The sequence below is a fragment of the Struthio camelus genome, chromosome 5, assembly GCF_040807025.1.
Source record: "Struthio camelus isolate bStrCam1 chromosome 5, bStrCam1.hap1, whole genome shotgun sequence".
In the NCBI taxonomy this organism is placed as follows: Eukaryota; Metazoa; Chordata; class Aves; order Struthioniformes; family Struthionidae; genus Struthio; species Struthio camelus.
Genome location: NC_090946.1, coordinates 37,970,932 through 38,042,662, shown reverse-complemented (window position 1 = coordinate 38,042,662; position 71,731 = coordinate 37,970,932). Strand labels below are relative to the sequence as shown.

At 45.4% G+C, this 71,731-nt stretch overlaps 1 protein-coding gene across 4 annotated transcripts; it reads right to left on the bottom strand.

The window, feature by feature from the left end:
* Positions 1–18,986: 18,986 nt before the first annotated feature.
* On the bottom strand, positions 18,987–65,218 carry CD82 (CD82 molecule). Of its 4 annotated transcripts, none has more exons than XM_068945569.1 (10): positions 65,105–65,175; positions 58,385–58,487; positions 43,857–43,938; positions 37,660–37,732; positions 34,050–34,174; positions 32,928–33,002; positions 26,539–26,646; positions 23,755–23,946; positions 23,380–23,463; positions 18,987–22,861 (listed from the first exon to the last, which is right to left on the bottom strand). In XM_068945569.1, the coding sequence occupies exons 3-10, from the start codon at positions 43,917–43,919 to the stop codon at positions 22,784–22,786; spliced, it is 798 nt and encodes a 265-aa protein (XP_068801670.1). In that variant the 5' UTR covers positions 43,920–43,938; positions 58,385–58,487; positions 65,105–65,175; the 3' UTR covers positions 18,987–22,783. The 4 variants fall into 4 exon arrangements, with proteins under 4 accessions (XP_068801670.1, XP_068801671.1, XP_068801669.1 ...); XM_068945570.1 differs by lacking the exon at positions 65,105–65,175 and adding an exon at positions 59,482–59,571; XM_068945568.1 differs by lacking the exon at positions 58,385–58,487 and having other exon boundaries at positions 65,105–65,218.
* Positions 65,219–71,731: the final 6,513 nt, after the last annotated feature.

Here is a 71,731-nt window from a genome sequence, read left to right as displayed (position 1 = left end):
CATGAGCAAGAGCAGCAAGTCCAGTGACTCTCACCACAGTCAGGCTCAGTCCCAGTGGCTGCCAGACAAGTCCATAAGGACAAGGCAGGTCCAAGGTCAAGCCATGAAGTCAAGTCAGTTAGGGTTAGGGGTCCAAACCAACGGGGTACATGAGCAGGCACAGGCATAGCTGCAACGAAGTTCAGGTGAGGACCAAGGGCAAGGGCTTAAGCTGAAAGTGGCAAAGGTTGTGGGGAGGCCTCTGATGAGGCTCCTCACAGCTCTCTCTTACACAGCTCTTTCCACAGCAGCCTGATCCCAGGTCAGAGCTGTGAATTTCAGAGCAGGCCATTGGTACAGACAGCCATACCCCAAGCAAGGGGAAAAGAGGCTGCAGAGCCTGCTGGTGCACTCACGCCCTGCCACAAGTGAGGCCCTTAGACCCAGTTCATGCCAATGACTCACCCCAAACCCTTATGTATGTATCAGTACTGACACCACATTTTTTCTTCCTTTTCCAAATATTGCTAATCTCAAGAGGCTCCAAATCTCAGATCAACGAATGCTTTACCTCCATCAAGCAGTGCCCAGTGATCTAGGATGAACTATTTTATCATGATCTGCAAAGTGATATACAAATCTCTTCACTGGCTGGGTAGAAAAGCTGAATGAAATTTCAAGAGCAAACAAGCAAACAAAAAATCTTCAGCATATTATGGAGGCACACACTCTGAAACATCATAGAGACATCCACATCCACACCCATTCAGAAAACACACCAGAGATTATTGCAGAATTATATTTTTTTCTGCAAAAGAGAAAGAAAAAACATTTTGAAGTCTCCTTCTCACTGTATGTATAGCACTTCTGATTCAGTTTCCTCCTACTCTCCATGCAATTTGACTGGACTAAGTATACCTTCCTCCTACCTCAACCATCTAAACTTGCATAGCAGTCTCTGTCACTTCAACCTGTTCATCCATGACACCTAATTTTATCATAGCAACTAAGAAGGCTCCTGTAACAAACCTGAAATGAGATAACGCTGCCTTAAAACTCTGAGGCAGAGGCTCTTCATACAGATGTCACAAAATACAAGGGATATCAGATATACAGGAGTGAGCAGTGGGGCCTAGAAACAGAACGTAGGAAAAGTTATAACTGAAACACAGGCTGTACACTGAAGAGCATCTCTGCTGTGGACAGAAAATAAAATGTAGCTCTTACGAAGCTAGTCAGCTACAAGCAAAGACATCTGCCTGAATCTTTGTCTTTGTTCAACCCAAACTTTGGGAGCATGCATCAGCATTGGTACCCAGACTCAGAATATCTGCTGCTCCTATTACACCATGCAAGCATCATGATTCAGGTGATGGGAGAAACAACCTGACACTCCGAAGATGATGATGTCAACTGATAACACGAATTAACACTGACTGTGTTTTGTCACAGGCCCTTTAGAGGGTTGGATTCAGATATCCAACAAACTCAAAATCAGGTGAGGCTTGGGGACTAGTGTGTGCCTGTCTGCTGTCTAAACACTGTTGCTCGTATGTGTTTTGTATTAAAAAAAAAAACTGAAACACTTTATAGTCCAGCAAGATGGTAAATGTTGTGCCCTAGACTGACAAAACATAAAGGAGCAGCATGAACAGCTCCTGGTCAGAAAAAAGAAATGTTAGCAGAGTGTTTGGTAGAAGGAGCTCATCTAACGCCTGCTCTAACAATGACTGGTTCTAGCTGGCTGCTTACTTCTAGAAGTGTTAAGATAATCTTGAAACCATGCAGAAACAAGAAGGAGAACTGGGAAGCAGATTAGTGCTGAGAATTTAATCTTCTACTGAAAAATAGCTCTGTGCAAACTCTGATTCCAGGGCTGGTGAAGTAACACATGATGGTGAGAGGAAAAAGGCCTAGAATAACAAGAGAAGGAAAACAAATAGTGCTATCTCACTCAACACTGCCAGGGACTATAATAGAGAGGAAGAGGGTTCTCCTGAGCTTGGTACATCCCTCTGAAGTGGGAAGGTCACAGGACAGCTTTTGAGAGTTACTGACCCAGAGGCCTTCCTGCACTTTGAGGCCTACTCTTACTGCATTGTATTACTCCAGAAAACAAAGAAGATTCCTCATAGTTGTTTTCAACCAACAAGACAAGGTCAAAGTAGTATGAAAGTATTTAAGGTTTGCCTAGAAAAATTGCTCAGTATTTCCAGAAGCTTCCTTGCCTTGGAAAGGAAAAAGGTTAAAGTAGTAGGTTCACTGATGAAGAAAAACTCATGGCAAACATAGCTTTAAGGAATATTTTACTATTAATCTGTAGGTGTAATTGTAATCTGAATTAAAAACACACTGATAAATTTCAAAGCACACAGGATTTATTACTGAGCAGGGATTTATATCTGTAGCAGGGACCACAGGAGCTGGAAAACATGAGTTAGAATGCGAGTCTTGTTTTATTCAATTTATTCAGCTTATGGAAGAGAAGGTTTAGAGGTGACATAATTGCTGAATATAGGGATTTACACATAGAAAAGCATTTAATGGGAGGAGGAGGTGCGCAGACAGGCTTTTCAGTCTTTCTGACAAAGGCATAATGTGATCCAATAGCTGGAAGTTGAACAAGACAAATTCTGTCTTATTTAAATAAGATGTAATTTCCTGGCAGCTGGAACTACAACAGCTTAGCTAGGGAGGTCACCATCTCTTGGAGTCTTTATGACAAGACTGTATATCTTTTAAAAACACACTTAAACTCTAGCTTGAGAAGAAAAATTATTGGGCTTGCAAAGGGTAGGTGCAAGCTGGATATTTCCCTCGTGAAGTCAAGATACTTCTGTGATTTGTTCACCCTTCAGCACAGACGTGAGGTCTGAAATGGGGCTGAGCCCAGAGCAGCACACGAGTACCTCTGGTACTAATGTCAGAAAGTGGTCCAGAGCATGTAAGAAACCAAGGCCCTGTGCTTCCCAGCTACCTTTGCCCTTTTGAGAAAGAAGACCAACAGCTTCAGGCCCAAAACGTCTAGAAGGGTCTTATGATCAATTATGAATTACTTGCCCACAACAGGGATCGCATATCTTCCTCTGAAGCATTTGGCAGCAGCTAGAGATAGCATACTAAAAGAGACAGCCTACTGGGTAGACATAGTCTGGCAGTTCCTATATCCTTGGCACAGGCTCGTCAGCACACAGGGTGTCCTTGGGGGTCTCCTATGCATGTATTGCCCAGAGCTGACCCTACTTAATTTATGAGCTCTTTTGAGATCACAGCCTCATGTATTATGGCTCCAGGCTCTATTGAAATGAACTTTATTAAAATAAATTCCAGCTGCTTGGAAAGAGTTAGAGAAATGACAGAAAGAAAGCAAACTCCTCTATTTCCTAAGTCACTGAGAAGAGAGAAAAGGAATAGTTACAGGGCACCAAGAAAAAGCAGAGAGGGAATCCAATGGACTGAAGGGATGTGAGAAAAATATCTGGTAAAGGAACAAGCTATTTTGATGAGAGGGCATAAGTATGAATGCTTGAGAATACCTGGTGCTCAAAGCTATACCAACTCAAAGCAGAGGCGGAGGGTCAGGAGGGCACTTGATAAAACTTCTGACTGAAGGTGGGATGCACTTCAATAAATCAGATTTATTTGTGAGGGGTCTTGAGCACTTGTCCCTTTCCTGTTTTGTCTATTCCCTGGCCTTTGTTCTGCTGTGTTTCCTTCCCCAGGATGCCTGTGGGCTCTTAATGGAGAATATGAGGGAGCAGCACCAGGATGTACCTCATTCTGCGTGTTGTTGCCAGCAGCATACATGTTGATTATTGTCCCTGTTTGGTAGATACCCTTTTTAACCTTGCCAGGCTTCTAGGGAATTTTGAAAGGATAAAATTTCTAATGAAGCCTGGCATTCTTGTCCAGCCACAACTAATTGGAGTTGTAGATCTGCTAAGGAGCTCAGAGGGAAAGCATGGCTTTTCTACCTCTTCATGGATCAGCAGCTAGGAGAGGGAGCAGATCTGGAGCCTGCCAGACCAGAGGGACTGCTCTCCTTGGTCACAAAGTTGCCAGAAGAGGGCTGTTTCTAGAACTCAGAGGGTTTGAAAGCTACTGGGATGGATAGTGGTGAAGGAGCTGAACAAACGTGAACAGTTAGTTGTTCATTTATGTGGGAAATAATCAGCATTTCGGAAGTGTTCAGGAACTAGTTAAAATTAGAGAACCTTGAGAGGCTGTAACAACCACCTGCCTCTCACTGCACCAGCACATCCTGAGTCTCTCTGCTCAGGAGAACAGTGGCATGGCACAGCAGCCTGCCACTCTTTCCTCATGTATTATCACAGAAACTGCCCCAGGACTTTCACTTGTCTAAGCATTTAACACTTTGGGAACAGAGACATTAGCAGTGCTCCTGTGTCCTTGCCCCCACCCCTGTCCTTCCGCTTCCCAGCAACTAATTCTCATAGCTTTCTAACAGCTGTCTACAGTTTTAACCAGTGTTGCTAACAGTCTTCTTTCAGCAAGAAATTCTGGAGTCTTCTCACCATCATTACTTGATAGTGCTTGAAATAACCTTTTCTCCTGCCTGGTGTCAGGCATTACAGACATGATGGGTATTTTATCTGAGGTTTCTAGATCCAAGCCAACTACAGACTAAAACAAAAACAAAAATCTAATAGTCTGGGGTCTGCTAAGTCCAATGAAGTGGAACTAACACATGTCTAGTACAGTCAGCAAAGCAAAAATAATTCCCATATAATCCTGTGAATAGGGAAGAACTGCAGATCTTGCACAGTTTCATAGCATGCATCGCCACTAAGGAAGGAAGGTGACAGCTCAGTAAGAGCAGGTTCTACTGAGAAGAGAATGAAAATGCAAGTTCAGCAGCAGTTTCGCTTAATAGCAGCTCTATAGCAGGGGGTTAACGTGAACACTGTAGCTGAAAGCTGTTATACTTTTCCCTCATGTTAGCATCAACCACTTTTGGCAAGGCCTGTTAAATGGAATAACTTGTAGAGTGAGCCAGAAATGGGGCCTGGGGAACAGCGAGTCTTCAGATCACAAATGTTAAAACCATGGAGATGGATTGGTGACAAAGAGGATGGAGCAGAGAGAGGTTTCCACATACCATTTTTTCTGCCCTGTTACCAGCACAGCTGTGGTCTACACCCCAACATATGTTTTCAATGAGTGTAACACCAGGCACGTTCCAGATCTTACACAAGGGTTGAAATTTGAAGGAATCAGCTAAGTTTGAGATTAACCAAAGAGCAGGGTAACCACGTGTACAAGTGTAACAGAACTGCCTATGTCTGGAGCCCACAAGCAATGGATACAGAGATAAGAATTACCTTGTAGTAGTGCTTCCCATCTATAGTCTGGATCTCTCACAATCAGCTACTGAAGGACTCAGCTCCTGGTTTAGCCTAGGCTTTCAACTTGGGCTAGGCTATCAATTTAAGCACCTCAGTTATATTCCCAAAGCTAGAGAGATGAAGCTAACATATGGAGAACTCTTGAACTTCTGAAAGAAGGTTCTTAAATGGTTCCTTGAATGTCATCACTCTTTCTTTTTCTGCTGCTATCTCCTCCTCTCTCCTCACTGCAGCTGAAGTCAAGTTAGCCCTAAGGGAGACTATTTAGTTACTTGAGTTTCACAGACACTCTCTGAGCATAAAAGGAAGTGCCTCATTCAACTAAACTGAAAGCCGGTCAGGATGCATGGTTGCTGAGGAGTGAATATCACATTAGATCAGGCCAGCAGTAAGGAAGCTAAATGCTGATTAGCAAAAAAGGAATTAAATACAGCAGGCAGCTTACTGTGGTCCACACAGTGTTCATTCTGTATTTCATATATTTCTTATGAAAATGGAAGTTATATGAATATGTTTTAATGGAGCGATTTTGGAAAAATAATTTCATAAGTTTGATAAACTTGAAGATTTATCATTTCTTTAAAATTGTTGGAAAAATATTACAGAAAATAAGGAATACACATTACAAATGGTAAGAATACACCTGCAGACACATTACTAAGATAATACAGTTTGAATTAGGGAGCATCCATTAAGAGAATGAGATAGCTCACGTAAATATGCTGTTTTATTTATCACAAATGTTTACGTAGTAGATTTAAAACAAAGCTAAATATTTACTGCACCCAGGATATAGGCTAGAGATTTTTATGGAATTATAAATGAAGAAGGTGCAGAAAGATAGGAGAAACATCACTGCAAATGTATATCCCCAGTTTTGAGATATGAACAAACAGAACGGCTCTCCCAAACAGCCGCAGTGCCTTGCCACACACGGGACTAGTAGGCAACACCTCTGATAACACTATGGGAATGTTAGTTGGGAAATGACCCTCCAATTTTTGGCTTAACTAGATTTTTTCCCCAATGGAGTAAGTAAGTGGAGTAACTAAACAAAAATTTGTGGAATGAGCTGAATTCTGCAGGTTCACATCTTATCTGAGTTTGCACCCATGTTCAAATTATGAATTTGTTTTGGCAACTGAATATATAGATTTATAGGCTTAGTAATGTGAATCTATTTATTGCTGTTTTTATTTTTCTTCAGTGGAGGAAAGGCTAGCAGCCAGGAAGGAAACCCATAAATCTTAACATTAGAGAGGGAAAGGGTAAGGTGTTTTACATACACACAGAAGCTAGGCAAAAAATAATTTTTTAGAGTTAAAGGGCAGTGGATGATAGATTTCTTCTGAAGCTTTTCAACTGCCGAAAAATAGAAAAAAATCTGAAGTATATGTCTCCTTCATTCTTTTCAGTCCAGATTTTATTGATTTTTACGAAAAAAGTTACATATTTCAGTCAAAAATATTTATTTTAAATGAAAAAGTAATTGCATATTATTGACAAAAATAGAAGAAATGACAAAAGAAAGTGTGCTGTTTATCTCTTTGGAAGGTGGTAAAACCTTTGATTTTTTCCAGGGAAAAAAGCCTTTGGGGATCACCTCACCTTTAGATGAGGTATCTGACCCAAGCACTCGGTGGCTGCTGTCCACTACAGATCACATGCAGAAAAAGTCCAGTCCCCATGGGGAAACAGCACAGTAGCACAGTAAGTGACACAAGGCTGCTGAAGTGGATGATGGGAGGAGCACCTGTAAATTAAAAAAAAGGCCTGGCATCACTTGAGAAGAGATGCAACCTTTGTGGGAAAGCACAAGAGGTGGCAGCAGATATTTAACTGTTCTCATAAAACCTTCCATTGGCTATTTGCAATGATTCCTCCTATCGCTGGCTGCTATAAATGGGATGGACTTATTAATTCCATGTTTCTGGATGTCCCAACCAAACTGGCTTCTCATGTCCTCTTGCTGAGAGCCACCCTGCGTTCTCTGATTGAAGCTGGTGGACAGCATTTGATGTAGTATGCTGAGGGCTTATGACTGGGGTAAAATCTGAAGCTCTGGGAATCTCCTGTGCTTTTGTATTTGGGATGGAGCTGGTAAGGGGCAAGGTCTGGAGGGAACACAGATACTTCAGTTTGAAATGAGCCATTAAGGAAGTTCATAAAGTCTCGGGTAATAGCAGGTGAGGACAAGAAGCAATCTAGGGTAGTGGGGGCTGGCAGTAGCTTCAGAAGAGAATTGCCTCTTACCTTGGCAAGCACAAGGGAAACTCCCGCCTCCTTTTTCCCTTAAAACAAAGCAACCCCCTTTGGAGCATTTTGGGAAGGAGTGCTAGTGCACTAGGATGACAGGGCAGTCTGCCACATGGGCCCAAGGAACTGGTTCCAAGAAAGAAATCCTCATGCACAAAGATCACAGGAATTCAAGCCCCTTTTGCATCAAAGCAACTTCCTCAAAGGCCTTCAAAATTCATTCTCCTTTCCAAAGCCTAATGAAGGCAAAGACCTTCAAGGGAAGAGAAAAGAGATTCCTGCCAAAGCACCCCACTCCCTGGAATTTTAGGAGAGATCAGAGCATTTCCAGCTGCTAGTTCTGCAACTAAATATGGGATAAAACAGAATATATAAAACAGTATTGTCTCCACACTCCCTTTTCTTCAAGGCGGGGGGGGGGGGGAGGGTGGAACAATGCTAAAAGACAATGTAGTGAGGTTTTCAAAAACTGAAAACTGATTTATCCTAGAATATCATTTTTTCACTAACATGAGGCTAGAATCAAATACATCTGTGAGTTATTACCTGGCATAACCCTTGATTTCCAAGGAGTAGAATCAGCATTTTAGAGTGTTGCAGTACTCTGATATAAAAAAAACACTTCAGATACTGAACGTAGGACAGCAAGAGCAGCAGCTGATGACCCTGCAGCACCCCAGCTAAGCTGTTCTGGTGCAGTCTCCACCCAAAGATCAAATCAGCTTGTGGCTGAGGTGAAACCTTGGATCAAGATAAGCTTTGCTCTGGTGAGCATTTCACAGGAATCATGTAGGAGCAGGCAGGACGTGCTCTGTACTGATTTAAACATAAGACAAGAAATCTATGGGAACCCAGGAACAGCTGTGAAGATTGCAGCACTCAGTTGAGATCTTGGTCCTCCTGTAGGAGGAGTTTACTGAAAGTAAAGTTTACTGAAAGAGAGCTTTCCAGACATTAAGACTCATGTCCACACAATGAGTATATTGAAGATCTTATGGGGACTTGGTCCAAGTCCTCATCCTAACATTGCATATCCTACAGATGCCATAGATAAATCCATCTCTAATATCCACGCTTTTCTGATTCTAGTTTTAAACCTAGTACAGTGTCCACTTCCCACATTAAGCCTTATGCATTTTCTGAGACCTTCACTAGCCTCTCTTAACACTACAAATCCCAAATATCTCACCAAAAACCCTTTTAGTTTCCTACTATTCTGAATCCTACCCAACCCTAGCCTCACCTCAAGCCACCCTGACTGGGACTTAAACATCCATTTGCCTCTCTTGGAATCAGCACTTATTCTTGCCCTGTATTCCTGGCAAGATGAAACAATAAATCCTAATCCTAGACCAGATCCTGGCTTTGGCTCTGGCACAAAGGCACCAAGCAGTTGTGTTTAGAGTACCATTGCTTGTGCTTAATTTCAAAGCAGCCTTATGCCTCTGCGCCCTCACAGAAGACAGGGTTAGGAATAAAATTACTCAACACTAAGTTGCATTCCCAGATACAAGCTGAAGTACAAGGGTAGACATCAGAAATATCCTAGGAACTACCATTGTTTTAGGATCATTGAGGTTTAGCAGACTACAGTTTAGACTAGCACTATGAGGCAGTAATAAAGAACAGCTTTTACTGCAATACCAGAAGGCTTGCAAAGATAATGACGGCTGTAGTGGCAAGGACCCAGTGACTTCTGCCTCACTTGCAGGGAGGCCTATTTCAGTGCTATGTGAACTCCAAACTGGATTTACACTTCTTTTTCCAAAATGTAAGCATCAGAGAGCTTCACTTCTGTCTCCTTCTTGCACATTTCCAAAAGTAAGCTGTGCCTGGGTGCCAGAAGGCTCTTCTAAAGCACAGTTACTTTCAAGGACAAAGAGCCTCAGCAGCCTTTGATTAAAATCAGGATTATGGAAAGGAAGTAACTTAGAGTTCCTTTTGTTGATGAATCCCAGAAATCTGCACAAGTGGGCAAGAACTATTGCAGCTGAGGCCTCTGGACTTATGCTTCATTTGTGGTCAAGCCTGCAACTTCAGACTATTTTGAAGGCTGGAGGTATATTTGAAGTTAGATTTTGCTTTTGGAAAAGAAGTGCTGACAATGGCCAGTTCTTATTATGCCCTCAAGGCTTGCAGCGGTAGACCAAGAGAACAACAGTATTCAAAGGTGTTGTTTACACCTTGGTAACACATTATGATGTAGTATCAGGGTTTGCAGAAAAAAATGAGAAGGATGTGAGTTGTTTTTACATACTAAAAGGCTTCCGTGGATAAGTTAAAGAACCACTTTCAGTAAGATCCTATAGCTTGCAGTTACTTCAGACACTATGCTATCGCAAAGGACAGGGTGGGGAAGGAATCAGACTGAATTTTTCTCTCCTCTGATCAAATAACAAAGCTTGCTGGCAGCAGGATCCCCCCAGCTGTTGATTATTCTGGGCCCAGCATTGTAGTACTATGGGAGCTGTCGTCATGGTCAAGGGTAGTTCTAGGACTTGAGAAAAAAATATGGAAAAAAAATTATTGGTGCAATGTAAAAAGGCTTCAGATTTAGCGTAATCACTCCTATCAGCAACACTGAAATGCTTACAAGTAACTTCAGTGCTTGTTTTCATCACTGGAGGTCTAAGCTTAAATCTAGGCCTGGGTTTCAGAATGGGAGTGATTAGAAGTAATTGAATTATACAGATGAAATCCAAGCGTTGTAGAAATTTCAGAAATACACCATGTTCTAACCCTTTTGATCCCAAATCAAAATATAATGTTATTTGCAGGCCAGCTAAACACCTTAGAAAAAAAATCTACTATTACCCCTTGGACCTAACAGGCACCAAAATGTTCTATATTTATAGTCTAGACCCAAGCCAATCAATAGATTGATCTTTTCAACCCATTTCATCCCAAACTAAAACATTACCTCTTTTTCCAGTGCCAGAAGTTATTTTAGGATTCAGCAGTAAGCGGTGTCCTATAGTCTGTCTTTATTCCAAAGCCTGAAGCTAATCCTAAACTTAGCCAGCTATAGTAAATTCCAGGAAGAGAAGTTCACCTAAACCACTTGCACTGTTACTTGCCCTTCAGTCTTAAGTAATTTCTCATTTCATTCCCACGAACAAAAAGTTACTGAAGCCACTGAATCCTATTAGTACCAGCCTTCATCAGTTTCTGAGGACTTGGATAGATCCAGCAGTAAACTCCAGCTTCAACATTTCTTGCCTCAACCCTCACTATAGCTTTTACTTATAACTAGCTCTACAAAGAAAACATTGGATATTAGACTTTGCACCCACACTCTTCATTACTGCAAACTGTGCTCTTCAAACACTTCTTGTCCAAATTCTTGACAACCCTAAACCTGGGTTTAGGTTCAATGACACAAATACTAAAACCACCAATGTCTATCAAGACGTTCTCTTCTGCCCTCACTAGTTAGTTAGCCCATTGTAAACAGGCGAGCTTTACAATAGTATCTAAGAGCAAGTTTTTATTTTCCCTTGCCTGGATTTTAACCATAACATTTTCTCTCCAGTTATCTATGTCTTGCTTTACTCATGGATTCTGTTAGTTACTGGAATCTGACAAAAGCAGCCCTAAGCATTGCAAGCCTTCCAGTATCCTGTGATATGCTACACTCTCAACCCTTTTGATCCTGTGCTTTTATTCCGGTGTGAAACATCCCTGCATATTATAAATGAATTAAATCCTTTGATTGCAGTCCTTTTCCTGCAAACAACAGTACATTCAATTTAATGTTGAATTCTACTGTGACCGCACAGTAGGACAGGCAGGTAGAGAGTGCTGCATTAAGGACAAAGTTAGGATTGTATTCACATGGTACAGAATTGCTGGGAATATTGTGAAGTGCCTACACGGGCCTGATGGCAAGAACAGGAATGACAACAAGGAAGTTCTGTTAGTTTGAGAGAACGAAGGGTTCAGCAGGAAGTGGTTGTCCTAGAGATATCAGTGGTTAGACAAGAGCTAGCAGACAAGAACAGTAAGTGGCTCATACAGATGGCTTGGGGTAGGCTACCCTTTCCTTCCAAGCTGTTTGCAAGCTAGAGATGAAGAGATACCTCTGCTTTGCCCTCCTCTTTGCTATTGGAGCATAGCAGCCTTCAGCACAGCCTGAAATGAATTCAAGAAGAGAGGAGAAGAGAAGATCTCATTACCACTTTGTCTCCTATTAAAGAGTGAGACAATCTAGCTGCGGTAAAAATAAACAGCTGTATGTAATTATGAGAATCGCCAGACATCTCATTTTATGTCAGGCGAGAACATTGCCTAATAGGAAGGCAATGTAATCCTGCTGTTGCATTGCCCAGATGAAAGAGGGCTTTGAGCTAATTAGCTTCCACTAAAGCCAGGCATGAAATTACCAACTTTATGATAGCCGTCTGATCAGCAATGTGCTCTCTACATCTTCTCATCACATATAAGCAGGTGTAACCAGCTTCTTCACTATAACAAGGTGCAAGCTCCTCACTAACAGCCACAGTGATATTGAGAGAAAGTTAAGAGAAAACAAAGGAGGGTTCCACCTCTTAAAAACGCCTCTAGCCTGCAGCCTTGCCCCCCGCCCCAGGACGTCTTCCCACCTGTGCCCGTATCTCACCCATGCAAGGGGATTCTCTACAGCCAAGGGAACAAATTGGCTCTGCCTACAACAGCCCAACCCACAGTTTTGGGCAGCCAGGAACTGGAATTGCCAGGAACTTTAGGAGGAGCCAGCAAGCATGAGAAAAAATATTCAAACTGGGGCGTTATAGGAGAGAGAAGACTGTTTTCATAACATCCGTGATGCGACTGTATAAAGTAACAGGGACTGCCAATACTAGGAAGGATTCAAAAGGCAACTCCAGCAATCTAGTAGATTGTTTTATAAACAACTGGTTTCAAACTGATCCTGAAATGAATGGGAAAGGCTGCAGAGCTGCTTATGAATAAAGGTGCTGCGGTTTCTTTATTTCCTGCTGACTCCTTGCACAAACACCCTCCATACCCCAGGGCGTTCCCACTTGGGCACAGGAGACACATCTGCCCCTTCACGCCACCAGCGAGAACTGACGCAGCAAACCTCAGTGTGCTGAAAAACACAGTTTTTGTGTCTCCTGCCACAGTTTTGTGGAGCTCGCAGAGGCAGTGGCAGGCAGCTTCCTCCTGACAGCCTGCTCAAGGGTCCACCTCACCTGTGACCAGCCTCCCCTTTCACCTGTAACTATTTCTCCGGAAGGGTCCCTGCAGGCCAGGTGCAGACCCTTAGTTAAGAGAAGCTAGGCTTTCCCTGAGAAGTCTGCTCCCTGCCTCTCCTCCAGCACAGACGGTGCCTCTCTGGCAACCGTTGAGCAAGGACAGCCGCCAGCCCTCACCCCAGGTAGCCTAGCCACAAGCATGCCGTGGCCAGATCGCACAAACCCACCCGCCCGGGCCGGTCAGCACCCTCCACGTGGCCGCTGACACCCACGTTGGCAGAGGTGCAGCGCCCCGAGGCTTTGCCTAGGCTCCTTTGGGGCACGGCTGCCCCACCAGGGGGCCCCTCACCCCCCCCCCAGCTCCCACTGACCACAAACACCTGGAAATAAACCCCTATGGCCTCCCCACCCCTTTCATGGCCAGGCCCTGCCCTGCCCTCCGCTCCAGCTCCCTTGTGTTGGGGCAAACCCAACACCATCTCTGCCGGTTTGTAGCCAACCCTCTCTCCTCTTTGGCCTGGCTGCACCCTGACACCTCCCTCTCCTCCCTGGGTGCCCCATCCCTGCCTGGGCCATGGGCCCGCGCTGCCGCCGGCCCCCCCCCCCCCCCACCTTCCAGAAGCTTCCACGGCAGCGACCTGCCGCCGCTCTGTGGAGACACCCAGCCCCCTCGCTGCTCCCGGCCCCACTGCTCCGGCGAGCCCCACAGAGCAAGCCGGCTGTCACGGCCTGCTGCGGCACGAGGCTGGCGCCCCGGCTTGCTGCCACCACGGACGGGCCTCTACCATGGCATCAAGGCCCAGGGGTGTTTTTTCAGGGAAAACAGCGTCCCACCAGCACATCTCCTGGGCAATTCGTCTCCTCCCAAAGCTACCGCTTAGCCTCGCCGTGGGGCCTGCTTAGTCTTTAAAAGTAAACATGCCATTAAACTGAGAATATTTGTACAGCCATCCTCTGCCCTCATTTGAAAAACCTCTGTGCGCTGCTATCTCAACGCAAACTGGTTTCCGGCTCTGCCCCGGTTGGCTCTGCTGAGAGGGACGTGCTGTTTGCACGTGTGGCGTGCTCATCTCAGCTCTGTTTGTGGCACCAGCCCCGTTTTTAGTGATTGCAGCCACCTTCCCCCTACCCTTTGCACGTCCATCACATGCCCGGCCGTCTGGTCTCATTTGTGAGCACCAGTTGGCTGTAAGGCAACCAGGGAGCTCAAAATCACCCCATTTCCTGAGGACCTCAACCATTAGCAGAAGTATGTATCATGCAGAAATCGCAGGCTGTTTGAGGGTACATGCTCGAGACACGCGGGCATAGCTCTACTGCTGAGACCGAAAGGCTTCCACCCACTTGTATGGACAGTGGCACGAGTGTGTTTGCACTTTAAAATAAACAGACAAAAAAACCTACATTGATGAGTACTGTTGTCAGCATGTCACACGTAGAAGTAGGTGGGATATGGCTTTTCAGAGTCACTGTATTCAAATCACTTTGCCTGTTTATAATAGCTTTGCACCATTTCCTAATTTTACATACGGCTTAGAGAAGTTACTTCTAGGTGGGTTGAAAAAACAGTGTAAGCAGGAGCCACACTTTTTGCATTTAAATTTCTGCTGTAATACTGACCTATCACATATTTTAGATTTCATAACGGAATTCCCTATCCTCTTCCCTTCCCCAGTTGAGCAAACAGCTAATTAAACATTTGCAGTAGGGATAACATGTGACATTCAGATAAACAGTGTCATGGTTCAGCACACACAGCTGGGTTTGCCTCACATGGGATTTCATTTCAGGTGGGGATTTCCCAGCTATTTCTGTGTTTTAAATCTTAACAGAGCTTTCTTGGAAACTTCATGCACCAGATATACAGTATACATTTTTAAAAATAATCAGATGCTTTATTTTTAGGCAGAATATGTTCAAAGCACTCCTGAAAGTCAATCCACAATAAACTTCTTCAATTTATATTCAAGAAGAAATGCTATTGTTAAATTCTTAATACAGACCTGAGCACTGGCCCCTGCCCCTTCCACACTCAGTTTCCAGGATTTCATGTGTTATTCCTTTCCTAGAGATGAATTATCAGGCAAGATTTCTGGAGCTGAAGTTTTTCACAGGATGCTAAGATGTTTTAAAACGCAGCCTGGCCAGAGCGTCAGCCTCAGCTACAGCAGGAAATAACATGGGCACTGGCCTGACTTAAGGTCTCTCACACCATTGACTACTCTTAGTACTGGATGGCAAGGGGAGGAATAGCAACCACAGAAAAACAGGGCACTGAGAGATTTAAGACTTTTCTGTAAGAAAGGCATTTCAGATGACTACTTTGTTAGCCCAGGGCACCCCACAGAGCTTCATACTTCCATATTTGAACTGAAGTGTCAATGGGAACAGTACTGGTACCTCAGTTACTGTGTCTGTTATTTCCAAATCTCATGAGGACAGAGTCAGATTTTGAGTCACTATCCCATTCGTTCTGAGAAACCTGAAACCCCAGCATTTAAATTGCTTCAGCGCAAAGGCGGCAGCAGAGGAACAAGAAGTATTTCCATGATGTTTGAGAGTTATGGAAGGATAAGACTCCTTGCTGCCCTAGAAGGTAGCATTTCCTGCTTTCCCCTTTCCCAAGATCTGCTGATAAAGTTGCTGCCCTGGAGGAGATAAAGAGAGGGAAGGCGAGAGGTTGCCACTCGCTTCCCAAAGATCCTGCAAATACTTCATTATGTTTCCAGGGTGACTAAGTAGAACATACTTGTTTTGAGGAAAGGGCACCCACTAACTTCTCCAGGCAGCCTCTTTAATACACCACATAGCACGCAACTCACTGCTGTTCTGCACTGCTTAAGACTAGCTAAGTTCTGTGGATATGAATAATTGTTTCTGGGGTCTAGATGAGTCACTCCAAAATACAAAGCCCAACACGCAAATTGCTTCTTCTAGGGAAATGGTGTGTCAAAGTGGGCCTGGTTTGCATTTGTTACAGGCACCTTTGCTTGAAGGGGGAAGTTGTGAGCCCTTCCACTCTTTAATTCACCCAGCCAAGTGGCAACAGTGGAACCTTGCATAGTTTTCATTCTTTTCTTTCACCTCAGATCTTAAGAAATGCAGTTTTAAAGACAAAGATTGCCCCTCTCCCTCCAGTACAGCCAACACCCTTAACTATTCACATAGAAAAGTTTACCTAGAACACCTTTATGTTCTGTTGTTAGGTCACATACTTGGAAAGTGGATTGCCCAGTTCCAGCTCTTTTACATAATGTTTACTATGAGATGACCACTGAGACAGCAGAAACCTCTCCATCAGAAGTGATCAAACGTTTTCAGTCTTCTTTGAAGAGAGGAAAAGAAAACTACAAAACAAAAAGCACTTTGTTTTAAATGAACCTACACCCAGGTTCCAGGGAAAAAACACTGTTTTGCGAAAAGAATTCCCAAGCAGTACTAACCAGAGTCGATTACAACATTGTATTAATAGGACAGCTTCTCTTCAAATACTTTAGAGCATCATTGAACATCTTCTGCCAAAATTAAAGGCTTTCTCTCTGCTGGGCTATTGTTCCAGGCTGTCTGTAGACATCGCTGCATGAGTTATACTATTCTGACATCATTCTGCAAATTCAGTGCCCAAAGCATAAGCCTGTACTATAACATAATTTTGACAGGACCCCACATTTCCACTCTAGTAAATCCTAAATAGTTTCCAGAAGTGCTATGTAGAAAATACCCAGGAAGCATGCTGGGTAAGCAATTCATATGATCATATGCTCTGGGATTCTTGCTGTCTCCAAAGAACTTCCATATGTCCAGTCTGTAACTCTACGCAGGACAAAACCGAAAATGTTAGTGCTTAGTGCTGGAGGAGATTAGAGGAATGAGCACTGGGCTATCAGAACCATTAAGGTCAGTTACATGGTGCCAGGACAGCCACATCCAGGAAGAACTACAGACCAGGAACTTCCAGGGGAACTGCTTGGACAAGAAGATACAACATGGAGAAGGCTTGGGCTACATACAGCAGGCAGTGCTGGCAGGAATCAGTGCAAGTTGTCAGGCAAACAAGGTCTGCAACTATGATAGCATAGTGAGGGTCTGGGTTCCTGGGGCAGTTCTAGATCTGGCCCAGGTCTAGACAAGCAGTACGATAGCCTCACATGGGCATAAGAAAAAAGTTCCTAACCTGGCTGCCATTGGTCAAAGCAGCACTGGAAAGGAATGGGAGTTACAATCAGCTGGAGCCCACAGGAGGGAAGGGAAATGCTTTCTAGCTTCCCAGAAAGGTGAGACCTGTTGTACTTCCATAAGTAGGTTCCTTGATTTTCTACTTAGCTCCGGCTTGCTGGGGATAAGTAAGCCAGCTCATGATGCTGCTGGTTAGTGAGAGAGGCAAAAGGAGGAGGATACTAAGACATAAATTTCATTGAAGTGTGTACAAATACCATCTTCAGGAGCTAAGCAGGATTTTTCCTTCTCAGATTCTATGTCTCTTAGAGCACTTGCATACTACTTTGAGCATTATCCTTTTCTGAAATCCCTGTTTTAAGTAAGGGTAATATTTTTGCACTGAGAACACCTTTTCTCTGGATACAGAGTATGCAATATTCCTCCAATCCCTCCTCACAAAAACCAAACAGCACACACATCCCAACCCGTTATATTATTGGGAACTTAGAAGGGAGAAATCAGAGAACTCACACATGAGAAGTGGCAATTAATAGCTAGCATTATAAAGTCTACTCAAGAGAAGGTAGTTTCCCATGTTTGGCAGAAGAGATTCTTACCACAAGGCAAGAATTTGCATGTGTTGTGCCTGCACACCCCTGCCAGAAATGGTTTGTAACGCTTAAAACTCACTTATTGGCTTAGCTAGCAACAGTTAACTAATACCACAACTTTGTCTCAGTCATCCTTTGGCTAGGGATCTTTTGCCAGCTTACAGGTATTTGAAGACTTCCACGTTAGCAGATATTACACCAACAAGTTCTTTGTGTCAGCCTGGCTTAAAACCTCATTCAGAAATCCTGGCTGCTAACTGAGGTTGATTCTGTGTAATAAAAGGCCAGGGCTAGAGCCAAGAGTCTCAGAGGCTAACGGGTTAGAACCAGACCATGAATAATTGAGGGTGCTCTCAATTTATGGCATTGAATTGCAGAAACTGACTGAGAAAATGCATTTGTAGGAACCCATGGTCCTTTGGCTTTTCAACAAAGACCCCAACGGCTGTTGTTACTCACCTTCCCCAGCTAAGTCACACAGTCTGACACTATTGCTTGCAGTCTGTCCTTCAGCAGCTGGAACGTGGACCTCTTTTGAAGCCTACCAAACTCATCCTCAATTTCTGAGCCAAGCCTATAGAGACTAGCCACACCACCACATGTGGGAGAGTTGAAGAGAAAAGAACAGTAGCCCTATGTTATGGGTATGTGCAATGCAGAAACCATTACAGATTAACATGATGCCTTGTGACCTATAGGCTTACCCATATCAACTTTAAGTAAAGCAAGTCCTCTTCCCTTTTCTTCAGGAAAACTCCCATGGGGAGAATTATAGCAGCTTCCCAGTCCCTTGTGCTCATGCAGAATGAGGAACGTCACCATTTCATTGCTGAGGGCTTTACTTGAGGCCACAGGGGGGTTACAACTATGCTGATACTGTACTAATTATTGGACTGGAAAGGCTATATGACAGCTTATTGGTTATGTACAATGTGATCCCACGTGCTAAGCTACTGCAGACACCTACATTATGGGTTTTGCTGGGCAAGCACAGCAGCTCCCAACAAGCAAAGTCCACGTTACTCTGATTCCAGCAAAAAGGTTCACTGTTGTTCCAGCAAAAAAGTTCACTTTAGGAGCTGAGCTAGGAGGTTGGCCCAAGATACAAGGCACACCATAGGAGCAGCATCACGCTTCTTGTTCTCCAGAGTTCTCTGGGATTCATTTTTCAGAACAGGTTTGCAAGCATTCAACTTTTTTTGCAAGTATTTTCCCCCCTTTCCCCCAATCTACTATCCAAAGGGATTGGGGATAGAGGGAAAGGGGAAAGGGATGGGGACAAGGAAAGAAGCAGGAGGAGGAGTCCCTAGCCCTATCTTCAAGTTCCAGAGATACTTAGGGTAATAACCCAAGAAGGAAGCACAACCCATATACAGTAGTAGAAGACGTGCAACAAAATATCCAATTGCACGCAGCTTCAAGGGAGGGTGGGGTGGGAAATGTGTCCCTGAAATACCAAGCAGGCAGCACAAATTGTTTACAAGGAGAACACATTTGTAATTACAAGTTATTTTAGCTACCCTGCTGCCAGGAGTAACTACTAACAGAAGGAAGCGATCAGTGTCATCATCTCTTCCTCCTGGGACCAGTCAAAGCTGATGACTGCAGCACCCGGGCCTGAGCTTTCTTGGTGGAACAACTCCCTCCAGTGGCGAAACAGAAGTTGTTTCCACAGAGTTCACATAGCTGGGGGCTAAACTGGGGACAAGCAGTAGTCCTATCCTTCCTTTCTCCTTCCAGCTCCAAATGGGACTGCAGGAGAAACACCAGCATCCTTCCCCATCCAGAAGCCATCTGTTCAGGATCAGTGTTTTTGCCTTAAGCTTACTATTCTAAGTTATGAATCCTTGGGACAGTGCTGCCACCTGACTAGAGCCAGGGTCTGGGAAATGGGCCAAAAACAGGGGAGATCCCACACAGCTCTGGATCCAGCTTTCCTCAAGCACGCCCAGGATGGCCTAAAGGAATAAGTTTTACTTGCAGGTCACTGCACCCCCTGTGATCCCAAGTTCTCCAAGATCCATTTAAGCACCTCTTGCTCCCTCCTCCGCAAGTCAAGGTAACTGAAGTCTTGACTTTATGCCAGTTTCCAATAGTATTTGTTGGTAGCTTCTTCTCTATAAAGTTCACGTTTGCTTCTTCAACCATGTATGAGGACTTATGCCATTTTTATGATTCCCTATGAAACCAATGACTCCAGATTCCCCTACTGCTTGAGAGGAAATGTAGGTCTAAGAACAGCGATTTTAGATGTGTGAATGTAGCCAGCAACTCACTACAGTGTAGCAGGATCTGAAGGAGTTTGGAGATACAACTCACAGCTGCTTCTCAACCCTGCTTGGCTAAAGAAGGTTTATACAGTTGCTCTATGTATTTCTCAAGAGCTTTCCAAACACTCAAGCCTGGCATATGGTGGTATCACCTACAAGAACAGCTGCCTCAAATTTCTTCCTCCTCACAGGGGCAGGACAGGGACAAAGAAATCTCTTTTCTAGCAGAAGCCTGGAAGACACTGCTGAAGGTGGGAAGGGAGGGCAAAAAAATACAGCTAGCTAGAAGGGCGAGGGTGAGATCAGGTGCTGTATGCACAGTAGGCACAGTAGCAAGCTTTCTTTCATCACAGAGTTAATCCCAGAGGCTTATGACTTCATACAATGCAGGCTCCACAGAATTTGAAGTGACATCTTCAAACATGGAGTTTGCTCAGCTTGGCAGATGGAAGGTATTTCAAAAGAACTATTATTTATTTCACCTAAGAAAGCTCACCTTCATAAAATAAGGCAAAGTTTATACTAGTACAACTGTCATCTGCCTTTGATGGGCGATACCTTCATAGTTCACATTAACCTCACAAGTAGGCCTCAAAATAGCATTTGAAGACCTCAGAGCATACTAGCATATACTTCCTGCTTTCTGACAGACCATTTACTACCTTGAATAACCAAGGTGTCAGTGGTTTGCATGTAAAGCAGAATGGAGTAGAGAGGAGGTGGCAGGGGAAAACCACTGCAATGCACAAGTCTTAGACAGAGTTGGGTTTTTTTTTGTTTTTTTTTGTTTTGTTTTTTGTTTGTTTTTTTTAGCAAAGTCTTTATTACAGAAATATTCACCTTCTAGGCTTTTAAATCTGTACATGCATTTCTTCCAGTGGGAAGATGTTGCTTAAAACAGGCAAAAACAAAAGAAGGAAACCCAGCACGGGTTCCTTTTTACTTGCTGCTCAGCACTGGCATCTGTAACTGAACATGAACCTTACAAATAAGAACACGTTATGGAATAGACTTTGTACTACAAAAGCTAGCAAGCTTTACTGCTAAGAAGGGTACCTTCCACTATAGCAAAGGTCAGTTTGGAAGGATCTGTGTGGGAGGGGACAGGGGTCTCTCTCAAAATAGTAAAGCCTTATCAGACCTCCACAAAGTCAGTTGCCCAGTCATATCCACTCTCCCCAGTCATCACTGTATCCAGAGATGAGGACAGAGCAGGGCCTCACAGCTGGGACCCTGATCCCCTAACATGGGGCTTCACCACTTCTTTCTTGTCAGAAGGAAGAGTAGGTAGTGAAGCCATCCCTTTAAACTGCTACTAACGCTGTTCCTACCAACGCCACCCCTGACAAGAAACAGAACTCCATGGTCTTTGGACCACACCTACGAGGAAAAGGCTCTCTCACAAAGTTTCCTGTATTCAAGATCAAGTCTCAGACAAGAACCATCCACTTCTCTGTTATCACTTCCCTCTGTCAGGGTAATGACATGCATATGCAATTGCAGAAAATCTACTCTGTCCAAGCCACCTCTCAGACTGACTAAGGATTTGCACCCAGCTCCTTTATCAAAAAAAGTAGGGGAAGCTTTTCACCTACATTTCTTACTTTCTTGTGCTCTAGATCAAGATCAGTCCTTGCTTCTGGCAACTGGCTGAATGGAGTCAACAGCCCAGCCATTAAATAGAATGCCCTGCCTGCACCAGTGCAGAAACCAGCTGTTTATCTGCTGCAGTGCTTTCCCTCAAGACAGAGCTCAGGATGCAGCAACCAACAGCCACAGCTCCAGATCGCAGTGGAGTCAGCGGACTAGACAACTAAAGTAAAAGCAACTTACCCTTACATCCAAACTAGATAGCCCAAACCTGGGCACTGGCAGCAAAGATAACTCCAAGAGACCGAGTCTGCAATCCAGTCAGGTATCCCTCCATATTCATAATGGAAAACAACTAACCAATCAACTAACAAATCTTATGTTCATAATGGGAGCAGGGGGAGAATCAAATTAATCATAACCTCTATAAAAGTTGGCAACCCAAGAATGTAACCAGCAGAGCCAGCCTGGGGCTGAGCCCACACTATGCAGCAGTCACTGAAGTGCCTCCAAGCTGACAGGAGCCAGCAAAGCAGTGCTAGGGTGAGAGGAAAGGGAAGAAAGGCAAATGGGAGAAACATGTTTCAACTCCAGAATTCATGGGACCCGTTCCAAGAGCAGCTGAGCAACCCAACCACAATCTGCCAGGCCACACTTGGAATAGGTAGGCCTCGCTCCTTCCCGGTGCCTTCTCATCACACAACACAGAGAGAGCTCCGCTGAAGGCAAGGCTTGGCCAACTCCACAAGCAGGAGAAGGGAGTATGTGGGTAGTGCTCAATGTCTCAGATGAGAGCGCAGGCTGAAAGATGCATTTTAGGGTTAACTGCAAGGGAGGAGAATGCCTATAAAGTATGACTAGCTATCACCACAGGTCAGTGAAACAGCTGAAGCTATGAAAGCACTGGAATCTCAACAGGAATCCTGGCTCATGGGACAAAAAGATGATTTTTCTTTCTGGGAGGATGGGGAGATGTGGGGAGAGGAAAAGGGAGGGAGAAAGAGTTATTCTATGCTAGGCCTGGTGAATTGTAGAAGAATGGAAATATGAATAGGATTATATAACATAGAGCAGGCAGCAAAAGCTTTGTCCCCTCAGATTAATCAGTCTCATGTGATACAAGAAAGTTAAGTTCTGCTTCCTGAAGTAGAAATAAACCAGAGGCAGGATGTAATTGGCCCAAGGGCCCTATTGCCAGAAGATCAGGCCGTATTGCAGCTCTAACAGTTCTTAGCAGAGTGGTATCAGAAATGGGATGTCACAGGAATAATGGTCAATGGTTGGACAGTCTGGATATGAGGCAGGAATGTTCTGTTTGCTCCTTCCTCTGTGGTGCCGTAGCTCTGGGGTCAGCAGACTCAAGACTTGGGCACTTTGGTGTAGTCTTCACTGTGTATGTTCTTGCAGAGTGCAATGGACAGTATCATCCCCAGCAGCTGGAATAAGCAATGAAGAATGGGAAGTCAGTCAGCAACCAGAAAGATAAGGAGGTGTGAGGAAAGGGTGGTATAGGGGAGCAGAATACAGTGGTCTCCTTTTAATGACACCACTCAGGTGGACAGAGTTGGACCCCAACACAAGGGAAATACAATAGCCAGGATGCCAAAAATATTTTGCTGCAGGAAGACGTGCCTTCATCTGCAATCTATGTTATAGGCTTTTCAAGGCAGCAAGTGGGATTCCACTAGTGGGATGCAGCTTGTCTCATTCTTCCTGGTTATGCATGCTTGTGAATTCCCAAGTACTAGATACACCAGCAGGAATCACAAGCAGAAAGGGCTCTGTTCAACTTTAATCTAACCAATAAAAGAAGGAGTTCAAAGCTCCAGGTAGACACAGCTAAGAGCTACAACTCCACTGCCTTAAATCAGATGTCTACTGCTATGAAAAAAATAGCTTTGCCTTTAAAAGAGTGCATGGGAAGATAAGGATCACACAGCAGGGAGTGACTTACCTCTATAACAGCAACACCTGTGCAGACCCCAAGAACGATACCAAGGTTGTCCTTCAACCAATTCTGGACACCATCCATGCATCCCTAGGGAGAAAACATGGTCACAGGGGGAAGAAGCAGGAATCTAAGTATCTCAAGACTAAAGATCCATAACATTTATCTTCTTTTGCATGCAGAGATTATCCCAGTTGCATGCTATACCAAGTTTCACAGCAATAGCAGAGAAGGGCAGGATGCCTTACCTGTTCCCCATTGCCCCAACCTCCATGGGCACGTCAAGCAAAACTGAAGTGAAAAAGTGCTCTAAAATAATTCCCAGAGGAGCAAGTACAACATGATTTCAGTGGAAGCTTCACAAGACCGAGCTTCACTCACCTGCTGATGAACAGGCCAGTCAGCAAACGTTGCAGTGCCGTTTAAAGGGATATTTAGATTACAGAAACCACTATCTGCCTTGGAGTCCTCAGAACTATTGGAGCAGGAGCAAGGATAGGCAGTCATGCTTCTGTTGATGAGAACTGCATTGTTTTCCCAGTCCTCCGCTCCAACCCAGCCACAGCAGGCAATCTAACAAATAGAGAGAGAACACTGTGGTCTTACACTTTGCACTGGTAACATATTGCAGATTAAAACAAATGAGTGGAGCCAGACGTACACAGGACCTCTCCATGCAGTAACAGCAGTTGGGACATACAATCTGTGTGGAAAAAGTTGTGTCCAACTGTAATCCTAACTACCAGCCAATAACCTATGCACAGGGCAGTCCCAAAGAAAGGGACGCTATTTCCTACCAAAGGATCACTCTGCTAGCAAGACATGAGTTAGAGGGCCACTTCTAACAGACTTTGAGCACAGCATACCACGACATGCAGGAGGCAGAAGACATGGAGAAAGCCTAGATACTCAGACTTCGGTAAGGCCACACAGCTTGACATCAGTTCCACAAAACGTGATTTTGACTACAGCTTTCGTAGACTAAACGCTGGAAAACCTCATCTAACTTCAAGATGACAATGCTGAATAGAAGTAATATCGCAAAATAGATGTTGCTAGCGAGTTAGCTGAAGGAAGGCAGTGTCCTGTGTGAAACATTTGAGATTTTTGCAGTCTCTCTTGTTCACTGTCAACAGATTGGCTTTGCAAAGGAAAAGCAATGCAGGCAAAAGATTAACATGTTAACACTTCAAAGATGTCTCTAGTCTTCCACTAGAGATGCCCTTTTCACAGGTTTAAATGCTGAGGCTTTGTTTTTCTTTGCGTAGCACACACTTCTGAGCCAATGCAAAGCAGAAATCTGAAAGTCAGAAGTTCCCCATCGGGAGGTACCATTGCACTTAGCTTTGAACCCAAGTGGCACACCAGCAGCCAGCCACCACATGATGGCGTCAACATGCTGCCAAGCCCCAGCAAGTAAAAACAAGTTTGCGCCTGCCTGCCTCGGCTGCAGCCAGGGACTGGCTGGAAAACGGGATGAGGAAAGTTTTCCATTCAAAGAGACATTTACATTCCTATACCCCCACGTGATAAAACTGCAGACACTGCTGGACCTCCTGATATGTTTTCCCCTCCAAAGACTAAGATCTGGGAACTTAACTGTAAGCATGGATCCCAGTGCTTCCATGGTGGCACAGAACAGGAAGGCTGTCAGACTTGAGGTGGAAGTCCAGGGAAACTCCTCTCTTCTCAGAAGGGAAATGTAATATTTCAGTCTGACATAATGTACACCAGAGCGGAGGCATGAACAGCTGAACACCCACGCTGGGATTAGCATTTGGTTTCTGAGCAAGCGTTGAAAGTTCAGCAGTTAAGAGCCTCTAGAAGGAACGGCCTCTATCTCATGGAGGTTAGGACTTTTAATCCCATGATTTCTAAAGAACAATTCCCCCAGCATCTCACCTGACACAAATGCAATCTTCAGTGTATGAGAGGAACTAGATTCCTAACACTCAACTTCTCTACCCTCTGGAAAACTTTTTTCCTGCTCCTATATAAGAGAGAGGCTAAAGCAGAATCCTCTTGAGTTCACTACTGAGGAGCTGCAATTACAGTGATAAGACATGAATAAATCATTCTCCCTCCAAGGGGGAGAAATACTGCAGGTCACTTGCGGAGACACACGAACAGACAGAAGAAATCTCTATTCCTTGTACTTACTACATGTCAGCCTCATGCTGGGCATGTATTTAACCACAGTAGACAGCCAGTTCTCACACTTGAGGTTTGGCAGTATACAGCTATCATGACTCCAGCGTGCCTCAGTACTGACCTAGTTGGTCAAGCACTGACCCTGATGCAAAAGCAGAACCCATGGGCAGTTGGATGGCTCCCAAGAATGCTAGCACTTGCAGAGGAGCTGTCACAGTAAACCAGCAACAAGCACCAAGAAACAAGGCAGCTAGTGCAGCTGGCTTGCCTGGCAGTGAGCTAGGGGCTTTACTTGTTACAAAAATATTCTGCACTGTGGCTTTCATGCAGACTAAGACATTTTGAAGATCCTGCAGATAAAGGAAAGCAGAATGGTCGAGGCCAGACATATTGGACTAGGCAGCCAGTACTAGTTAGTCCTACCAGCCATCACACAGGAACAGCTCAAGGTCTTAACTAGCACTAGTAAGCAAGACAGTTTTCTAGTAGACAGGCACCAAACCTCACGGACAGCTCTTCAGATCAGCCAAACTGCAGACCACAGTATGTTGATTGCAAACACTTGTGACTGTAACAGCAAAGTTGGAAAAATCTCTTACCCTGGGTAAACAGACAGCCACTTAATTTCACAGGGCCCGCAGAGAGAGGTTTTTCCTGTGTGCTATAGTGTTATCCAGCAATCACCTATGCTAAAGAGGTAAGTCAAAGACATCCAAGAGGTTTATATCAACAATAAGGCTCTCACACACAAGTGCTACAGGAGGAGATGACTCCTGTCCAGCACTGAGAACCACAACAGTCAAGGCTAAGAGCGAATCTTCAGGAGGTGAAGAACATGGAGGAAGGGGTGTCAGGAGCACAGTTTAGGACTGGAAAGAAAGGGGAGAAGACTGAAAAATGTTGCTAGGCCTCTTGTAACAGCTGTTCCCTATCCTCAGCTTAGTTTTAACAGCCACTTGCTACACTGGCAAAACAGCATCATCTGTCTCTTGCTGGCCCTGCTCAGTGGCTCACCTGTCTCTGGACATAGTCCCATGCATCCTCTAAGTTCTTCTCCTCCTCGTTCAAAGGGTCATAAGTTTCAATCAGCCTTCCAACTATGCGGGACAACTCTTCTTTCAACTGGTAAAGGGGGGGAAAAAAAAAAAGAGAGAGAGAGATTAGTCAATTCCTTGTAGCCTCTTCTTTGAGATCTAGGGCAGAAAATACCCTTACCAGCTGTGCTAGTCCTGCAGTGGGTCCACCTCCCTAAAGGTGGAAAAAACCACAGGCTTGCCACAGTCAGGGAGACTGTAAGCATTAAGACACTTTGCTTTGCTGTAGCTCCAGTGAATAAGGCTAGAGCAAAGCAAACACCTTCAACACTATAATCTCCATGATGGCAGTTCCAGTGAGTGAGGCTAGAGAAGAGAGACAGGCTGTAGATGGAGATGAGAGGCACTGTGACAAAAAACACAAAGGAATGGACAGTAGCTTCCGCTTAGTCCTCTTCCTAAGGGCCTGAACAGGCAGTAAGAAGGGCTCAGACCATCATATTCCCCAAATACTAGCAGCTACTTTACAGCTCCAGCAAAAAGACAAATAGAAGCATTACTAACATGATGACAAAATAAATATTTAAGAGGCCCACAAGCTATGCTTAAAGAAAAAAAGCAACACAGGCAGTGACAGATCCCCCAGACTGACCTCGAAATTGCTTGCTCTGCAGTCTTGTCTATGTTTTTGAGAACAGACAATAAATATAATCAACATAAGAAATGCAGAATGGGTTTACCAAGATAAAAATCCCTCTACAGTGACCAGATGGCATTTGCTGAGAAATTTTTTTTCTAGGCCAGAAGTAAACCCAACAAATCCAGCCTAGATTTCAGTGATGCATGTGGTCTGCTGCTGTGTGAGAGGGCAGTTATTCTAGAGAAAGTGAGTTAATTCTTGGTTCCTATTTCCTCCATCAATCAGTTTCTTCTCAAGTTTATTGAGAGGAAGGGAAACTGCTGCTCAAGTTCCTCAAAAGATCAAAGCCTCAGAAGAGGCTTGGAACAAATTCCTTCCCTTAGTGACTACAGCAATACGTTTAGAGTGTTGGTGGAAAGCTCATGCACAGAGTTCAAACATCAGGCAGAGCAATCACGCAAGTCCTAAAGAAACAGAATAGAAAGGGAAATCAATTTCATTATCAAGAAATCCAAGTTGTGAAGTCATGGTCCAATAAGTGTTATAAAGCATGGAGGTCAACTGGACACCACAGAAAGAAACTTGACATGCTTGCTGGCCACCAAAAACAAAAATCACCTACTAGGCTTGAGTGATGCAGAGTCAGAGAAAAAAAACACACAGGCTAAGTATACATTGGGAAAACCCTTACAGGAGAGATTGGAAAACAGTAAAAAAAAAAAAAAGAAAGAAAAAAGGTACAAAGCACAAACTAGACCTCTTCTAAAATACTGCATGCAGCTTTGGTTACTCAAATTTTAAAAAGCTACCTGAAACAAGCAACAAGTACAGCTGAGGGGATACATACAACCTCAGTCTTGAAGGGAAGGCAGAACAGGAGGAAATGCACAGCTCTGCTATATAATGCAACAGCCAATGCACCCAGCAAGTCTGTGCCCAGTCACAGAGAAAGGCTAAGCTGATACGCAAAGAGGAAGCAGTGTGAAAACAGGGAAATGGGCATGTTTATCATAGACTGAACAATTGCTGCCTGCCACAGGAGGGAGAGGGGAAGGATCAACGCAAGCTGAAGGACAACAGTGGCATACACACTCATAGACAACACATCTCTAACCTCGCAGTGCAAGTGAGATTCTGAAACAGAACCTCAGTCCTAGCGGTTAATCTCCCAGCATAGCCGAGGCCTCTCTCTGCCACTCCGGGAAGGTATGAGTCACTGCCTACTTCTTGCAGGCAACTGAGTCTTCTGATATACAGCCATTGGAAACTTCCCTTTTTCATAAGGCACTGACCTGCCTCTCCCCAAACTCTTACAACTGCTGCTTCTATATTGAGGCAGCAAGTACTGCATCTGTCTCAACTGCTCACTAACAGTCTTACCATGAAGCTTAGACCTATCAACAAGTCCCATCCCCCCACCCCAATTCCTTATGCAGAGAATTTACATCACTTCTCAGTTTGGTGAGAGGTGCAAGCTACCACGCCAGCAGGCTTCTTGACCCTCTTCCTCCCACCTCCATCTGAAGCTCTTCTCAGCCAGCCTGGACATGGGGACAGCTGCCACTGCAAAGGACAAACCCCAATCCCAAGAGGTCAGAGACTTGTCATTAGAGTGCCTGAGGGACAGTAGAGAGTCACATCAGCCCTGAGCACTGGGGTGCTCCCACCCTTGCACATTACCTTTTGTCAGTGGGGCTACAGGATATTTCAGAGCAGTGAAAAGGTTTTTCCTTTTCTTTCTTGCTAAACAGCGCACACTAACCTTGGCAAACCTAGGGACACCTAGCAGCAGTAAGCAGTGTCTACTGTTAGAGAGCAGTTTCACGCCACAGCTTGTTTGCACTGAACACCAGCAACCCCTCTTCCTAGGGAAACTGCAGCTTGGCTCACTGTGATCAGCTAGGTCAGGCCAGACAGATGGGAGCCGCGTGATCTTTCCTCTCATGATGTCTAACTCTTCCCCCTTTAATTACTTAGCTTCCCCTTTTCCTTCCCTTCAAATCAAGGCAACTTGACCTGGTTCTCACTAATAAGATTGGCCTTGGCTGCTGCTATAAGCCTTTTAAGTTACTGAACCCCCAAGTGCTCACCCTTACCCCTCCTGCACAGCACTGCTCTGCATACAAGGGAGGTGAGGAGAGCTGGGCTTGTTTTCTTACCCTGGGCCCATCTGGCCTGTGAACTATTAGCCCACAGAGCCTAGGGTCAGTTCTGCAAGAATCCCTAGCAGCATCGCTCTTCTTCACAGAGCCACACCACGAGCAGCAGACACTCCCAATCAGAGTTCCCTTAGGGAAACTATACCTCTGCTCTTCCTTTACTCTAACACAAGAGGAACAGGCAAGAAGTCTTTCAAATAGATCCAGTTCTAGAATTAAGGCATGTTAAGTTAATAAAAGTCAGATATTTTTAGGCTTTTCAGAAAGTAACTGGAGAAAAGGGTTTATTACACAAAACAGTAGTATAGGTCTGGAGAGCAGACACAAAGGCAGCTTGTTCACAGGTTTAACTAGCAGAGGCACCGAACTGGAAAACACAGGCACCTGCAGCTGAACACTCTGCTTTCCGCATTTGTCACTGAAAGAGCAACAAGCTGGAAAGGCATATCGACTTAGGCAGGCTTTCGACATCCTTTCTTCCTGTCTTCTCTCATTAAAGGTCTGTCAGGATTCAATGTTGTGTGGAGCATGATGGCTCCAAGAAACTGCTGCCCTTGCTTTCAGGGCTCCTGCTGCTTTAGAGCACTAAGCATCCCAGGATCAGAAGGCACAGCCCCCAGCTCCCCACTCCACAGCATGGAAAGTCAAAGCTTAGACATCAAGCCTACAGGTGATTGCCAGAAAGCAGCAGGACTGCCAGCCTTCCTTTCACATGGGTTTACAGAAGAAGGGAGCCAGGAGAAAGCTGGAGACCAGAGGCCAGAATGTAGGTCTTTGATTCCAGTTTTGATCACAGAATGAATCATGGGGGCTTCTTCCACTGTCAGACACTGTGGGTCATCTTGCCTGTCCCTCTGTCTGGGACTCAAGCTAGATTGTTCCTCCTCATGTTTATTAGCATCTAGTCTGCACATGAAAACAGACTCAACAATGGGAGGGGGCCCTCATCCCCCAGTCATTTAAGATCCTCAGCTAGTGCATACTCTATAGCCCCAGGCAAGTGGCTGCACACGATCACACAGGCCTGTTTGCTGCAAACAATAGACAGCAAGTAGGACAATTCCCAAAAGAACACTGCTCTCCTTTTGCTTAAGGCATTTAGAGCCAAGCTTCAGAGAACTGCATGAACTAGGCCAGAGACACATTACTGGGACTCTCACACGCTTAGAATCTTGTGATCCAAGGAGATGTAGCTGAGCAGCAACACCCAGCTTGCAAAGCAGGATGCCATTTGCCAAATTTGTGACAACGTTATTTTGTCTTCCTCACAAAAACCCCCACCCCACAAGTTTCAATGTATAAGAGACGTACAAAGTGGGATGTTACACCAAAATCCTCCTGGTAGTACTGGACAGTGCCAATCTGATGGGGCATTCCTCTAGCAGTGCCCTTGAGGGAGGCAAAACAGCAGCCTTCCTGTCAGAGTTCAACATTTTACAGTTATGCTAAGTCTATTTCAGCATAATTCCTTGGGTCAAGGATGGAAGGAGATTTTGACTCTGATCGTGAATAGGTAGCCCAGCAAAAACATCAGCCCTGAAAAGGCCAGAGATACAGGCAAACAAGTGAATTTGTTCAGTAGTTACTAATCAAGAGGAGGCAGGACAGGGAAGAATGCAACAATAAGCCTGTCTACCCTGTGCAGTACAGAAATAAGGATTTCAATAACAATAAGTGGAAGAGTATCATCTGTGCTACACTCTGGATCCAAGTGAATCCACTCATTATTCTTTGTTTTATTTCTAGCCAAGTTCCTGAAGTTAAAAAAAAGAAATAATCATGGAGAACACAATGCACATCTAGGGACTGGTTTTCAGTCTGCTTCACCGTACTCTGAACTGCCTTGAGATGACGTGCATCAAGTGAAGCAGAGCAACATTCATAGCATCACTGAAGCGCAGCCACAAACCAGTGTGTAGGAGGTTTCAGCCGAGACCTTCCTGAAACAGTATCTTTTAGTCTTCTGGGCAGGTACTTCAGGATTCCTGAAGCAGAGGGGCTCTAGAGAGGCTCTTCCATAGATTTTGCTCACTCAGGATTGCACAAGAGCATCTGAAGGTTGAGTTAGGAAGCCCAGTGCTCCTCTGCCCCTCTGCTGGGTTGGGGGGGGGGGGGTGATGAACTCAGCACAAAACTGCTGACATGAGAGCGCCCCACTGGCTCTAAAAGCTGTGCAAAATATTCCCTAGTGCTTTCATCCCCTCCTTGGCCTGGCTGAAGCCCAAAGAAAGACCTGAAGCTCAAAAAAAAAAAAAAAAAAAGGCGTTTTACAAAGTGAAAGCTAAAGGAGAAATACTGGGGGAGGTGCAGAACTTTACGGTCCAAAATGTCCCCACTGCAGGGAAATACCCTTCCCCACACCTCCTCCTTTGCATTAATCAGATACGTTTGCTAAGAATCAGCAGCTTGTTTGAAGCTGTAACTTTACATACCAGCTAATCAACATTTCAGTTTCTCTTCCAGCTCCAGCCAGCACAGAAAACAAGCTATATTCACACCACATTTGTCAAAAAAACAGCCAACAGCTGCTCACAATCACCCTGGCCACCTGTACAAAGCTATTAGCTACACCAGAGACAGGCGCTTCCCCTCCCACCACAAACTCTACCACCAGGCCCCATCCATAACTTCTCAATCACCTGTTTTCTGTAACCACCTAGCAGGAAGGTCAGCTCAGGAGAAGAAAGCACAGCACACTGCGGTGGCATGGATAGATAGTTACACGGCAAAAGACACGATTACCACAACTGCTACCAACAACCTATGTACCAGGACAAAAGCCAGCAGAGACACCACAGTTATAATTCGTTTCCACTGTGTGCATATGACTCCCAGTGTAGCCACTGAGCAGTCAGAGAGGCCTGACAGAGCACTGCCCTGACCAGGGAACCTATAGTCAGAACTGAATGTTGCAATGCAAAGCTGCAGCGCAGAGTTATTCTCTTCAAGCTACGCTGTGCAACTGCATTCCTGGCAAAGAGATTCACTTCAGCTGTTAAAATCTCTTGGCTCTTAACTCAAATTGTAGTACAGAACCCACTGGACACTGGGTTAGTGTCTGGGGGAAAGCTGGACAGCTCTCCCACAGAGAGTTTCACATACAACTACAGAAGGGCTGGAAACTGGGAGGCAGTCCTACAGCATGAAGCAAGATGACACAAGGAAGGAGGCCAGTCAGAAAAGCAATACGCTGAGACTGATAACTTGCCAAGGCAGCAGTGATGGCACCACGGTAATAACCATTACCACATGACGAAATAGTGGTTTGTAGCAGGACCAAGAGGAGCTGTAGTCCAAAGCCTTTCAGGAATTTCTTTTTACTGTTCCCAAAAATAAAGTTTGCATAGCAATCAGAGCATCCTGCCCTTTGAGAAAGTAGTATTACTGGGCCTGGCAGATGCATGATAAGCAAACTACAGCAAGCAGCTGAGCTGGAAGGAAATGAAGAATCCAGCTATCCCTGCTAATGGCATAACCCAGACTAGAAGAGAGAATTTCCAGGCATTCCCCACTCCCCCAAACAAACCAAAAATACAGGCAAGACAGGCACATACAGTTAGAAACACTCACCGTTTCTTTCTGGAAGTAGATGATCAGCCCAGCAGCCACCTGAGTTATAAGGATCACCATCAGGCAGGTGAAGTACTAGAAACAATACAGAAGAGGCGAGCACCATCAGCCTTTAGAAAGGTCTGTGCATAGGCAACAAGTTCTGGTGAGATTTCACGGACAGGAAAAGTCACAAGGACTAGCCAACATCTTTCCCTGCAGGCAAGCTCTGCTAACAAAACGCTCCCCCCAGTGACAGGCTAAAGTTCTGGATTGTTCACAAGTACAATCAGCAGCTAGAACCAACCTCCCCAGCTTCCTGGCCAGTACACTTCAGCACCTCTCCCACCAGGTCAACAACAGGAAAACTTCAGGAGGGAGAAGCATCTGCACGTGTCATCCCAGCTGGGACTTCCTCTTCCACTCCAGTTCCATTCCCAGTCTATTCTGCTCTCACTGGTGGGGCTCTGTCCACTTCCAGTGAACACTGAGACATTCCTAATGCCAGGACACACAATGTAGCTGTATCTGGTATCCTATATATACACGCACTCTGAATAAGCAGGAGACAAGTAGCAGGCTGAGGTTTACATCCATCAGTCAGAAAATTTGGTATAGATGAACCATTTGAAGGGAGGTCCTGACATACAGGACGTTCGAGTCTCTCTTGTCTATTGCATTTTCCACCAAAGCTGAACTTAGCAGCACAGCAGGAAGCTGGTAACTCTTCTCACTCTCTTACTGCTCTTGATACTTGTCCTTGCAGAGCACAGAGCTAAACGCCAACTGGAAAGAGATGTGAAGAGGTTGGGGCGGGGGGAGGACAGAGGTTCACTCAGGACTTCTCTCTTCAGTTCAGCAGTCCTCTATCCACTCTTTTCAGGAAAAATGTTGTCAGTGAGATCCTCACATTTCTCAGAGTCATGCTGCTAGCTCATCATCAGTGATGTTTCAGGAACCACTGATGGCAGCTTGTTGACTGTTGGAGAGTAAGGGGTGCAAGTAGATATAAAGTACTGGATCTGAGCTGACCTGGCACAAGTACCCTCCCCAGGAGTCCTGAGCCCCAAGCTACAACCCAATAAATACTCTGCAGGAGAGGTATCAGACAGTGGATCGAAAGGTAGCAATGAATTCTCTCACCAGACCCAAGAGACATCGAATTTCATTGACTGCTCCAAGACAGCCCAGGAACCCCATCAGCATGGTGACAGCCCCAACACCAATGAGGATGTATGCACCAGTCTTCAGGGAGGGAGATGAGGTCTCTGTAGGGGCCAGGAAAGGGGACAAAATGAGCCACTGACAAAAATTACATTTGCCATCACTATCTGGATAACTGCCTACATATCCACTCAATCATCTGATGTTGACTACAGAAAGACTGCATAGAGGCATATCAACTGCAGGGGCAGAATGCTGCTTTTGGGTGTCTTCTGATGAGGGAAGGCTTCAAAGGCAAAGACCTGCAGATCTGCATCATCTCACAGACATGAAGACTCCAGGTCTCTCCAAATAAGACAGGAAGTTAGCTGCTTAGTGGATTTTAAAACTCCTCATGAATGCATGCATATGAGTGAGAATAAGGTAAACAAATATATACTACCCCATCACCACTATGTATTTTCTTCATTAACTCCCTCCTTTCCTACCTTCAGCAAAGCTATTTTTCCAGTCTTAAAAAACTCCTTTTGGTTTAGCTTTTCATTTTAATGTGCTCTTCTTTGCTCCAGCCATTCTGTTTTTAGTTATCCACTTGCAGTCCAGAGTGGGACATGCAAACACAGTGGAGTGAAACATTACACAGTAGCTACAGCTAGCATTGAGCGTAGACTATGACAAGTTGGTGTTAAATGGCTTGTGAGCAGGCGCTCACTGCAAGCTGTTGCACCACCTGTATGTGACCCCTGCAAATAGGAACTATTCCAGGATCAAAATAGGGATCGTACTCAAGTCTAACTATTCCTACACATTCTCCTGGCTATCCCCTACCCTTGTCTGGAATTACTATGCCTTCCCATTCTCACTTTTTCAACCACATTTAGGTAGCATTATTTTTGATGCATGCTGGTGCTGTCAGTCCTCCTCCCTCAACATTTAGTTCTGCAAGCAACAGAAGAAAAAAACCTTTACTTGGGTTCATCCCAGGAACATTTCCTGCAGAGCAGGATTGGAAGGAGCAAGCGTTATGGCATAAAAGTCACAGAGATATACTCTTGTCTAGAAACAGTAATCAGAAACCTCATTCACCATCAGACATTTTTAAAACTGCAAGTTGCAGAGTGTAGGGGAATTCTGGGCATCCAGTGATTAATGAAAATAATGTTCCTAGAGTTCAGCTTTTAGTCTCCTGGAAAGAAGTCCTAGGAGACAAGCTTCCTCTGAGCTCCTCTGGAAATAGGTTAAGAAGAGAGAGTAATTTAATCTAGACTAATACTCTTTCCCCACGCACACTTCCCCCCCCATATCTGATACCTGGTAGAAGTCACTGACCAGCTCCAAAACTTTTTCCCCACTAGAATGTGCTGAACAGAGGAAAGAGACCAGGTATTAGAAAATTAGGACTGTTTACTGCACTGGTCAACTCGGACATTTTATCCTTGATTCATTTCCAGGCCAGGATCTCCCTGGCTGGATATAACGTCACAGAAATCAGAACGGTAAACAGTCCTGCTCCTCCCTCCCCACCAGTTATGCGACTCTTACTGTGCAGGTTAGGCCCTGATGTTGCAAAGCATTTAAAGCAGCAGCAGCCTTATGAGAGCTGCCATCTGATTTTAGCGGCCCTCACAAAACTATATTATACCCTCACCCAGAATCTACTCAGCCATGATATGAGTTTTCAAGTGCCTGGGTTATAGCACACCTGTAGTGCTAGAAAGCAATTGCTTAGTCAGCTTCTCATTAGAAGAAAGAAAGAAAAAGGTATTTCCAATTCCAAAGCCCTTCAAAGAAATCACAGTGGTAGTGGGAGCAGAATTTGGATTTGTGCTTCTCATCTGCAATACATCTCATCTTGCAAAAGAAGGCTCTGCCGGCAGGAAAACTCCTACTCTGTTTGCTGTTGCTCCATGTTTTCTCCTGAGCTGGGCAGGCAGCCAAACAAGTACAACAGGCCCCTCTGGCAGCAGGCTGGAATGCCCTGCTGTGCAGAGCTCCCTTCCCACACCGCCAGGGTTACTAAAGCAGAGGGAAAGAGGGGTAGGCATGGGAAAGGAAGTGAGGGGGCAGGGAGAAATAGCTGAGGCTGGAAATCGCCAGGAAGGAAGCTAAAGCCTCAAGCGCTCACTTAGCAGAGATTCTGGGTAAAATGGGAAGAAACAGAGCCAAAACCAGGGACCTAGTACCTTCACAAATGGCAGCAACACCCATTAGCCTGGAGGAACAGCTGCAGAACCAGCAGTACTAAACAGGTTCTCAGTCTGCGAATGGTACTGCACACAGCCAGGCCCTGGTAAGCTCCTTTTTGGCTAGCTGCATGAAGTACCTTTCTACTCCTGCCCCCACTTTATTAATCACCACCCCTTACTGTGCTTCTTGCCCATCTAATACTGCAGCAGCAAGTCAGATGCCCCAGCACAATAAACAGAGCATGCAGCAGCGTCTGGTGCATTCTGGCATTACTGGGGTGCTGTCTCCACCTAAAATCTTCCAGAGTGAGGCCAGAGCGGTCAGGGCTGGGAAGATAAAGCCACCTGCAGGATTGTAGTTGGGAACAGAGCTATGAATACCACTACTACTCATTCCTTGGGCAAAAGGAATTGGGGCTGCAAACATGTATGCTACTGTCCTGCTGCATCCAAACAGGTGTCCAAGCCAGTGAGTCTGCAGATAGTGGGAACGAGTAACCAGATTTGCTGAGCAAAAAAAGCTGTTTGAAGTCCCCTCTAGAGAAAGGCACAAAGGAAGACAACCTTGCAAAAGGGAGCTGAGCTACTCATTTGGTAAGAATCTGCTTATAGAAATGCAAAGCTCAGGCTCAGCTAAGCTAGTTCAGTTTTTTTGTTGTTGCAAAAGGTAGTCCCTCTGGTCTGACTCAGGTTGCTTCTCTTGACTGATTCAAAGGGGAAGAAAGCTAGCCCACCACATGTGCAGTGACAAAAAGCCCCTCTGATGCTCAGGGTAGTCCCTTGTGAAGTCTGCACCATCTAATGCATTTTAGAAGCCAGGGTATTAAAGACTTCCCAGCCCCACACCTCCTCCCTCCCTCATTTGGATTTGCATTCTCTACTGCTTAGGAACAAGGGTGTACTACATACTGCTGCTTCATGTACACTGAAAGTAAAACCAAGTATCCTCTTCCTTTTGCATTTTAAGTAGCTGAATTGAAATAGATCATTCTAGTGGGAACTTAGGGGACTCCCATAGCAAAACTATATTAAAGTGTTGGGGGCCTCAGGACAGGATGGTAATGAGGAAGCTGTTGTAGAACACAGCACACAGTGAAAATAAGATGAAATATTTCATCTTAAATGTAAGAAAGGACTAGTGTTCTGCATTGCTGGGTCAAGAGGTAATGGTGTCATTCACTGTGACCCTGGTGTTGCAGTACATGAGAGTAGGAAAAATCTTGTTTCTCCAGTGTTTCTCCCTTTCACCTTGTTCCTTGCTAGAGTTCTATCTTGCTTATACACCAGGTTGCTGCACAGGTCACACAACCACACTGTCACCCCCAAGTTACGTCACGGTCATGCGCAGCCCCAGACTAGAGTCAGTTCAGAAGGAGGGAGAAGACGAATAAGCACAGTCTTACGTAGAACTGCAATGAAACTGGTTTTGTCGGCCAGAATCCATATTCCAAAACCCAGGATCACAGCACCTAGGATCTGAGAAAGCAGGGAAAAAAAAATATATATATAGATATATATATATATAGCGCTAGCTTATTAGTTTACACAAGTAAGAAGAAGCAGCCACCCTTCCCCATACTTCCAGAGAAGAAACAATCACTCTTTTGCTGTTCCGACCCATCTCCCCCGTGGTACTCCTCCCAAAGTAAACAGGATTAGCATTGCTTCAGGAAGACAGCCTCAGCCAACTGCACAGGAGCCCCAGGTTCTGCTTGGCAGTTCTTCACACAGCATTTTAGTAGTACATGATGTTGTACAGGATGGTAGTTCAAAAGAGTCTGGTGAGAAGAGGCCCATGTTGCTAAAACCTTGCTGTCTAGAGAAGCACAAGGTAACACCACTCAGTTTCTGTAAAGAACTGACAAGTATCTAACACATATGATTAAAAAAATCTTTTGAATAGAGAAAACCTTGATCGTATGGACCAGGCTGAGAACTAGCAGCCAAAGGATTAGGTATCTGACAGCGGGAACCTTCCCGGGAAGGAAATCTAGGGTTTGCCAGACTCTATCATATTATATATTATGGCTCCAACCCATAAATGTAAAAATTCACCTTTGCATGCAGGTTCCCTTGAAGTGCTTTACACAGTGTGTCCCTTCCCAAGTCAGGCCTAGGCATTTTGGCTTGTGCCCCTGCTTTATACCAGAATACCCCAGCCCTCCAAGCACTCCAACAAACATTATGTTATCTTCCCACCAACAGAAAATGAAATATTACAAAACAACAACCATGGTCCCTGTCTCACTCACCACACAGTCTATCTAGGGCAAGGATTAGCAGAGCAATATATTCCTGCGAGCACTCAGATGAATCCAGACACAGAATCAGGAAAGCAAGAGATATACAGCTTTCCCAGCTCTTGTTCTGAAGTGGGGGGGGGGGGGGGGGGGAGGAACATCCTCATTTTAGTTTCTGGATATCACAGTGCTTGATACTGCTCTGTGAGCTGTTTGCATGTAGGTCATCACAGCTCCCAAATGAGGATCAGAGCACTACAGTAGCATAACAAAGTCTCTTTGCTGAGAAGCCTGCAAGTCTTCAGGTTTGATAAGAAGCTGAAACTTGTGCCATTCCACCAATTAGAAGTGGTAAAGGCTGGAAGCCACTTGCTGGGCAAAGATCTAAAACAGACTTTGAAGAAACAGGGGAGGGACAATAGGAGTCTAAGTGAGGTGGTTCCAAAAGAGAGGAGCTGCAGGTGGTGGTTCTTACATCAGCAGGATTTCAGGACAGAATGAAGCATAGTACTAAGTCAACAAGGGTCAAGAGTTCTGTACTTCATTAGAGTACAGTTATCCGAGAGACAAGGGAAAAGCCAAACCATCATCTGAAGCAAGCTAGCAGACAGGGTTGTGGGGACAAGCATCATCTTTGCATTTTGAAAGTTTATACTATGCTTCAGCTCCTCACATGAGGAAACTTTTCAGAGCTCAGATATAGTAACACTCTGAAATAAGCTGGCTTGGCATAAGGCATAACACGCCGTTAGCTCTGGGAACGGGATTAGAAACTCACCAAACAAGTTCCCAGTACTTGAAGATGGATGAAGACGACTGACTTAGCTGCTGAAAGCATGTAACTTGTTTCCCAGAAAAATGACAAGATGGCAGCAACAAGAATCACCCCTGGCTGCGTTGCATGCTGCATGACAGTACAGCTACACTGGAGCAGCTGATCAAACCAGAAACGCCTCTGGAACATACAACAGCTGGAAACTCCTAAAACACTCCTCTCAAACTTGCTATTCCCAGGAACTGCTGAATTTACAATTTGAGAGACAGTCTCATATTTAACCCATAGTCTTAATAAAATATTTGTCTTGAACAAAGATGTAAACCAGGCTGTATGTGACATCTCTTTTGGCTCACTGACCCTAAAATGTCACCTAAGTTTTGCTGTTGCTGACAAAACACAGAACTCCTGCTGAGCCGAGTTCCTGGGAAGTTATTTGTTATGAGGTACCCGTACTATCCAAGGCCTGTTTTGACTCTGATCTTTGCTCTAGTCCCCAACTCATGCATTTGCCAGGAGCTGCTGTGGAAAATGCTAAATGGGGCAAGACAGAGAGGAAAGAAAACAGAAGGAGAAAACAGTCTCATTAACGCTATTGTTATTTCCTAGCAGGATAATATCTCTTCTCAGTATCTAGAGGAGTTTGCTTAGCATAACAAAGCTGCTTCTACCACTAGCTTGGCTTCAGACCCTCTGTAAAGGAATTCTGTCCACCTCCCATAGAACTGAATTCATCTGTTCCAGCGCTTTAAATCACTGAGGTGGAATGTGGATGTCCCTTCCCCACCCCAGGGGACAAGACTTCAGCAAGATCCCTTCAGAGCCCAAGCCAGAAGGATGCAGCTCCCTCGATCACAGGGCCAAAGGCAGCAGGAAACGGACAGTCAGATAGGCAGTTTCCTAAAGCAGAACCTAGCGAACATGGGCATTGCAACATTAAGCTGTTACTGAACTTTAAGCCCAAATGAGCCCGAGCCCAAGGGAAGCCCCACTGTCAGCATCACCACAAGACAAGCTGCTTCAGTGATGGAGCCAACATGCCTTCCCAGAAACAGCAGCTGTGGGTCTCTGGCTGTCCTCTTCCAATACCACCCTCCTTCAGGCTCAGATTGTGTGAGGCAGGATCTCAGCCTGGCAAAGAGCGGCCAACAGAAGGGGTCTCAAACCTGAAGCTTTGTTTAAGGCAGCCCTCTGCTCCAAATACAGGACTGTTGTAAGTAGGACAGGCAGCCATACAGTCTAAACAAATAGTTTCCAGAGGCTGCTAAACTTACTTGAGGGAACTGTTTTCCCTTTAAGGGGAAACATTTACTGTGGCCCATGTTTGCTACCTATGATGGAAGAGACACGTTAAGTCTAGACCTAGATAAACTGAGCTTATACCCTAGGCTTACATTTCTGGCATCCTTTGAAGGAAGTAGGCAAGCAGTCCAAACAACCGTCTTCCCTTTAATCAAAGCAGGTCAAACCTTTCCCTGAAGTAAGGTTCTGAGGCTGCAAAACACCACTAAGTCCCTGAACTACTTCAGCTAGCAAGGGACCTTCTCACAGTCCTCTTCACTGTGGAGAGGTGCTATTGCAATAACTGACTAGCTTCCAAATGAGTTATTGGTGTCTCTAAAGGCTGAAGCCAGGCTGAAGAACACACTTTAGACAAAAGAGGGCTGACTTGCACAGGATACAATCACAGAGGCTCAGTTCAGGGTCCAGAGCAGACAGAGAACTCCATCACCAGCATTAACATTCATATTTGTGCAAGCATGGGAGTTTTGTGCAATCAGTGTAGATGTACAGAAAAAAACAGTCACCTTAAGCTGACAGTGGAAAACAAATGAGCTGGAATAACTGCCCAGCGTACAACTTTCACTCTGGGGCCTGACTGACCTTAGCCTAGACACAGTAACATAAGCTTTAGCAGGTCAGGGGAAGGGATAGGAACAGTTTCTGGGGATCACAGCCAGATGCTCTCCATAACAAAACTCAACACCTAACGGTAAACCAGTATGAGGTACGCAGAACCTGTCCTTGCTGGGAGCTCATAGCAACTACAGAGAAGCAGTTTCTCTACCCTAATAATGCTGATCTAGGAACACTTACATCGTATAACCTTGAGAATCTCTATCCAGACCTTGAGCAACCATAAAAAGTCTCGTGTCAACTACATGCTATTGCCATTGGGAGAATAATGGATGCTGCCCTTCTCAATATCAGGTGTGTGCAAAAAGCATGCCATCTGTTGAGACAGAAGCGTGCTCCAAATCCTCACTCTGAAGAGGCATCAAGTTCCCCACCAGAACACAGCAGCTTTAAGGACCTCCTCTCCACAGAGCAGCTTGGGAAGACAGGCCCTGTGCTGAAAGGCAGGCTTACTAAAGAATTTATTAAAGCAGCTTCTCTCCACGGTCAGACAGAGACCTCCTCCAATCCCACCTTGAACTTATACTCTCCAGACACAGCTCAGGATATCAGTTCACCTTTCCACCGAGAAGGGCTGGTTGCTAAACCAGAAGAGTTTTTTTGGAATAGGCTTTGCATAGGACAGGGAACAGCTGAAAGTGTTCCAGAGAACAGCTGTTTCCCATCACCTGCAACCAAATCCAGGGGGCTGAGGGTCCCCAAGAACCCATGGAGGGAAATGACACCCACAATCCCCCCCAAAGTCTTGCAGAATATAAGAAAATGCTTTTCAGCCCAGACCTGGATCAACCTGACAAAGCAGTTGCACTCTGCCTCCTGACACCTCAGCTATCCCCAAAGGCTGCCCAGAACCATGCCTTCGCTGAGCAGTGAAGGAAGAGGAGGGTGATGTGGAATAGACATGCCACAACTACTGCTTAAGCATCCAGCAACAGCAGCAACAATATTGTAAGGCAGCACAGTACTTCAGGCTGTTGACTTTCCTACCCTTCCCCTCCTATATTGGGCTGGGCTTCCTGAAGAGAACTTTCTCTATACAGGGGTTAGGTAGTGTCCCCGTCTATGAGCTGGTTTAAAAATACCACCTCTTTTCCCTACTGCTTCCTCTCTGACACATATTGCAGGTAGATACAGTGAAGGTCAAGCTTCCCTTAAAAAAGAAAATAAAGGACAGCACTTACTTCAAATACAGACTGTGGCTACCCTATAAGCCATTTGAGTCCACCACTTCAGAAACTAACTTGGATCTACAGTTGGGGTAAAGGCAGGCAGGAAGACTAAAAAGTGTGTGTGTGTGTGTCATCGTTTCATGAGATGAGATAGCCTGGATGCTAATACTTCTTCAGAGGAGTCCTGCACTAGCTGGAAGAAGGGCCATACAGGACTCATTTGGACTCTCCCCATCCTTAAAGTGGGCCAAGTGAAAATGTGAAAGCTCTAGTGATGCTTTAAAAGGAGCACTTGCCCCTCCCCCCAAAGTCTTCCCCATCAATGCATGGAGCATCCCTGACCTTTGGCTCTTAGACCAGAACTAAATATTCTTAGGATGGAAGCAACACATGGAGAGGAAAGAGTCAGCAGACCAAGCCAAGGGAAACCAGATCCAGATGTGCCGCTTGCAAACCTTGAGCTTGTGCTCCAGCATCTGTAGCACAGCAAAACAACACGGAAAGTAAGAGTGCAGCTATGTTCAGGGACAGAGATTAGAAAACAGTACTCATCCTGTCATGCTTGATTTCCCTCCCTCCCATCTTGGTCCTTCCTTCCCCTTATTTGCTGGATAAGGGGTAACAAGATAGCCCTGTTTTCTTGATGACATGATGAAACCTGAAATCACATCCTTTCCAACTACACCATCTCACTTCAGAAGGGCAGCATCGACAGCACCACCCCTAGCCCACACTGGTTTCTCTGTTCAGATGATACACTACTTAAACTTCACAAAAGGATGCATGTGAGAACGTGTGTGGGAGGAAGGACAATAGCTGAACTGGGGTCACGCAGTCAAGCCACTCCACCTCCCTCAAAACATAAGCTCTTCCAAACCTACTCTGATCCAAAAAGGAGCTCAGACTGGATCTTTTGCTAAGGCTCGCACTCAGAAATGACTCCATCCAGTAGGCTGCCTCAGTTCTTCAAACAAGCCTGCCCCAGGCCCCCCCCTTCCTCCAAATTCCATTTCAGATAGACGACTTGGACTAAGTCAACTTGTTAAAAATCAAAACCAGCCGTTGGGACTTGAAATGAAATTAGAGCTGTTCTTTGAAGCCTGTCTAGCCTGTTTAAGAAGGCACTTCCGTTACTCGGCAGGTTTTGTAGCCTGGCTGTTCAGGGGCAGCTCAGCTGCTGCTCCAGATGTGGCAGAGAAATAGGTTACAACTGTTCTTCTTCCACAAAACCAAGTAGCCTCTGTCCTCCTTTCCCACTGAAGGGACCTATGGGCATTAGACACCGCAGGTGGGTACTGGGAATGGCATTACTCAATATATCCAGGAGTTGCACAATAGCTGTGATGTCCCCTAGCTTCAGGGATTCCCTCCCCTCCCCATCTCTTCCAAAACTCTGGCTGTTTTGTTTACACACTAAGCCAGCATCCAGAGAAATGACCTTTCCAACCAATTTTGGTTCAGGACTGCCTATCCATTCTGCAGACACTCAAGATACTTACAAGGAACAGAAGATTGAAGAGAAAAAGGAAGTATTTGGTGACTTTTAGGCAGCCAGACCCCATCTTCTTTCACTTACAGGATCTAAAAATAAAGCAGAAAGACAGTCAGATGTGTTAGTATCATGTCCCCCCAGGCAGTTTCTGAGCAACACTCCTACCCTGCGAGGATCTCTAGATTGCTTGGTAGATCTCAGAGCAAGCACACAAAAAGCATGTTCTTGACAGAGACCGAGTTGCCTCTTCAGGGTAGCAAAATAGGACAACCTAGTCATTACTAATGCAAGTAGCCAGGGCTGCCAAGATCTCCTGAAGAGTGACAGAGGGCTTGCAGCAGTTATAGAAGGGATATAATCACAGATATGCTGCTAATTCCATCACTATGTTTGCACTAACAGCATCAGCCAAAATGCCAACTGTGGCTGCCAGTCCCAACTGAGAAAAGTGATGCACTTATCTGAAGAAAGAGATCACAAAGCCAGTCCCTTCCCCAAGAAAATCTCATCTCCGCTTTTCCTTTAAGTAGTTGAAGGAACACAGAAGAGAAAGACCAAGAGGTTAGTTTGAAAGGCAGCATCATATCCAGCTTTCTGTGCGCAAGTCAACACCTGATGACTTGGCAACTCATGAGATTTTTGCAGTCTGCTCCATAGCCACATACAACCAATTCATTTGCAAAATAAAGGCAGGCAAATTTTCAACAGGATCATCGCCAAAGCCATCCTCACAAGTTCGAGACAATGTGGGAGCACTGATGAGATGGGATAGCAGTTTCAGCTTGTTGGTAGCAGCCACATAAACACATAAAAGTGTGTGGGATGACTAGCAAGAAATAGACAGGGCAACAGACAAAACTCCAGCACACAGGTTCACCATACAGAGAACATGGTATAGGTACATATAGGAGAATCCATGCTGCAAAGAGCATCTTGTACAGCACACTCCTTTTCACTATATCATCTGTGGGTCAAGTCAATGGTAAAGCATTTATAGCTTTACTGTGTCTGAAGTTAGCTCTGTTCAATTAACATTCCTGGAACGTAGGCAAATCTGGATCATAAGGGGAAAGAAGGGCAAGGTGGCTCTTGCTACTGCAAATCCAGCAGCAAGATAGCAGGATACCAGCAATGGATCCTCATCAGGTCTTTGCACTATGGGACTTCAGGGTAAATAGATCTGTACTACTGCAAGCTGCCCCAGTTCTCACTTGTCTGATAGCAAAGAGTTCAGAAGTTAAAGAAATTCTCTGCAGACCACCTTCACTACTGGAGTTAGTCTCCTCCTGCGGAAGCACCAAAGCCAAGTGACAGATGGGGTGGGGAAATTTGTTTCAGAGGTCAGCTTTCCTGCTTCTCCTCCTTCCCTCGTGCCCTGTTATGTTTTCTGTGGAGGCAGTAGAAGGCCTAAGTTCCTTAAAACTTGCTCTAGCAAGCTGACTGCTTCACACCAACCATGCCGTCTAAAGAATCAACGGCCACAGGAAGAGCAAGACTAGGCTGGAGGTACCAGTCTGGCCTGGGAAGAGCCAGCCCCAACGGGGAGTAAGGTCAGCAGGGCTGCCTGCTGCCAGCTTGGGCGCACCAAGGGTCACTGGAGCCCAATATGTTCTTTTGCTTCAGGCAAAGGCTTGTGCTTAATCCTATTAAATATTCAGGTTAATTCCAGAGCTAAAACGGTATGTGAGCCCTGTTATAATTTACTAGGCTTCCAGTCAAGCAATGGTCATTTGCAGGCTACCAAGAGAGAGGCTGAGCCTGAACTCTGGCTGAAGACAACACTACCGCTCTGATTTCAAAGGATGCCCCAGCTTGAGGCTGTGCCACGCCCACAGCTGCACAGCCCTAAAAAGATGCTATTGAGAAGGGAAAGTGGCACATAAATACAGTCTCAGCAAGTCATGACACAGCCTGTGCTTCAAAATCCCAATATATAGCAGTTGCTGCACTTAAGGAGCTGAGCTCCTACAGCACTATCTGGTTAGCATCATCTCAGTCATTTTTTAATTCAGTTAACCTTCTCAGATCAGAATGCTGCAGCCCATAAAGCTCAAGATCTTAATGGCAGTAACACCCAAAACTAGGTCCTTGAAATACAACTGGGAAAATTTCTATGGGAGTTTTCTGGGCCATGTTTACACCAAGTATCAGACAGTATTCCCATTTTCAGTCCCTTCAGCTGCACTCATCAGCTATGAACTGCTTCTGTTCCACCGTTAGATGCACTATACAACAGTTGCATCACTGCCAACTTATGAGAAGTGATGGATGGCTACCTGTTGGCAGACTTTCACCCCTTGATTACAGTAGCAAGTTTATTAAACAAGCCTTGCTCATGTTAGAGCAGTCATCCTATCACATATCATATGCCAGTTCACTCTCAGAGAGCAGCGACAACCCAAAGACCAGAACTTCCCTTAACGGTATCTCAGAAGAGGGATAAGTGTTTGAGCATGGAGAACATAAACGGTGCTTCCTTTGAACTGGGTGCTACTCCTCCTTTCCTCTGTAGGATGAGGAACATTACAGAATCACAGAATCGTTTAGGTTGGAAGGGACCTCTGGAGATCACAGAACATTCTCTCGGGCCATTAATCCTGGCAGACACCAACAGCTAAGACTACACTTGGAGAGGATAATTAAGACACCAGTTTCCTGATCCAGCTGGCTTGCTTACTGGCTTCACCATGAATACAACTCCTCTCTTCATAGGATCACGAACTGGAGCCTGGCAGTCTAAGCAGAACACTGAGGCAGCCAGGTCCTTAAGCAATGATGAAGGTCTGTTGTGAGGGGAAGGAGTGTTTTTGCTACTCTTCAACATAGCCAAGAGCTAAACTAGATAACCTACTGCACAAGTCAGCAGACTTTTTAAGTGAAGATGTCACTTTCTCAGGCACAATCCCCCTTATTTTCACGTTTCAGGGACAGTTTCCAGTGCTTGCTGATTTGCTGCACGGCACTAAATAGCCCTATGCTGCCCATCTCCAACTCTGCTCATGCTATTTTGCAGAATCAGGAAAACAGATTTACAGAACTGTTAGAATCATTATAATAGTTTCCTAAGATAATTAAATAGGCAAATAAGTTGACAAGAACTGCTTTGGAAGAAGATACACCGGAGGTGACAGAGTAAAAGATTTCCTTTCAGGACTCCTCTGCTGTCAAGTTTTTGGGTTTTTTTTGTTGTTTTTTGTTTTAAGTATATTATCTTTAATGGTTTAAAAGAACCAACTGTGTGCACTGCAACATTATGTACTCCTCTCCCCTTGCCACAGGGAGATGTACCTCTTGCATAGCTCCTGGCTACAAGAAAGTAATTTAAAGTACAGTTTCCAATTCAGAAGAGAATCAGGTGAAGTTTCCAGGGTTTTTGTTTGAGCTTTTAGGATACTTCAGGATTTCACATATTGAAACATTACATGTTTTCCAATTCTTCTGTTATACTGAAGATAAACTTACTTTTGTTCACTACAGTAATGTAGAGAGACTCCTCAAAGCCCCACTTTCTAAAATTGCACAGCTGCTCACAGAGTTGCAACACCGCAGTACAGAAGTAGCAGCCGAGCAAAAACTGAGAACGGTCAGGTTTGGAAGCAAATGAATTCACAGACACCACAACAGGGCATATCTATGGACAACATAATTTCAGTAGCTTTTCAACAAGCTAGACCAGAAGTTCCTGCAACTTCTATCTCTACAGCTCTCATTCTTATACACAGCAGCGTAGCGCTTGGCTAAACTCTGGAGTCTTGTCAGCCAGTGCTGGCTGTGTATTGTGGCAGTCAGAGCTGAACATTCACTTTTTAAAGCTGGCCAAGTTTTGAGCTTTAACATCCTGCAGCAATGCATGTGAACTTTCCAACTTTTTGATTTCACTGACTGTCCACCACTGTCCTTTGCTTCCTCTTTTTCCTCTCCACCTCAACTACTTTGACCATTTGAGTTTTTGTATGCTTTCATTACATCCTTTAACTAAGCAGTCCCACCCATTCTTTTCAACAATCCTGCCCACGTGTCTCTGATTTTCAATGTCATTCTCCAGACTGATGCCAGCTCTGCAGAGGATTTCATGACAGACTACTTCAACATATATAACAGTATTTTTCTTAGCCTCTCATTTCCCACCCTTTAAAGGCACACAGGATTATTCTTGCATCTCTAACAGTTTGCTGTTTTGAGGCACTGCTGCAGTAAATACCGGACTGTCAATACAACCTAGTCAGCTTCTGTGCAGTTTAATCCTAGTCTTAGCCTGGCTTCAGCCCTAAAACCTGTAGTGAGAACTAATCCCAGGAAGGCATTAACTGATTCAGGACCTTGGGGCTTGCCACAGGAGAGGATCAACACTCAAGTCTGTACAGGCTAAGCAGGCCTCAAGAGACTGCCTCCTGTCTCCTTCACCACCTCCAGTTTTCAGGCTTCCCCTTCTCCCACTGAAAGGGAAGTCAGTAAAACCAGAACGTAGAACACAAAATCCAGGACACGTGTGTCTGAGGAGAGGCAAACAGAGGCCTGCTTTGTTAGTGACAGCAGAAGAGTCCCATCACAGCTCAGGGATTAATTTATTTTTGTAACAGGAGCCTGTGATACTTCCAATCCCCTTCCCGCAAAAGGTGACTGCAGCAAAGGACAGATGATATTGAGAAACCTGAACGCTTCTCCCTCCCAGCCACACACAGCACCAAGAGCTATGATCAGTCAGTAACACGGGAAAGAGCATGCGCACAGATGTTACAACCACGTCAACTGTGGGGCTGAGAGCCCAAGTTAATTTTTAATTGCAATTCTGCTCTCTTGAAATAGATGCTATACTGCTTCCATCGAGCAAGCACTGTATGTTGGCTGCTCACTGAAGTGATATTTATGACACTTAGCTCAGGACTGTACATGCCTGCAGCTAGCAGCAGTTCAGTCTTCATCTGCAGCACCATTCTTGCTGTTGCAATATAGGTTTCTTCCTGATCAGCTCTGGCAGCTGAAGCACTTAAGCTGTCAAGTTACTGTATGGTGCTAGTAAGGGGCTCATTTACAAGAGTGGCAAAGGAGAAGGAGACAAGCTGGAACAACCTTAACACAAACCAGAATAGATTAGTTTGTGGAAATAACCATCGCAGTATGTTTGATAGGCAAGTGCAAAGTTCTTCTGAATTCTTTAGGAGAGTGCGCATACATGCAAGAGCGGCGAGCTCTGAAGGTCAGCTCCAACCACTCTGCATCAAGTAGGAGAGGGTTTACATTTGAATGTATATTCATAGCCTGTAAGATACCATCCCCTCTCCCCCAGACCCTCTTTCCATAAGGAAAGCAAATGATCAATCACAAAGCAGCCACAGGTTTTTTCTGTGTGCTTAGGCCAGTTGTTCCTTATTACCACCCTCCAGCCACTATCTCCAGGGAATTTAAAACAAAGGCAGACGCTGAAGAATCTGATGCAATAAGCTTTTACCAGGGTAGGAAGAAGTCAAAACAGCACCAGAATTTGAGTTTTCCCAGCTGCTATTCCTCTGTCCCTACAAACACCCCAAGCGCTCTGTATGGCTGAAATGCTAGCTCATTTCTACTATCCCTCCTGCTTGCTGTTGGCTGAAGGAGGAACCTTTAACTTTACAGAAGTCTAGATGCAGCAGCCACCGTTATCCTAGCTATGCAGCTCATCCGAAGGCTCTCGATTCTTCACATCTTGCATCTGATGTTGCAGCTGGGATCTCTGGAGGAAAGTACAGCTACTCCACTGCAGCAGCCTCCAAACCAGTCTCAACTGATCAGGAGCACTGCAAGGCTTCCACAGTGCTTCCTGGAGAAGGAGGCAACATCGTTTTCCTACAAGTATTGAAGTCCTATATATCATAATAAATTATTGCCTTCCAGATATTATTCCCCAGGCTAGACTTTAAATCTCCAAAGCTCTCAATGGGCTGGTCTTGCCTCCCTTCCTTCTTTCCATGCCACAACAGTTACCAAGGTTATCTGGGTTCATTTGCAAACAGCCTGAGAAGTCCAGGAGAAGCAGGAGTTCCCACTACCACACTCTGGTCACAGAACTGGCTCCCTCTGACCAAAACAACTGATATCTGTCCCATCTGGTGAACCAGGAGAGGATCAGCAAGCTCTGGTTCCGTAAACGTGCTTATTTGCACGTTAACTTGGGTAAAGCTAAGGCTATTAAGACCACTGCAGTTACTTTTCAGAGGAACTTGCTTCCTACTCCAAAGTTGGAAGAGGCAGCTGCACACCTCATTCCTTAACACAAATCAGAACCAAAGGCAGCTATCCCAGGCTAGAGACTCACAGAAGCCAGCTGGGGATTAAAAGTCACTCATTAAATAGTCATTCCTACATCCAGCTCCAAGTCTGGCACCTGCAGACCTGTAGTAGAGAACAGGCAGCTCAGAAGGCCCCTATCTTTAGTGGCAAGGGAGAAGGTGGCCCAACTTTGGCAGGATTTTGAGCTTCTGTCCCACCAAGACAAAGCTATTGGGAATGTATCTCTATCCATACACACGGAGAACTAGCACTTGACTATCAGAAGGACTCCTGGTCATCAGTGATGAGAAACAACAGCTTCACACAACAGTACAACAGATCAGTTAATGAACAATGACAGAGTTACCAAGTGTCCTGTTTACCAAGCTCAGCATTGCCCTAAGGCCAGAGAAGACTGAAGTTAGTCATGGTAACATGCAAAGAATATCTGACACAGTTCATTTCGTTGACATTAACATTCAACAGCCTTGGACTCTTCACACACCTGGGAAGAACATCTTGTCTCCTGTGAGCAAATAGCTGCAGAGTCAATGAAAAATCTAGGTCTGAATTCACTGAACTTTTCTTTAAGCTCCACTGAGATAATACCAGCTGTGTAATGACCTTGAAAATAGAAACATGATCATGTTTGGGGTGGAGACTTTCCAAACAGTATCCCTTTTCAAGTTCCACACCAACAGTAGGATTTGAGGGGAAAAAAATTAGGGTTTCTAATTAGGATTACCCTCTCAACCAGAACGACATACCTACATCTGCATCCACAACAGTGGCTATGTCACTGATATAGCTGTAGTTTCTTTTCGGAGGAAAGTGTCAAGGTAAGGTAAAAATTATTTCTTTCTACATAATACAAGTTTGAGAAACAGGAGCAAGGAAAAAAGTTTATGCTGAACAGAACTTGTCTCTCATTCCATCTATTCAAGAGATAACTGCTTCTTATCTTAAGTAGAAGCCACTGCCTTCTAACTAGAAGAGACTGTGCTGAGGGCTAAGCACACCACAAAGGGCAAAGTCAGACAGCAGAGATAGCTATATTGGCCCGTGAACTGCAGTAGCATACTTAACTGTCAACAAACTTTGATCTTGCTAGTTAGAGTACCAACAGGCACAGTGACTGTAACATGACCTTCTGCAAAATATGTGCAAGTCCAAGACCCAGGTGAGCATGCAGGGACTGCATGCTTCCTATCCCTGGAGTAAGAGTCGTAAACTAAAACAAAAAGAGTGCTGCTACAAGTACTCCAGAAATATTGCTGGAAAGAGTAATTTCTCAGAAGCAGCATCCACTTAAGCTGTAGAGGTAGATTTGTTCCCAGTGCACCAGATAAGACATAAAGCTTTTCCATTTGATGTCTGCAGTTAGGATACTGTTATGTTAATAATCTGACAAGTAACAGTGTCATCTAGTTGAGATACCAATTAGAAAGCAGCCTTAGGATTGTCTAAGATTGCAGAGGTTCTTCAGCATGTTTTACAACTAAGCAACAAGCAGATGTTGTACATTTTGGTGGAAAAAATATTTTAGAGACGTATCTCTGATGCTTGAGGGGAAGTGATTAGATATTTATAAACCAGTGTCATAGAAACCAACTCACATTTCAGTGTTGGAGAGCAGAGTAGGTTTTAGAAGTACCCATCATCGCTCTGTATACATGCAAGGGATGCAATCAGATTTTAAGAACATCTGGACTTTACACTTCAATCTGAAAGCCAGTATTTAAGCAGGTCTTCAGTTCCTGACTGGGAAATTGAGAAAGTTCTTTGCTATTTTCAGTCTATACACTCATGCTTGCACAGCATGACAGTCTGTTCACAGGACTGTCCATTTCCCAACTTAAGCAAATTTTTCCATACGCTAAGACTAGAGAGAAGTCTGCCAAAACAAAACAAACCGTTCAAGACATCTTCTGGGTCTCTCCCCCCTGCCCCCCCCCCAAAAAAAAAACTTACTAGAAATATTAAGCAGAAGTAAAAGCTGCAAAAAGTATGGTTTGGTGGATTTTTCTCTTTTTGATTATCCTATATTATAAAGTTATTTACAAAACAAACACTGCAGGTGAAGTCCAGAAAGCTCTCCAGACTGACTAAAAACAGCACATGCTGCAGCAAAAATGCATCAATTTCAGAAAACTGGTTGGGCAACTCTGTCACTTGACTATATTGGCTCTTTAACAGCCTCAAAATGATACTAGTTCAGCTTTGTTTTTCACTTGGAGCAGTCATGCTGTAAACTTAACCTCTGAAACAGATGCCTCTGCCAGCTCCCTCCTCCTGTTAAGAGCAGCTACTGTGTCAAAGGCATAGGCCTCAACCCTGACTTGCTCCACACCGTTTACTTCCATGGAGGAACAAAGACCAGGAGCCTGAGAGCAGGGCCAGCTCCTGAAGCTGCAGCACTCCTAAACACAGAGGGGAGGCTGGCACACATCAGGGGCGCCCCGCTTGCACTCGGGTAACTCCCGGTACAAATACATACATGGACAGGCTCCCAAGCCTCCCTTCTTAAGAAAGGGAGGTCTCAGAGGTCAACAGATCTCATCTGAGGAGTTATGCAAAACCTCTCCAAATGCCCCTTTGCTTGGTGCCTTCCTGAGACTGTCAGCAGCCTTTCTTCCTTGCCCAAGTCATTTAGATGCTACCATAGTTCAGACACTTCTACGGGCAGGACAGAAAACCAATATGAGGTTTTATCTAGTGCAAGAGACAGTGCCAGAAACTCTCAGACTCTGCAGCAGGAACCAGGTAGTATTTATCTTTTGCCTCCTCCTCCCATAAGGTGCAAAGGGCTGAGGACTTTCTACTCTTGAGTTTCCTCTCTAAACAAGTTGTTTTTTCACAGTTACTTTCGTTTTCTGAGCTGGTAGGGCAGAAAACTAGAAGGTGTTTAAGTTAAGAACACCCACACCAAACGCATTTCCAAGAAGTTACAGGAATCTGCCTCAACTGGGAAATGAGGTTTCCCATTCCCTTTGGTTCTTTCCAGGAATTAGCAAGGATGTAGTAAGGGACCAAAAGGAGTAGGAGTAGTGTTTTACGCCCAAGAGGAGTAGTGTTTCCCAGTTTAGCGGATTGAGCAGGAATTAAATACCCTCCTTCTCCACCATCACTCTGCCCCTATTAAGCCTTGTGACTGCACCCCTTTCTCCACAGATATACGGATGGAGAAAATAGAGCCATTAGAGCCAATAGAGACATTAGAATACTTCACTCCATAACTGGGGTCAAAGGCTGCTAAAAGCTAGGCACGAGTGATTTTTCATCCAGAAAAGCCTATGAGGAAAGAGCACTCCTTCATTTTTCTTGAGCTGGGGTCTCCCTGCTGAGCCAACTGACTGCTAACCAGAGCATTAAGGCCCCACACTGCTGGGCCCAATCGACTCTCTGAGAAGCGGATATAGCTTCTGGCACCTGGATTGTCCCCAGGAGTTGTTTCCTCAGGGCCCATCCACACTATTTCAAGTTGCAGAAAGAAATAACAAGAAAACTGTCACACAGGAAGTGAAGAAGAGACCTCTGGCATGCCATTCTGAATGCCTGTGAAACATTAGGATTAAGTCAGCTATCCCAAACAATAGAAGAGACAGACTATTAGTCTACTTTAATCATACCACATGCTTTGTATCAGATCCTTCACTGATAGCAAGACACTGATCTGAGCAATCTACAGTTTTAACATCTTGGCCTCAAAGGTCAAGCAGAACTGGAAGAGTATCACACACCCAGCATGCCTAGGAAGTCACAAAAGTCCTATTGGCATAGAAGAGTGCCCTAGCCCACAAAGAGGTGTGACTTTTGGTTTGTTCACATAGACAAGTTCCTTACCATTTGTCATTTTAGGCATCTTGTTTTTGCCAAGTATACCATTTGCTAATTGCAGCACCCTCATCATTCACCAGCTGTCTATCTGCCTACAGCTCCTCATGCTACTGAATCACTCCTTTTCCCATGTAAGTATGTCATCACTGTTATGCATGACTGTAGAAGACTGCAGATAAGCAGCTATAAACATTAGTCTGTAATCTTAGCGAAGACCTACTCTACCATAATCATGGCTATTTCACTAAAACCTAAAGATCCCTACTGCAGAGCTGCCAATGCCTAGAGTTAGAAGTGCATGACCTCTGCTCCATCCAAGCAGGCTTGGACTGGGAATTTGAACCTCCTGACCTGACCCAACCCAGAGAGCCAATGAGATGGACTGAAGTCTTCTAGTGTCATATTAACTATGGGCATCTGCAAGGCTCTTGCATAAGTATTTTGTGGTCTCTCCCCGACATTCACATTGGGATGGGCAAGGAAAGAAATTCAGCAGGGGAGTCTCCCTAGCCAAATTAAATCAGTTTGCTAGAAGCTGATTGGTATGGTTAAGTGAGGAATCTGCAAATTCAATAGGACAAAGCGATTCACAAGAGAGCAGTACCATAGCCATGAAAGGCTATGGCTTGATGTAGTCTCTGCACTTAGTGCCTTCTGCCCCAGGAGAAGCATTACTGCCTGTCAGACTGTCCTGCCATCACATTCAACATAAGACATTGCACCTTGGTGGAGTTCAGTCTGCCTGCTGGCGAGATGAGCATCATCACAGACTGTCTGTGGACAGACATTTCACAAAATCCTGAATTTCAGACCATGGATACTGCTTGAGACTACCAGCAGGCATGAAGGAAAAAGAGAAAGCCACAGTCATAAGAAGTTCAAGATAAAAGGAACTCAGGACTCAGACAGTCCTTCTTTCCGGAAAGACAGCAGGAGGCAAGAAGAGCCCCAAAGTACAAAACTTTAGAGCACAGGTGTTTTGAGTTATTCCTTTCTACCTAAGAATATCCCCCCTGCAACCACATTTCCCCCCTCTGATACCACATTGTCCTGCATTTATAACTGGCAGTACCTGTCCACAACAGCCAAACCCCTCACTGATCTGAATACTTGGAGAATATAGCTCTGAAGCAATCTCCTGTTTTATTCTGGAAGGGTCAGTCCCAGCAGGGACTGCTGTACAGTCTCTAAGATTTATTGCAGTATTGTCTAGAACTACCTTTTCCTTCCACCTTTACAGATAAACCACCTAATTCCCCAAGCCCTTGCTACAGGAAGGGGGAAAAGAAAAAGGAAAAGAAGAATTTTACAGAAGTACAGAGTTGCACTGTAAGTAGCAAGAGTAACACAGCACAAGTTGTTACAGAAGCTGTAGTGAAGCAGCTTCATTTCTAGCCTAAGAATTTTATGAAGTGAAATACCACAATAAGGAATCTCAGCAGACAAAGCTGGAAAACAAAGGGGGCCTCCTGACAACACAGAGCCAGCTGGGAGAGAGGGTCAAAGACTTTCGGTTTCACTCCAGTGAAGACAGCCCTGGCAGCCGAGGCAGAAGGCAATGCATGCAGGTGTTTTGCTAACCCACTGACTGTTCTGTTTCCAGGCAGGTGATGCCAGCAGACTTAACTGGGGCAATGGGAGAACATGACTCAGTTACAGATCTGATCTGCCACCTGCAGTTAAGATTCCACCATCAAACACCATCCGAAGAAAATCGATCCATCCTTCCAACCACCACATACGTAGGTTAAGGACAGGGCTGCCTCAGGCCAAGAGGAACAGACAAATGGCTTAAGTTCCCTAGGAATTTGGCAGTTAACACAGACAGCAAGCCCTCGAAAGCTGGGTCTGTTCTGGGAAAAGGAGGGGCTTCCTCAGAGTCTCTAGATTTATACATGGTGTTCTACTTACGGTAGTCTGGAAAATGGGTTAAGCTGAACCAGAACCAAGGGAGACTAGGTGGCCTTTTCTGGTTTTTTTTTGAGTGCGTCTCTGTCCTTTTCTAAATTTAGAGCACAAATATTTCAGAAGCCTATTTGATGGAGCAAAGCTCGAAGAACAGGATGGAAAACAGCAGTTTGGAGTGTTCTTTTAAGAAAGAAAGAACTTACATCCAGAATGACCAACTGGTTTACAAATATCAGCTAAGCCTCAATGCAGAGATAAGTGCTCCCATATTAGAAGCAGGACTATCCTGTCTCAGCTTAAATCAGTGAATTAAGATTCAGGCTAAGAATACTTTTAATATGGATGCAGATAGATTTTTGGAGTATTTACCTCAGTCCCACCATGTTGCTCTCTTCCCTCCACAGCCCGTTCCCTGAAACAGACCCTTCATACCTCACATTGGTTCTATAATTTTTACCATGCCAAACTTAGTAATGACACCAAATTATAATAAGTTGTCTTATGCATGCTACCTAAGTAGATAAGGACCAAGAAGTAAACCTTCCTCTGCCCCCACTATACATACGCTTCTGTCCTAATAAGGGGTGGGTAAAACCCACACTAGGAAATTTCCACTGCCTACTACTCCTTCTACAGAAGTCTTCCAACAGCAGAATCACCCACCACAGGAAGCCATTGCACAGCTGAATGAACTGCATCTTTGGTAGATGGGGCTCTCCACCAAGATCCTGGGCACAGGAGAAAGCATCCAATAGCACTGGAGTGCATGACGGCTTCTAAGGTGAAGGATGACCCGGCTCAGCTTGCACACTGCTGTGTAGGCTGTTTCTCCCAAGAGCAGACACCCCACTGTGAAGGCCTTTCCTCTTCAAAATGAGCAGAGGGCAACTGTTTAGGTTCCCATGGGGCAACTCTGGGTGCATAGTCATCTAGCTACATATACGCTAGGAGACAATGCTTAGGGCATTAGCTAGTCAATAGACATGCCAGAAAAGTTCGCTATCTATCCGAGGCTGCACAAAGGCAGGGATTTGCTTTTTTACTACAGGGTCAAGTCTAAGCCACTACCAAGACAGTGACAGGCCAGTCTCCTCTCCCCTGGAGGCTCAGAAGCCGCAACTCGATGGATTTGGAATGAACACAGAAACAAGCTGCCTCGGAAACCACAGGCAAGACTGCAGCATCAAAGGAGCCTTTGAGGTCTTGGACTCAGATCTTAAAGCAGCTTTCTGTTCCTTGAAATAGCCCCTTCTGCTGAGGTTAACAGCCAATTTGATGCCACTTTCAATGCGAAGCATGGAGCAGGTAATAAAGGAAACTTTGACATGTTGGGAGTCCCATACATGTATCCTGCATGAAAGGCACCAGCAGCCACTGATAATATCTCCTACCCTTTACCCCTCAGAAGAGGGCATGAACAGCCCCCTCCCTCCATTTTAGCTGCATGGAAAGCTCCTCCTTTCGCAGTAGAAGCTATTCCTCTCTCAAAGCAACTGGTGAGAGGGACATGGGGAGATGCATGGGCACACGCAGTATCTGGCAAGGGGCAGCTGCTCTGGACAGCATCTGTGACTTTCTGTGCCACGCCATGGCTGCTGCTCCCAGGAGGAGGAGGGGGCAGTAGCTTCTTTGGAAACCCAAGTAAGGGCTCAGGCTTGCTTTCGGGGCCTGACCTACCCCACAGGGCCCCACTCCTCCACACCACCAGCCTTTTGTTCCCAGAGCTCCGTGAAGGCCATGGCTCCAGACAGCCATTGTTCTCTGGGGACTCCCATTGTATTCCCACATCCCTCCTTTGCATTCCTACACAGCTCTTGTCAGCGGAGGCTCACAGCAGACCCTGCACAGGAGCAGAAAGAGTAGAAGGAAGAAAGGCAGTGCAATTTACTGTGTTTCATATGGTTCACTACGGCTTCTCCTCAAAACTGGGACCTACAGACGACTGTCAGTTCAGCAAGAGCCGTCTGGCACGAGAGCTTTTAAGCAGAAATCTTTCCTAATTAAAAGAGCTTCCTTAGGGCATACACAGATTTACCTCACAACTCTAGAGGGCTCTTTAGTAATTCCACGTGCAGTTTCTTTGCAAAGCCTGCATTATAAAGGGACTTGAACGCAAAGATGAGTACAGCAACTTCTTAGACCATTAGGAAAGGTACCTCCCTCAGCAAGGTTGAGGTTTGGTTGTTTTTGGTTTTTTTGTTTTTTTTTTTTTTTGGAAGAAATACTTTGGAGATGAATATATTTAGAATTGTTGCCTGCCTTTTAAGGTCTCGGTTTCCCCAAACATCTAGCAGAGACGCTGTGAAACAGTGAAGAGAGTTGCAACCTCTACTGCATCAGTGCAAAATTCAAGATAACAGCAGGAGAAAACTAAGCCTTGCTGACCTGCAGGGCAGCAACCTCCTCAACCTCAGTCCAGCATGATATACTGTATTTATACTTCTGTTAACAGTGAGAGGGAAGCTTAACTTGGCAATCAACAGATAGGAAAATGGGAGTGAAGAGACATAAAACAGTTTTTTTAGTAAAATGAAACAACCCAACCTTACTGGGAAGTTGACAGTGTTGCAGCGAAGCCACTCAAGACTGACTCATCCCCCGTGACTTCAGTCTATGCTGACACACATTGCAGACACATGACCATCTCCTAGGGGTCAAGAGGATGCTTTGATTGTTGCACACTGCCAGCAAGAAACAAGCCTCAGATTTAATGCACAATCTGAACAGCAATATTAGAAATGGTGTCCTAGCAGTACACGAGCCAGAATGACATCCTTTTACGTAAAGGATACTCTACAGGTTAGTTGATTACAACAGCAAGGAGATAAATACAGCAGTTTGCATGATACCCTTAGAAACCCAGACATGTTAGTTGAAGAGACCCAAGTCTCAGAAAAACATTTGACATTCACACCACTGAATAAAGACCCCCTCTAATCTGTGTTCAGACGTAATGCACACCCCTCACATTCCAAGAGATGTGAGGTAAGCCAGTTGCAGGACCAAGGAGAAGTCAGAAACATCGAGTAAGAAGGGAATAGAACATTTTTGGAAGGGATATTTTTGCCTCCAAGACTGGCGCACCTAGCAACCCAAAAACTGCAATGCCATTAAAGGTACAGAATCTTCCCTGGAGAGGTCTAACTAGAGTGTAAATCAGTGCTCAGCCATTTTACACAATAGTAGTTTATCCAATTAATTTATATTTCACAGCTGACTCTCGAGCAAATGGCTAATCATCTATCACAGGAGACACTCTGGCTCTAGACACTTAAGATTTGCATGCTCTTATATTATAGAATGATAGCAGCAGTCCTTGGAGTCCTAGGAAGGTGCCAAAATATCACTTCAACATCTTCCTTGTGTGCAATTCCTGAATTGCTGCACCAACAGAGCATGGGCTGAGACACCCACACAGCCTAAAACCCCCCAAAACAGAGAAAAACAAAATCTAGAGGAAATTTTCTCAAAGAAATGTTGTTCTGGTACCCTGGCCCAATAGAAATTAAGGTATTGGAACGAGCTGATTTTAAGACAAGACAATCCATTGCACCAAGTCTCTCCATACAGACGAGAGCTCAGGGCACTGAGCTCTTCAGAAGCCCCCCCAAGCACACCCCAGGTAGGACACCAAAACTCACTATGAGCAGAGGCAGCAGTTCAAGTACAGTGTTGGAAGAGACAGCCAGGAGTGACCACAACCCCTTCCCTAGGGCAATCCTGGGAAACAGACTCCTTTGTTACCAACCAACAGGTAAAACCACTTTACGGAAAGTTACTACCCACATATGCAAATCACTGTGAGCTGGTTCCTCTCCTCCCCCTTTCCCAAGCTGCCTCCAGGGCAACTAATAGGAACAGCAGCAGAAGAGACTGATTACAGTAAATTCCAGCTGTGAGAAGGACAGCGTAGTTCAACATGCACAGCCACAGCTTTGAAGTCTTATGTCCGTCTTTGCTTGTATATGAGACACTTCCTTCTACCTTAACTGGGATTGTTTTACCTACATGGGGAATTCTGCATTATGTAACTTCCAAGTCTCTGGGCTGCTGGATATCCTAACATATATAGCTCTTCCCAGATCAGCATTTCTCTAATACACACGGCCATGGGATTATCATCATACTGGAAGAGATCAGCGCTCTGCTTACCGTCTGACAACAATTTTGCAGTAAAGGGTAAAACACCTCTCCTATGCACCTGTTTGAACTAGGCTGTGCTGCAAGGAAACCAAAACAAAACCGGGGACGAGCCAGCAGCCAGGCAGGGTCCTGATGCAAAGGACTAGCAGCATTTGCTATTTACAACTCCTGATGGCACAGGAGAGCTGGTCCCTCCCAGCTGCTGGGCTCCTTAGAGAGAGGCCATTTACTGCTAAGTGCTACTAAGGTAAATTTCAGAAATTAAACGCATTTAATGCACTTTCATTTGACTTGCTTTTAATTGCTGCTGTCCCAGTTGTAAAGCTCCACCAAGGAGATAAAAGAAATCGAGCAACCAATCAGACAGTTGACGTTTGTGCCTCTTTTCACGGGAGAGCTCTGTCTTTAGCTTAATTTTTTTTTCCCCTCTCCCACAAACCCCTGTATTTACTTTGAACATGCCCTGAACAGCCGAGCTTCTCCAGCTCGGCCACATCTGAGAGGAGAGACGCTTGGCCACAGATAGGCTGCGTCACAGTGTTCTCTGAATTCTGACCAGCTGCTCTCTTCACTTTTTCTGCTATCATCTAGTGAACAGTCCCTTTTCTAGGGCTGCCCTCAGTAATGCCTCATCTTTTTCCAGAGAATTTGTTAGCTCTGGATCTGTCAGCACATGCCAACAGTGATTTAAGGAAGCTCCAGCATGCAGCTCCTTGCATTTTGCTTATCACCCTGCCTAGGTTGAGTCAGCCATTAACTACCTTAGTGTCTCTGAGCCCTAATAATCCACAAACAGCTATAAACAGGACATGGAGCTGAGCAACAAACAGGCTCTGCCGCAACCTACAGACCATCGAGGAAGCACTGGTGTTTGCTATGCCTCACGTATTAATTTCGTACCGCAGCAAGAGAGAGACTGCAGTTTTTAGCCTCTCCTTCATTTCATTCCCTCTTTGAGGGGGCACATCCGTGCCAGGCGAAGGTGGCAGCTATTAGATGGTTGCAGCTCGTTAAACAGTTCCTGAAGGGAAGGTGGCTCATGCAGCCCTTGTTTTGTGCACACATCTAATAATTTTCTTGTGGAGGGGTCCGATTCTGTGCACCCCAAACAGTTACGCTGGGACAAGAGGGTAGTTATTTCTTAGCCTATCTAAGCTGAGAGCTGCAGTGGAGGCAAGCCTGCTGGACCACGCTTATCCTCCCTCTCTTTTTTTTTTTTTTTAAAAACATGTAAGGACTCCAGATTTAGAAGCAGATGCAGTCACAGTGCTCCCTTTTTAGAAAGTTGAAGTTTAGGCACTCTAGAGTTATGGTCAGAGTTCCCTGACATGAAGTGAATTCTGACGAGCACACGTATTTGCTGTTTCCTCTTCAGAAAACAGAGCAAATACAAGAATTGAGGTACTGGTCATCACTTGTTGCACATGCACACTGGAAGTGCTGCTGCCTCTCACCTTACATGACATTAAATCATAGTCTGAGCGTGGCTAGACCAGGCAAGAAGGGACCTACGCTGGCATCTTTCACTCATCAGTGAACAGAAAGGGGGCCAGGAATAAAACGGCTGCCACCCCACTGGCACCACTCAAGCAGGCCAATGTTTACCACCTCTTACAGCATGAGGCATGGGTCATTTCACTTTGGATTTCCCACAACACATCCTGTGCCACTCATGCCCAAGGTCCTTACAGCTGCACCCTCTCTTCTGCACACTTCCTGCTATAATAGTGCCACTGGACACCAAAAACTGCAACTATAGTTTGCGCTGAAAGGTGCTTTGAGGCCTGTTATGGCCTTTACAGACCAAAGGTCTGTAGAGCTTCCCCATGTGCTTTTCTGAATTGGGAATTCACTGCATGTATGCCTGTGGTTCAGGACAGTGCCCTGTAGCCTTAATAAGGCACGTTAATAAGATAGGCTTATCATTGTGACACAAGGATAGGGAGACGCGAGAGAGGGATAAAACCATTCCTCAGCTGCAGTCAGATGAAGACTCTCATACCAAAACCCACTGCACTTAACAGAGTTTAAAGGCAGAGGGTGGCTTGGCTAACAGGAGCAGGAAACTTATTTGGAGATGTGAGAAGGCCTTGTTATAGCATCTCCCACACCAGCTAATAGCTGTGGGTCACGTTACTCCTCTCTATCCCCCGAGAACCAAAGTAGAGACAGTAACAGGAATGAAGAGAGTCCAGATGAGCTGCATCATTAAAGCTACAAAATCCTCTTAAGGGAGGAGCTTCTGTGCAGTAGGATAGAGATTGCCTAAGGGGAAAGCTTTCTCCAAGCACTGAGCTTGCCTCTTCTATTTCTGTCACACACAGGTAAGAAGCTGAGCGAATGCTGCAGGACTTCACCAAGCTGCCTCTGCCCTGCAATACGGAGAAGAGGTTTTCCTCCCAGCCCAGGGCCCAGCACACACTGTTCACAGGGCATTTGCAAAACTGGAGGAACCCCAGCGGAGCTAGGTTCACGTCCAGAGAGGCTCCGACGAGTGAAATTACTTTGGAAGCAAGATCCTTCTGTGAAAAGGACGTTAAATTAAAGAAAGTTAGGAGGGAGGAAAAGCTACTTCTCTGAGCCACCCCAAACCTGCATCTTGGCTTGCAGAGCAATTGGCAAAGGTACTTTTCACAGGTATTGGCAGCCCAACATGAGCAATTATTTAAAGAAATTTTACTGGAGGTGTAGGAATTCTTGCTCCAACCAAAGAACCAGAAACATGCAGGAACATAAAAGCTATCCCACTGTAGCAACCACAAACAGGTCCACCGATGGGACCCTGACAGTATTGCCATTGCACATGCATTGGAATTTGAATAAGTCACTGATTCGGCTGCCAATGTTTCTTCCTGTTTAGTGTTTACAGAGCATTAAGCAAGACCTAAGTAACTCATCATTTTTACAGCTTGCTCATCATGTTTCTGTTCACATCAGCATATGGCAGCATACTTCTGAGATGGCTCCTCCCACCAGCTGCCTCTCTCTAGGCCATCAGACCAGCAATTCTACAATTGGACCCTGTAGCGTACCAAAAGGTGTCAGACCACAGGACCCTAGCCACACACTTCTGGTGCAAGGTTCTCCCATAGGAAGCAAGCAGCCCACTATCATGCTCACAGCATCAGACTCGAGCCTCAGACTTTGAAGAGACAGATTTTTCTCAAGCACAGAGTGCCTGAGAAAGGAGAAAAAATAAAAGTCTTACGTGGAAAGGAAGCATCACTAACCACAGGTTTCAAGGCAGCGTTCTCCAGTCACGTGCACTCACTCACACAGAGCCCCACGGGCATTCTCAGGAGCTACGCAAGAGGCCTGACTAGTGTTTGGATGGGTTATGTCCTAGAAAACCTACGTTACAGCCAGCAACACCAACTCAGAGGATTGCTCTTCTGCCTCAAACGCTACCCCTGAGATAGCACTTCAATGAGACACCCAGTCCCTCACCTGGAGGGCTATTAAATTTTAAAGCTCTGACCTCATGAACAAGATGGAAATGCCAGAGCTGGTCCAAGACACAGGAACACATCATTCTAAACTAACTATACTCAGTTTATGAACATGCTGAAGCCAATGTTTAGATTCCAGAGTGGTTTTTTTGTACTAAGAGCTCCATTTTACGTTTAAAGCATACACAGAACTTCTAGGCTCTACAGCAGACGTGGCATACCTGTGTTGTAACAAGTCCTTATCCCTGTATTGAAAGACTTGTTGACAGTCACACTGCAAGACAATTCACAGCCAAGGTCTAGCTGCTGAAATGCATAAAGTACTCTGAATTCTCCTCACTGGTATCTTAAAAAATTGCTGTGTATGTGGGTGTGTGAGTATACATATATAAATATAAATATATATATATATACACACACACACACACACCCCAGCCTGGACCAATAGCAGATTCTTGTAGTAAGCAGATTTTTCTGGTTATAATGGGGTTAAGATCTCTGCATATACATTTAATCCAAGTCTCAGAAATAAACCAAGACAGAACCCTATTGAAGACAGTGGTATTGCCCAACTCTCATTGGCACACAACTAAGGCATATTCATTCCACTAAAATTGCCTTTAACCCTGAAAGACTATGTTACAGCAACAAGTCTGGTCTGTAGGACTCATTCCTGCATGGTATCAAGTCCATCACAACCAACAAGATGACTTTTTAGGCCATGTATTGACTACACAAGAGGATCAAAACCCACCCACTGATTTTAAATTTAAAAGTGTCGACTCTGACATGCAGGCATGCTCACAAGCTGTGAGCAAATTGGAATTACACCCAAGAAAGATAACTCCTTTACCTATACACTTAATTCAAAGCCTGAGGAACCAGAAGGAGGCTCCTCTCCTCCTTGGGAACATCAGGGCATGGTGTGATGACCTTTTGAAGCCTCAGTGAAGCACACAGAGAAGCACTCTGCTACACTTTGGATACCGTGAAACCGCTCCAAGATTTGTAGGTGCTGCAGTAGCACAGGCAGAAGGAACCACAACCCAGGTGCCAGATAGCAGTCACCCTGCCACTGCCTCCTCAGCAAGGGACAGCACTGAGCCCGGCGAGGGAGCAGCCAGGGGGTGCAGCACAGAGCCAGGCACCTGGCGACCTGACCCAAAGCCCTGGCACCTAAGGCTATCAGGCCGAGGCACTTGCGCCAAAAAAAAAAAAAAAAAAAAAAAAAAAGCGGAGGAGGTCAAAGAACGGTAAAGTTGCAGGGTTCGGGGAAGAAAAGAGGAGAAAAGCTAGGCACACTCTGCTCCCGGAGCACGAACCGGGCAGGGGAGCAGCCACCCACGGGCTTCGCCTACCGCCCCGGCAGCGGGGCCACCTCGACGCCCCGCGCCCCCGACGCTCCGCTCCCAGCACGACCCGCCGCGGCCCCCGGCCGCCCCGCACGGCCCCGGGGAAGCCCCGCGCAGCGCCCAGCCCAGGGTTTTCCCTGGCCCGGCCGCCCGCGGAAATCCCCGGGAAGTCCCGCGGGCCCGCCGCCGCCCCGGACCCCCCGCCCCCGGCGGCGCCCCCCTCCGCACGGCCGGGCCGAGCGGGGCGCAGCAGGCGCCGCGACCCGCCGAGGCCGCCGCCGCCCGGCCCCGCGGAGCCGGGGCGGCCGCAGCGCCCTTACCTGCTCGACTCGACTCGCCTCGGCTGGGCGACCCGCTGCTCCCGCCCGCACCGCCGATGTGGCCCGGCTCTGGCCCGGCCCCCGCGGGGCGGAGCCCGCGGCGCGGAGCCCGCCCCCGGCACCCGCCCTTCACAGCCCCCCCGCCGGGGAAAAGTCCCCAATTGACTTCTGCGGGCGCCCAGCTGTCAGCGTTAGGCGGCCGAGTCCCGCCCGGCTCTCCGTGCTGCTCTGCCAGCCCCTTGTTCCTTGCTCGCCTCTCCAGGGCCTGGGCTGCAGCGCGGGGAGCTGAGCTGGTGCAGCGCTGGGCCGTCCGCACGGCTCGCCGTCAGGCTTCGGCGTAGCTCTGTGACCCCCTCAGCCCAGGAGATCTTCTGTGTCCCTCTTGGCTGTGCGATCATCTCGCTAGGTCATCACACCCCACTGCGTATGCTTCTCACACAGAATAACGCAGCCTTAGCTTTTCTCCTCTAAGATGAGGCTCCTGCCGGTCCTCCTTAACCTTCGGGTCTTTACTGCTACTCCCTCTTCTCCAGCTTTGATCAATTCACCTCACCCCACTTAAATACACCTGTAAGTTAATTTGCCGAGCCTGCTGCACCTACCATGTCACATTCCTCATTGAAGACACCCTTCCTTCATGGCCCATCAAACACGAACATATGCACCTTGACATTTAAGGCTGCTATGCTTGCAAGAGGTGCGCTGTGGTTCTCTGCCAAATGAAGTCAGGCCCTGATGACCCACTCAAAGATTTTTCCAACGGGCAGTTTTGCTGAAGCCTGTGAACATCAGCAGAACTGCCTCATTGTTCCCAGGCCCAGCCCCATTAAGCTCCTGCTGGCTCGCTTGCCCCAGCGATTACAGAAAAGTGGCGGCGGTGAGGTGCTGGTGTGCTGTGGCTGCTCTTTACTCTGCTGACCAGCGCCGTTGCATTGTTTCCCTGGGCTTCCCCATTTTGTCTGTTGTATCTGCTTCCCAAGGCAGGCAGTAAGCTCGCAGCGCCATGTCTTTGTTGTGTGTGTGTGTGTGATGCGCATCCCAGTGGGATCCAGCCTCTCATCTCCTGGCAGAATAGAAGTAAAAATAATAGTAATAAGGCCATCTAATCGTAATAATAATGTGATCCTCTTTAAATCCCCATTTAACAGATATTAAAGCCAAATCAGCCAAGCCAATCCTAAAACTAAATTAGGGGCAGGTAAGAGTGCAATAAATTTTGAAGCAGCAGGAATATCCCCCTGCCCCTCTCTCCTGCTTCTTCCCTCAAATTAGTCCTTTTCCTTCTAGAGCATTACTCCTTTTATGTCTGTGCTCCTGTCGCCGATCTAGCCCTTAATTGGGTGATACGGGCATTGGTAGCAGTGCTGTTTGTTGGGTTTTTTTTGGAAAGAAACAGCTGCAACTCCAGTGAGAGCTTTCTATGGTCTTTCTCGCTTTGTCCCAATTCTTTCTTCTTGAATCAAAGTCCCTCCTATACAGGAAGGAGGCTCAACAGAAGAGCTTAAAGCAAAACGGTCACTGTGCATTGCGGTGCTACAGTTACCTGGGACAGGAGGCTGCCTCTAACATTTATTGAATCTGTGCTTAATGCTGCAGCATCACACAGACGCAGCTCTAGATGCCAGTGAAATAAGAATTTGCTAGGGTAGCTCGTTGTTTTGAGCAGCAAAATTGCCACGACCCTGCTGCCTACTTTGCTTGTGTCAAACTTTGGGAAAGCCAAGCTGACAGCTGCTATGACTAAAGAAGAAATTTGGGTAAATGGGACAGCAGCAACTATCAGGGAGCAACAGGAGGTTCCTCACAGCCTTGTGAGGAACAGCATTCCTCACATGTATTTTCCTTTGTTCTGGTAAAAGGAGGAGCAGCAAGCTCACACAACTCAAAGCCCCAGTCCTCGTTTCTGGGGTAGCAAAATTCATTTTGGCCTCTGTACTGAGAAGCGTTTGCAGCGGCCATCTTACTCCGTCCTTTGTCAAACAAGATGCTTCTCAATCCTCATTCTGTGCCTGCAGGGTAATTGCTCACTATGTCACCAGACTTTGAAGAAAAGATTTTTAAAAGGTCCCTTTCTATGCTGTGCTTTATTCATTGCATGCACTTGGCTTTAATTCTTGCATTCAGAACCCCTCCAGTCCAAATCTTTCCCTGCTGCTCTCAGAGTCAACAAACAATCCTTTTCTTTTCGCATCAAAATTAACCACAACCCTTCTCCCATTTTGCAGCAGGCGTTCTCAGCGGCTTTCCTACTTGTCTGTCTGTATGTTATCCTGCAGACATCTCGCATTCTCGGCAGGATGGACACGTGGTCATGTAATGGGCAAACGTAGGCCACAACAAGCGTCCCCTTCATCTGTCTTGAACAATGGGAGAAAGAGGGGGCCGTGGGCCTGGGCTTTGCCGCTGAGTGGCACACACCTTGCATGCAGCACCCCTCCGTTGCTGTGCCCTCCTCTGCGCCACCAGGAAGTAAGAGCAGGCTCGGAAAGCGCAAGCTGCTTGGCTGCAGCTGGTATGTGGGCTCGAAGAGGGAGAGGTGCCTGAAATGCACGTGCTGAAGCAAAACAGAGAGGATCAGGTGGAAGTGAAATGAATGACTCACTCTCTGTGCAGGGGCTTTTATAGGTGTGGCCTTGTCGGCCCTATTTCTGCAGCTGTCCACAGTAATACCAGGCCAGCCAACTGCCTTAGAAATCTAACCTCACTCAGGCGCTTTTCTCTCAGCAGAAGAGTTGTAAGGCCTACAGTTGTTCATCTGAGACCAAAACAAATTTTGCCTCAGAGTTTTTTGGGGCAGTGTCTGAAAACACAATTACAACCTATCTTGGGGACTGGGATTCTACATGTCTTTCTGGAAATTTGAAGCATTCCAGCAATCTCTTTTCAAGCAGAATTAACCTTGAGTAAAAATACTCCTATTCTCAAGCAAAGAAATATTGAGAGTGCTTTTTCTTTCCCTCTCTCCTCTCTCTCACTCTCTCTTTAATGAGTTTAATAAGTTAAGCACACAGCCAGAGCTCTGCGACCCAGAGTGTTTACCCGTAAAGATAAAAGGCTACGAGATAAGTGCAGTCGTGTCTTCCTGTCCTTATATACAGTCTTCCTCGTCTGCGCAGTCGCTGAGTATCTGAGCCAACAGGTACTGAGCGTGTAGCTTGTTTCTGATTCTTACAAGAAGTGTCCTATTTTGAGGAAGGAAGCCTGAGCTCAAAATATTCTCCCTGAGGATTAGTGCAAAGGCTGGTTTTTAAAGCAAACGGTTTTAAAATAAAAAGTGATCACAAGTCGCAGTGCAAATGGATTGTTTACGTGCCAGCAGCTCCAATGCCTGAATGAATTTGTGTCAATGACTTTGAGAATGCGATAGATGTTAGCAAGGGCAGTGCAGAGGTATATGTGCATCAGTGACTGCATGTATAACTAGCTATGCTTCAGTGCTACTTGGATATGAATTAGTGAGTCTGTAGAAAAACATTAAGTCTGCACCACTGAGTTTGCTATGAACAGGGGATAGGTTTAAAAGAGAGTTTGCAAAGAGCTAGAATTTTATTGGAAAGTCTGAAGTGAATCACTGTCTTCTGAAGACTTGCAACAGGGAGTTGGCAGAGGAGAAGCAGATCTACAGAGATGTTGCAGCTGAACTGTGCACAGATGGCAAACTAAAAGCCCAAGTATAAACAGCATCTTTTGCAACATACAGAGTAGGCTGGATTCTCAGCTAGTGATCAGACAAAAATGCCTGTAAGAAAACACAGAGAATGGAGAAACCCACCATTATGCAGCATGTATTTCCAAAGACCGTTTCAAAGGCAGCCAGGTATCAGCTGATAGGTCATTCAGCCAAGCTGTCTGTTATTGCCTTTGTTCATCTTCTTTTCACACAAAACAACCATTCCTTGTCAAATGAATTCTTCCTTACTAGAAATAATTAATCTCTTTAGCCAACTGAGTGATGAACTAGTCCGTGGATAAGCACAAGGAGTCTTTGCAGACCAGTCTGAGTCGCTGGGATGCGGACTGTTACAAGTCCAGAGCCATTTGTACACGAGCTCTCCTTCAGGCACAGAGGAATATGAGCGCCTTGCATGAAGCTGGCTTTGCTGTGCCTTTAGGGCCAGTTGCAGCCTTGTTCAGGGCTGTGGGAAACTGCACAGTCCGCAGAGCCCTTCTGCTTTGCAATGGGAAACCCAGGTTCAGCATGGGAAGTTATTGAAGAGGCGGAAGCAGCTACAGTCCCCTCATTCTCTGTTGGTAAAACCATGCCTGGCTGGGGGGGAGCCACCCTGGCTGGTGGGATGCAAGCAATAAAGTTCCTACATTTTTGTGTGCGGGCTGTGCCTCAGAGCTCTCCATGAAGCAGGGATGAAAGCTCTTGGGGCTACTGTTATGTAGCAAGCTGCAGGGTAGAAGGGACCAAACTGCTTTATTCTGTTCTCAGACCTTCTCTGAGAAGAAAAGGGCTGAGGCTGAGCTGGCGCAGGTTGCTTGCCCAACGTCACATGTATCAGAGCGGGAAATCGATCCTGGTCTAGTGCCTTCAGCGTTGTAGCAGTTACTGAACTAGCTGTTACTGCATTAGGGCCAGTATAAAGCAGTCTCAGAGTGAATGCTTGCCATTAGGAGAAACAGAGTTTAAGAGAAAGAAGAAAACGCATGTGGATTCATTATGTCTGCATATTGCATTCCCCTGAAAAAGTCCTTGAAGTAGCCACATGTTGCTATGACTCTAAAAGGGGATTTCTACTCTGACAGGGTTGATACACTGAGCGGGTCAGGTGATAGAGTGAGGAGTGTTGTAATTATCAATGCAAACTGCCTAACTTGGAAAAAAATATGCCTTTGATGTTGCTATTATAAGGAGGAATGGCTTCAAAATAGAGCTAAAGAGTTGCAGTATTTGTTCTGTTTAAAATCCAGGCTATAAAAAACATGACCAAACAACCTATGATCCACAGATAGGTTTTCTTTAATAACATAACATAAAATAAAAAGAATACAAAAGCAGGATTGAAGATTACAGATTTTATCAAATCTAATATTGGCAAAAGTGCTTTCATGGCACTGTAAGTGAAACTCTCCTTGTATTTGCTGAAAGCTGTAAGTTTACCAGCAGAACTAGAATGTGGATTAGTCACACGCAAAAAACATAGTAGTTAAAGTGAACAGCAATGAAAAGAGTGGTTGCTGGGGCTTGGGGGCAAGCGGAGAGAAAAGATTTAAAATTGAACTATGATAATTAAGAATGCATTCAAAACTAGTTTAATTTACATTAGGGAAAATAATAGGTTTATTAAAAGGCATGTTTTTAAAATAGCCTGTTCCCTTTCAGGACTAATTATTTTTAACATTTATGAGTCGTTATTCTGTTTTAGAACCTCTAAGTGAACAAGTTACTTTTAGCCAACAGATTTACTTCTCCTAATGACCGGTTGCCCTCCCCTGGTTGCAGTGAGAAATGCAGGCAATTGAAACTCATTTCCAGCAGAAGTTAGACCTGGACAAGCCAAAGGGAGATTGTCCCCCCAGAGCCGCAGCGTAACTGGGGAGCAGCTTCCTCTGTAGCTTCTCTGGTTTGGACCCTGCAGAGGCCCCTCACAGCTGACTGTTACAGAAGCGACTGCGTGCCCAAATGCAGTGTTTTGCAAAAGAAAACTGCTGCTTCTCCATGGGTATTGAAAAATGCAACACCTCTAGGGAAGTGTCTTCCTAGGCACTGACTTTGGAACTTCTGAACTCTAGGTTTTTGTGATCCATTGAGCATTGACAAGTATGAGAGCATGTCTCCCTTTGAGCTGGGTATTTAGCTAACCTTTGGGATGGGAAACTTGCTGGAACAAAGTGTATCATCAAGATTTGTCGTGCTGTGTGTCCCAAAATTTCTCTCTTTTTTTTTAATCCCCGTAGAAAAAAATCTCAAGAAGTCTTTCACAGAATGTGAGCGGGTCACAGACATCTTTCGGTTGTGAAGAGACCATGAGGAAATGCCAGATCAGTTTCAAAGGAGCATCCCTGTCACTAAGAAACTCTTGCTTGTGCTACAGAGCTTCCTCCAGTATCTGGGCATATCTGGGCTAAGGACATCCAGAGTGTGACTTTGTAGAACTTAATGGAATTAGGAATTAACCAAATTTTACAGTCAGCTTTTCAGCCTTTGCAGTCATCTTTGGCAACTTGCACTTCCAGAGAAGTAGCATTCAGAGGTAGCACTCAGTCCTTTTCAATATGCAGAGATATGGATGAACATCTGAAGAGCTTCATCTAGGCTTTCATACTAGGCAGCAAGATCTTCCTTCCTCCTTTTGCACAAGAACACGCTGCTTGTCCCAGTGTGCTCTCTTCCTTTGGCTAAACAAGGTATCTTGCTTGTGCCTTTTGCAGGAGACATCTTACCTTAAATCAAAACCTTCTGTTCAGAGGGCAACAAGACTATCCACCATTCCCCCAGGACCCAAGTAGGGTCTTGTTTCTAAAGGCACCTTGGGCGCAGTAGCTTCCACTTAAAACCTTGTTTTGATCTATTACTTACAAATTTCAGTGACATTCTGGATTTTATGTCCAGCTTTGCATTGAGAGGTTATGAAATCCCAAAGCACCATGAGTTTCCTCAACTCCCACAAGATTAGAGCT

What these genes read in the sequence shown, in the direction of transcription:
- CD82 (XM_068945568.1), bottom strand. Translation starts at nt 43,919, where the DNA reads ATGGGGTCTGGCTGCCTAAAAGTCACCAAATACTTCCTTTTTCTCTTC. An exon ending in GGGACTATGTCCAGAGACAG is followed by an intron (nt 23,947 to 26,538) that starts GTGAGCCACTGA and finishes TCTATTTGTTAG; the next exon opens with ATTGCCTGCTGTGGCTGGGT. An exon ending in CAGGTGTTGCTGTTATAGAG is followed by an intron (nt 22,862 to 23,379) that starts GTAAGTCACTCC and finishes TGCTTATTCCAG; the next exon opens with CTGCTGGGGATGATACTGTC.